This window comes from Orbicella franksi, chromosome 1 (genome assembly GCF_964199315.1).
Source record: "Orbicella franksi chromosome 1, jaOrbFran1.1, whole genome shotgun sequence".
In the NCBI taxonomy this organism is placed as follows: domain Eukaryota; kingdom Metazoa; phylum Cnidaria; class Anthozoa; order Scleractinia; family Merulinidae; genus Orbicella; species Orbicella franksi.
Window position 1 is genome coordinate 4,259,442 of NC_138145.1, and position 65,000 is coordinate 4,324,441.

Here is a 65,000-nt window from a genome sequence, read left to right on the forward strand (position 1 = left end):
TTTTACTTTACTTGACCATATAAGATTAAGAAAACAGGCAATATTTGGGAGCGTTGTGGAGGCAAACAACTTTAGTGGATAAATAAGTTCCCCAAGCAATTGACTACAAATACAACTGGGGATATCTAACTAATTTGTCGTAATTTGACTCGTCTGTGGAGGGTTCTGCAAAATATCAAAGATTACAGTTTGCCGTATGTTTTAAGGTTTATAAATGTAATTTCGTCTCTAATGCGCTTACAGCATTGCTGTATTGGACGGTAAATCACGTGGCACTTGCTTAATTCCTGTACACGTTACAATGATTCGGGTGTGGCCAAAAGACACGCAGGAACATTTCTCCGGATGAACATCTTTCAGACAGCACAAACCAAACGCCACAAACCAACCCACTAAAACGAACTTTGTCAGTTTACCCATCTGCTGAGAGAAAGCGTGAATGTATTGTCTGAATTATGTCCAAGTTCAAGCCATTCATTTAATGCACTTTGTTCTACTACAATAAAAAACTATTTTAGCTGAAAAGCAGAACACAAATGCGAAATTTCATTGAACAAGAAAGAACTGTGTAGTGGCGGAAGGGACAGAACCTTTCGAGCTAGCCGTTATATCACAGTGAATATAATTAACAATGAGTATAAACTGTACGAGATGTATAAGCGCAGTCATTAGATGATGTAGCCTTCACTGCCAGGCAGAATGGTTGAATCATTAAATTCCTTAAGCTATTGAAAACGTGATAGTCCAAGATTACGTCTTCCTTAGGTTCAGTGAGTGGTGAACAAGTATTGCACACTTCATAGTCTGCCAACGTGCTAATAGAAGACTGAGCTAACGAGAGTCTTGGGTTTCCAACGGCTTTCAATCTAATGGTGCTACTAACCTTAAGAAGATCTGCATAAAGTCTGCATGCGAGCCAAGTGGCCCATCAGGCCGGAGCTTATCCCGGTTTCTGTAGCATGAAGCGACTAGGAGTATTTCTACTCCCCCCTGGATGGGATGCTAGTCCATCGCAGGGTTACCCCTAGCATTAAGTTCGCGGTACCCATTTATACACCTGGGTGGAGAGAGGCGCTGTGAGAGTAAAGTGTCTTGCCCAAGAACACAACACAATGTCCCCGGCCAGGGCTCGAACCCGGACCGCTCGATCCGGAGACGAGCGCACTAACCATGTGGCCACCGCGCCTCCCTACCTTAAGAACATACAAGCTCGTTAAAAGCAGAGAAGACAGACAAAGCGAACAACGCAACTTAGTAAAAGGTGAGATATGTGAAGGTATATACGCAGGTACAGTGTCACGCATCTTTTGAGGTTTTTGCTCATTTCTATAGGCTTGATTAGCTTCCTTTGCCTTTTTATCCAGGCGCACTACTTTCACGTGGATTTTCTAAAGTTATTGCGATAATCAATTGAACTAATCAACTATGGATTTAGTTGTGAGTTACAAATAGGATAGAATCTCTTTCACGGGTTAGTTGTTTGTTATTCGTAGTCACAAAACAGAGTATTCCTAGGTGAGTATGCGAAGTCAACGTTTCTGCGATGGTTGCCACCATTTGTTTTGAAAATTCTCTATATTTCCTTTCTAAAATCTGCAAAAGTACTCGCTCGCGAAGTGCCGCTAGCTACGAAGGCTAGAAAGGCAAAAACACGATTACAATCTACAAATTGCAAATAAAGCCCAATGCGATAAAAGGAAGAGAACTTACCTTGTTTGACGGCAAAAGCGAAATGCTGCGTGTAAGTGTCAGTCAAGCAAAGGAAGCCTTTCTAAAGCGTTGCTTCTCAATATCTTGAAACCGACAGTATCAAGGCATGACGTCATACAAAGAGTGCAACATCTCACGTCCGACTGGAAACTCGCTGGTAAAAAGGGGTGATTCTTCTCTATATATATTAGTCGCTTTCTCGTGCTGTAGGAATTTTTGAATCGTATATGTTAGATATAAAAGGAAAGAATCAAACAAACTCATTAATTTTTGCCATGCTGCGAATTTGCTGATTTATTAACTTTAAATCCATCTTTAGTTTCGACCACACAAAATTACCCCGGCATTGTTTACGAAGCCTTGGCAGTGAGCCGCGACACAGAGTAGAAGTCTATGTTCTTGCTTTGGGCAAGTTTTCTTGCCCCACTACTGAGTTACAAAACTGTCGTTTTACCATTGACAACTTGATTATCTCAACAAAGAGTCGATAATACACGCCAAAAGGAGGAAAATGCTACTTCCTGTTCACGTCGGTCTTCCTCTGTGTTTCAGCTGCCCGAAAGAGCTCGTTGAAATGTGACAGGAAGGCCGAAACTTTGTAAACAGTTCCTGTTTCAAGTTCATTAAGTTATTTAAATTTATCACAATACCTCTTGACGTGTCTCTTTGCATGACGTCATGTCGTGTTACTTTCGATACTGCGAAGAAACGCTTTAGAAAGGATTCCAATGCTTGACTGACACATACAAGCTGCATTTTGCTTGCGCCGTCAAACAAGGTAAGTTCTCTTCCCTTTATCGTATTAGGTTTTGTTTGCGATTTGTAGATTGTAATCTTGTTTTGCCGTAATGGTGTTCGATGCAAATCATAGATCAAAGCCAAACTGTAGGCGAACAATTTTGGTGAAATAAAATAAGGACTTTCGTTGCAATGCAAATTCCTCTAAAATAAGTAATGCCTGGTTTAAACGTTTCGCTATCGTCGTCTCGAACACAATTAAATATATTCATTGAGGGGTGTTCCATCAAGTTATTGTGGAAGGTTGCTTGAATTTTAACTGCTCAATTTTCGCCTTTCTAGCCTCATTAGCATGCGTAGCTGGCGGGATTTCGCGCGCTGAAAATAGGGAAAGGAAATATAAAGAATCATCACAAATATAAAGAATCATCAAAACAAATGGTAACAACCATTGCAAAAACGTTGACTTCGGATACTCATCGAGGAATACTGTGTTTTGTGACTTCGGATAACATACAACTACCCCTTGATAGGGATTCCTACTTCTATTTGTATCTCACAACAAAATCCATAGTTGATTAGCACAATTGATTATCGCAAAAACGTTGGCACTGAAATTCACGTGCAAGTGCACCCGGATAAATGACAAAAGAAGAAAGCCTACCCCTGCATGTACGCCCAGCTCTTTAAGAGTGCGCAGGGAAATGACCCGTTCTTTTGAAAAGTCTCGCAAAATCGTAGAATGATTGACATTTTAACGAGTAATAGCTTAGTGTGTAGCGTAGTTAGTGGGAGTTACAGCAATGATTAGATTATGTAAAGGAGCTGTCGGTCGGGCGATCATCCAATAAACTTTTTGTTCTCCTAGCGGCTCTTTCAACTCCTAAAATATTCAACTTTTTCGGCTCACAGGCTTGACTTGACTTTATTAGAGATTTGAATATTTGGATTTCGTAGTTGGATTCTGCTTTCGCTGTAATTTTGTGTTCCACGACGAGCAACGCCGGACAGTGGGGTGATTTTCATGCATGAATTGATCAAAAATCTTTGCTACGCATAAAACCGATGAGTTTGCTTGGAGTTTTTCATTTACTCATAATAACTTTACTTGCATCAAATATATAAATATCTACATGCATGCAAATAGGATGCCAGTAGGAAGAACTTAATCCGTATAATCCTCATATAGTATGGCTTGATTAATCCTTTTATAGACAATAGATTACGTCAAATTGTGTGTTCGTGTTTGTCAAAGTAAGGAAAGGCCCCACGTTCGAGTAATGTTCCAAGATTTTGAAGTACATGTCCCTTTGTGCTGATCACGACTGTGTTTTGTTGTTAGGCATCCTGATCTTCCTTGAAGCATGGTAACAAACACTCAGCGCCTGATTTTCATTTACCTCTCAGTCTGTGTTCTGCTGTCCGTTGGATTTGAAGTCAAATATCTAAGATATTGCGGTAAGAGTAAGCTATATTCATGGTCAGTTATCATAATCTCTTGGAATCAGGCAAGCGCTGTCAAAATAAGCAAAAAAAAAAAAAAAAAAAATGTAATACTAAATTTGACACTTTCTGTGTAAATCCATTGACATCTCACGTAAAACTTGGGCATCAGTCATTCTTCTAGGTTTAGTGTAGCCATACTGCGACTCAATTAAAATGTACTTTATGTACGGATCGGAGTCGTAACATACAACAGGGCTCTGTTTGTGACTGACCTCAAAATCCACAAAGCCAAATTTCCACGCTGGTCATCTGTTTCATGAGTAATGAAGTTGTAGCTTGCACATGTGCTGAGCCGTGATAAACTCAATATCTTTTAGTAATTATTAGTAGTTGCTCAATGCCCGCTAACTCACTCCGTGTGTTGTTAATGGTTGTGTGGTTACAGGATGATCTTCTTATACTTTTACAGGACCGCCAGACAAAACCTTCAAGTACAAAATTACGCCATGGCCCGAGCTGAAGCCCGGTAAACCAGCAAATGTTACGGTCTCTTTCACTCCTGGTAAGTCTGATGACATGGTTCTTTAAAATGTCAAACAATGTAACTGCCTTATTCCGGAGAGAATCCATGCTTTATCACCCTAAATTTCAACTGATTTATCAATATGATCGATACTCTTTTTTTCCCAAAAGATATTTTATATACATCTAACGTCTCCAACGGGGACGTTAGATGACAATATATCTACGGTCCTGTAATCCTTCATCTTTTGCCAAAATTGTCCTCAATATAGAGGAGTTGAGAGGAGTTTGTGCGAGGAGTCTATCAGTGCGAGAAAAAAAGTTCTGTCTCGTTTAATTTTCTCCCCTGTTGCGTTCAAAGCACAAAGTGATCTCCAATCGCAAATTTTTGCCGCCTTTTTCATACAATCAGTCCGCTTACATCAGACTTACCATTTAAAAGTTCTGTGAAATGTAGCCGAACCTCTTCCTGAAGGCAGGGACTGGGCTTATCGAGGGTTTATCTTATGTTGATAGAGAATAGGATAACAGCACAATATATATTTGAATAGTAGCTAGGTTTGTGTCAGAACAAAGTCAACTCTAGGCAAGTCTCATCTTAGGTAGGGGACTGTAAAATACAGATGATAATGAACCTTTGAAGTTGTGAAGACTGCACAGAAACAACACTATATTTGCCAAGTTAGTAAGAATAAGCACGTCAAATAAAAGATTTATATCATTGCTAAACGTTTGGCATTTTTCTTGGGTAATAGTTGTAGACATCTTTTCATCAACTCTGCAGTTCGAACTGATCTCAGAAAACGACGGACACATCATATTCAGAGAAGCACCGAGCATGCAATGCAATAAATGGCCCCAAATTTGTAATTTAGCAAAAGGAGGTAAGTAGTGTCAACTGAAAATCTTTCGTGGGGAGTGGGAATGGGGCAAGACGAAGCGCTGTTTAACAAATTTACGTCAGTTTTTCGTGCCTTTGTCCTGTTATTGATCGTGAATTTATTCATAATATTGTCAAAGTAGCTGTAGATCCACAGACTACTTTGACAATGTTATGACGAAAGTTGTTGCCAATAACGGAACAGACGCATGAAAAACTGACGTCAATTTGCCTTTTACAGTAAAAAAGTTGTCAAATTGTCCGCTCTCTCTCCTTGTGTCAACATAAATTACAAATTGATATGTCCTGTCTGTCCGCCTATTTCCGCCTATTTCTGCAGTTATGGTAAAAATTAATATTGACAGGGATCTTCGCAGTACAATTCGACATTCTAACTATTTGGAGAAACTCGAATGTCAATAAAAACTGGTGGACAAAAAATATGTTGGTTAGCAACACAAGACGATGATCATGTTTTTCTTGGTAGCGTGGTAGCAAGTAAAGGTGCTCGATTGAAGAACTTGTTCCCTCTCAGGAGAAAAACTGAATCTGACCTACACCTGCAAAGATGATCCTATTCTCGTACTTTATAGCGCATTCTCTTCCCATTGATGGCCCTATACTCTTCATATGTACGCTCCCGCTACAGCCACTTGACAATGGCCCGGGCATTCTGCCAGTTTTAACAAATCATAGAGCGGGCGTTCCAGTCCACTCAGCGGTGATTGCGTTTACAAGTGTTCACTTTTAGGTATTTTAATTGTAGGATTTAACTCGATCATAGTTAATTATATAACAGAAGGAAAAGAATAAGAAACCTGGCAAAGATCTTTGTTGTATGTTTTGTTGACTACTTTGGGGGTTGACCTTGCACAAAAGCTGGGAAAATGCAAAAAGTTGTTATGTGCGGGGAGTGTCTAATCAGCGCGGGTCGCGGCCAAATTGGCGCGGCTTAACTAAGACAGTGTCTCATGCAGTAAGATGTCGTGAGTTAAGTACATTATCGTAGTAAAATTCGCTCTGTGTGTTTTAGTATTTCATGTCTGAGCAAATGGTAGTTAATCTTAACTTACGCACGGCGTTCAATTCCTTCGCTTTTATAATATTGAGAAACTAGAAATTAATGTTAAGCCGAGTAAGACACCGCTTTGCTGGTTCAACCCGTATTTGAAAATGTGAAAGCAAGCCGTATCCTTCTACCGGATTTTCTCGATATTTCCCGTGTACTGAAAACTATAACAAAATCTTCGTACTTGAATGGTTATCGGTAGCCCCGTTTGAGCACTTGTAACTCGCCCTCCGGTGTAAAAACGGTTAAAATTAAGCGCTCCCCCCAGCGTACTTAGACGTGTTTTCTTTCCAAAGCCCTTTACGCTCTCTCACAAACCAGAAACCACTGCTACAAAGGTTAAGAGTTCCCAGACTGTCCCATCGGTTGAATTATTCATCAGAATAAAGTGAGTGGCGATAAATCAAAGTCATTGAAGTATTTTTAAAATATTAAACTGACCAATGATGTAGTATTGTGGCTTAACTATTTCCTTCTATTAACTCGACAGAGCGAGTTTCCAAGAAATCATACGTTGCTTGTTTGTTTTGTTCTTTTTGTTTTGCATAGAAACCTATACCTTGAAATACAACTACGATGGTATTAGAGCTGTTCCTCCTGGCTTAAAGGTACAGTAATCAATGTCATATTTAAGGGATAAAATACCAGTCGCTACGTCTTTTATACTCTGATATGATAAATATCATATATAGACACGTTATGTGCTCACGAGATTATGCAGCGAAAGCTAGCTTTAGCCTATAGATCGTTTTCTCTGTCACGCAATAAAAAATAAGTCGAAAACCATCTAGCGGTTAAGGTCAAGAAATTGTGATCTTATAGAAAATAGATAGAGAAGACTCTTCTCCAGGTTTTAGGTTTGTGCGTTTTCCCAGACTGCAGATATTTGTCGAAATGTTTCGCAGAAATTTACAGAGCCTAGTGTGGAAACGCCATGTTCGTACATCTCCGCCGCCGCCGCCGCTGTTGTTGTTGTTTTTGTTGTTGTTGTTATTATTATAATTATTATTATTATTATTGTTATTATTATTATTTATTAATTTATTTTTAGATCGTTTTGCGTTTTTATCCACGTCATTTTGTTTTTTACGGTTTATGTTTTTAATGTATTATAATTTTAATGTAGTTTTTAAAGCGCGACTGAGAATTACATGCACGTCTGCCTGTGGTGCGGACTAAGTGTTTCCGTTTGATAAGGATCTGTCAATATTCGTCTTAAGGTATGACTATACCTCAAAATTGACCACTTTTCAATAAAAAGTTTCTCGCTCTTTCAGATAGATCTTATTGCGATCTTTCATTTAAAAGAAGTCTATGAAAAAAGATTGACACTGCAAAGTTACAAACGAAAAACGTTTCTTTGCATAATTATCTCTAATTGATAGCAGTTAACGGATTTTCACGAGAAGTAAACTTGCATTAAAAGTTGCGTGACAGATTGCCGCGTATGAAAGATTACCAAACGTTCATGTTTGGTATATTCGACGAGCTTGCCTCGGTGTTCTCCGTTTGTAGATCGTTGATTTAAGTTTAAATATGTCGTCGAAGAAACGCAAAAGTTCGTGTCCATTTGCAAGTACGAAGAAAGCGCCACAGAGGAAAACATCGGGGGAAAAGGTTTCAAAAACATTCGATCAGAATTGGGCTGGTGCGTTAGCTGCTAGCGGCAGAGGTTCCTGCTTGGAGCAGGAGAAGTTGCTTGCCCTGGACGAGGAAAACGCTTGATATAAACAGTATCAACCCAATCAGCATCTCGTGAGTTTCCTTCATGTCTACGAGCGGACTTTTTCGTTGTCTACGTCTAAGATAAGGCGTTATGAAAATCGAAAGAAAGAAACAGAAAATTTCAGTGAGCGAGGCACACATTTGGAGTTCGTTTCCGGCGAGTTTTCAACGTAATCGCTGAAATTTGGAGAGAATGGTGCCCAATAATCAGACAAAAAAAAACCTGTCGGGGAATTCTTAGTTTTGCTTCTTTCAAAAGTTACGACTATTTTCGTGAAGAGAATGCATGTTTTATCAAAACTCAAAGTTTAAGTGTCCGTCAAAAACAAACCAGACAAGTAATTAAAATTTCCCGTTTTTAAGAGAAAGGTGTCAAGAAGTTGATCGCGTTCTCCCGGTCAAATGCGACCGGAAACGAACTTGGTTGGTGAACCTCCATACTTTGGGAAATAGGGCGCTATTTTCTGAAAACCTTAATGTTTTTTTTTTTGTATTTGAGTAATTAAATATACTTTCGTAATCTACAATTCTTCAGCTTTTAGACAATGTAGTTTACTTGGGTTTGCATGAAACGTCCGACCGTAAAGCGGCACCAACGATGGTGGTCAATTGGGGTATCAGGATACCTTAAAAGAAAATTTTGGAACCAGATATTTTGCTGGCTTGGTACTGGTATACAAAACCAATTATTCTACTCTGAATGTATCCTCTTGGATGGATAATAATTGTTATTAAATTCTCATCCTCGGATAATGCAATTCTAGCTTTCTGATTGGTTCACTGGATCTCGGTTACCAGCCATTATACCTGCGTTTGACCTTATATGGAAATGAAAGCGGCAAATGTCGCTCGGCATGAGCTTTTTCGCGTGAAGCGAAGTTTTGTCGACAAAAAAAATGGATGAAAAAAAGCACATTCGGTGAGCTCTCTACACAGGAAATACAGGAAATTATGGACAATGTCGTCCCAGTAACAACAAAAAAGCCACAAAGTTCGAGATAAGATTATTTAACGGTACGTATACGTTAAGTTTCCCTTAAAGTTGCAAAATTTAATATGACCGGCGAGATTTTACGTATTCATGAGGATTATGTAACAAAAACAAATTTTACCGTAACAGAATGGCTTGCTAGTCCTGGTGGCACCAAATTTTCGAAACCGATATAAGAAATGTCAAAAGAAGAACTGAATGTTCAGTTGAAGTGTTTTTACTCGTCTGCGAGGAAGAAAGATGACACGTGTTGCAAAAGTTCATTGATTAAATCCATTAAAGCCGCCAGTTGATCATTTCCTTAGCACGCCGCCGCATAACAAACCGTTTTCCATTATCTCTGACCAGGCAAATAAATTATTAGAGCGTATGCATTTGTAAAAGGCAGCAGGAAAACAGGCATAATTGCCGGCGTAGTCCATAAGAAACCAGTTTCCAATGAGCAGACGAGGAAACTGTTCGACTAAGCAAGCTCGGATCGGCCGAGAGCAAGAATCCCGCACAGCTACAGAGGACGACCTAGTTTCATCTCAGTCTCTTTTTTGGCCGACGACGACGAGAGAATCAACGACAGCTAGCGCCAACAATTCTGTCCTTGCGAAAAACACCTCAAGGAGTTGAGTGTTTTGAGCTGAACCGAAGTAAGCCCGGTTCTTTACCAGCCACGAAAAACCACCAGTGTGGCCTCGGAGATTCTGAGGATGAATCTGACGCTAAGATAGTTTCTGTCCTTTACTCTAAAACTGACCAACAATGAGCTCCACACATACAGCTCGAAATGCCAAGGCTTTCAAAGCAAGGGAATCCTGAGAGAGATCTTGTCGAGAATAATTTTGGCACAACGTCTGTGTCACATGGCGATCAAAGTTTTCCGCAGCATTATTACAATGGCAATGTGCAAGTGCACAATTATTTGGCTCTTCTCCATGACTCGAACATGAACGCTTTTCAAACTTTCTGACCAAGGTTATATCTCCTTCATTTGATAGACGTTTCTTGAATTCTACTTGATTGCAATTTCATTCAGCAAATTCGCTTGCTTCGCTTTCAAATTTTTCATTCAACTAATTTTACAAACGGCGCGCATGTCATGTGATTTCCCACTTGTTGTTGTTTTTGTCACATCGACTTCCGGTCGTTTCACGGTAAAATTAAAATCCAATAAAATTAAGTTATATTTCCAAGAATACAAACGCACCGAATTTAATAAAACAATTATTCCATTCGCGCTTGTTGGATATGAGATTGGTTATAGCCAACTCGGCCCTACTGGCCTCGTTGGCTATTTACCATCTCATATCCAACGCGCGCTCAAGGAATAATTGTTAATTAAACATTTGAATAATCGCGATCTGATTTGGATGGAGGGCTGACGTAGTTGTGAGAGCGCTCGCCTCCCATAAATGTGGACCATGTTCGATTCCCGCCCGGTGCCATATGTTGGGTCAATTTTTTGTTGGTTCCGTCACGCCTTGCTCCGAGGGTTGAGGTTGCTTCCTCTCTAAATATAAATTTTATAATTTTAAACCACGCAGAGTTTTGCTAATGACGCACGGCGAGTACTATTAAGTGCCGTATCTCTCGGTTACTGATACAACTAGCTTCTAACCTGTTTTTGGTCTTTTTTTTTTACAAACCTATCAGGGAACCGTCTATGGCAAAGGTGAACTCTACAATCAAGATCAAGTTATGTGGACCTGTTTGGAGGGAGAAGCAGTTTTGTAAACAAACAACCTTATTTACAATTCATTGTAAATACAATGAATTAAAAAGTGTAGCACTATTCTTGTTTCAAAAACTCGTTAAGCATCTTTGTTTTAAGATTTTTCTTAAAGTTTACTGAACAATTAAGAAGCGTAGTAATGAGTTCTTTCAATTAAGAAGCGTAGTAATGTTTTGTTGCAGCATTTTCAAGTTTTCAAAATTACACGTTACCCGTAGTAGAGATCCACAGTTTTCTGAAGTTTTCGTCTCAGCTGCCTTAGAAAAAACGGTAGGACTGAAAAATCGCGAGGCGGAGGAGAGGGGGATCTGTTACTGTTGCAGTGGCGATGTAACACATGTTTTTGCTTATATGCTTGCCTATTCTATACGTAGAAGGCCCAGACTTTTAACAATTCAGAATAAAATGTGCTTAGATCTGTTACGTTACAGGCACTCATAAGCGCCTTGTTTCTGTTAATGAGCCGACTAGCTTTCCTACGTATATCACAAATAGATACCCACAAAGACTCAAAGAAAGTCCCAGCGGCCCCAGGTACCACCCGCTAGTTAGACGATTAGCTCGTCACGCATGACGTATTATGTGCTTCTCAAGCAAGGTCCCGTTGTCAACACAGAACCCTAAAGAATTCTTAAACAACTGATCAAAGTGCCCAGACACACAGTCAAAATCAACGTTATTTAACACTGGAAACTCAAGTTTAGCTAAGTGAAGGTGTCGGTAAAAGACATCCTACCCTTCCCGATGCTTTTGACAGCTGGTACCCAGCAAACCATCAGAGGTAGGCCAGTCCCTAGGCTGTGTCCCCAGCCCGACCCTCCACCCGCGTGGGTTCAACTTCGTCAGATGGAGCTACTTTGGCGGCTACAGCCCTGAACAGAACTATAGTTGAGAAACGTTTGAAAAATACTGATGCAAATTTTTTTAAAATGAATGATGGTTATCTCCCTCCCCTCTGGCAATGTAGCATTGGATATCACAACAATTGCATGCGTTATTTTCAGTTCAAAACAACGTCGAATGAGGGTAGTGGAGGGGCGACTTTGATGTGGTCTGAGTACAGACATTACAATGCAGAAGGATTATAGCTATTATGTATCCGAGAGGAATCTTCTGCGTTATGATAGTTGGGCTTTCGTTATAGCTAAGAACATTTACGTGAAAGATTCTTTAGCAAGCAGGCTTGAAGTATCCAAGTCTTTGTACCCGTTAGCTCAAGCCTTACCTTCATCTTTCCGTAATGGGCCAGGCTTACCAACGCATAAATACCTTATGGCTTTTGGGTGTCTTTCTATTGTTTAGTGAAGGCAAAATATCCCAAAATACACAAGTTTGAAGAAAATAGTAACCTCTAATTAACCGAGCGCGAGGGCCGGTCGTGACTGTACGGACTGTAAGATACTAAGAAAAAACCAATTAGGACGCTCGGATGTACCTCAAGACTACCTTGCCATAAATAATTTTCAATAATTTCAGATTTTATTTAAAGGATCCTCAGACAATGACTGGTTCAAAACAACGTTGTGAAGAAAAAATGATTCTCTTTCTATTAGTTACCTTTAAATGATAGTTCTCATCAGGTTTGTTGTGAACGGAGCCATAATATTAGTGGGCCATCTTCAACGTAAAAACACTACCTATAAATAATTCCACGAAAAAGCGCAGAAAAAAAAAATGCATTCGTTTCTGAAGTTCATACATAATCTTCATTTAAACACGGTAAAAAAAAAAAAAAAAAAAAAAATTCGTCAACTTAAAACTACCTAATACATCTATTGCCCAATGTCTAATGAATACTTTTTTAATAACTTCTTAATGCTGAAGTAAATTAAAGACTTAAATTAGAAGTAATTAAACATATTGGATAAATTTTGCTGTAAATTATCATTACTTATCATTATTTCTTTTCTTTCCTTCCTTCTCTTTTTTCTTTCCTAATATCAACTCTTGGCCCCGCCTCGATTAGTCCTTGAACCAGTTGCGGGGGCAAGCAATTCTTGTAACCATATAAAAAAAGAAAAGAAAGTAAAGGTCAAGTTCAAGTTCAAAAAACAAGCAATAACTAGTTTATAACTGGTTAAAAGCTGTTTAACGCTAAATACTGAATTAAGGACTATTGATTCTGATGTCGTGTTATTCCCATGAAAGCGGGAAGTGGGAGGCACCAGTTTACACGGAGTGTCCAGGGTTAATTTATTATGATTACATCCTAAATTAAGATTTTAACACAATTTAGTTTTGGTTCTATTCTAGTTGGGGATTAGAGGTCGAAAACCTTAAAAATGCGATAATCCACAGTTGCTATAAAACTATTTGTTTAGTTCGTATTGTGTGATCGTCCGGGTGAGAGTAGCTCTGAAAAGAACTGTTGTTGATAACTCATATGTTTCGTCAACCCAAACGGAAGTAATCTTCAGAGTAAAGTGAGTAGAGTTTGTCAGTCGATGGTAGTCCGTTGAAAGTGATTGGTCAGTTTAGCCATCATGGTATTGGCTGAACGACTCCTGTAGAAATTGCCAGCAGTCATTGGTCGGTTTTAGTAAGTTTTGATCCGTCCAGGGTTTGCCAAATTAAGTCGGTCTGTTTGAGGTCTGTTTGTAGGGTTTTGTTTATATTGTAAATAAGTCGTTTGTAACTTTCAAACTATTTTCAACCACTGACTCCGGAAAGCGGGTACACTAACTCAGAACAAACGCATCTTAACCGATGTCAACAGCTACCTGCACCTTACTTAGCAGATCTTAGCAAGGACTATTGGCATCCACAAAGAAAAAAACAGTAGTCATCCATTTTTCAAAGATAAGTAGCCTTGGATCTCGAACAAAAATGCTGACTTCAGCACTTTTACGAAAAAGAAAGAACTGTTTGTCGTTAAAGACTTCCGTAGAATTCCCCATTACATACAGAAGAGCAAGCATATATATATATATATATATATATATATATATATATATATAAAGATATTTAGGTTACATGGTAAATGGGAGCATGCAGTTAAAACCACTTTTTAGTATCGTTTAAAGTCCTTGACAGCTCTCCCCTGGCTTAGCTAAAATTCGATAAAGTGCAGTCTAAATAGCTTTCTTCACAACCAGGACCACAAAAGAGTTTTGAACTTTAAATCCCTTGAATTTGTCATGTTGGTTGCTGGATAAGTTCTTCGATAGAAACCTCTGAAGGAGACACTGATACCAAATCCTGCCTTTGGCGAATTGCTTTTCTCTTTAGATCCCTGCAGCTTTGACAAAGAACTTGGAAGCATCGTCCAAAGCAAGTAGAAACATTTCCGCAGAAGTGTCGCATGTGGAGAATACCCTTCCCTAGAAAAGCAAATAAGGATGTTTATATAAATAGGCTGATCTACAGTATGTCGCTATTCATTGCACGAGAAATACAACAGGTCAGAATCACACATTTGGACACGTATCACGGTTAAAGAAAGGTAGAAGATTGATGATTAGTAACGGGACTTAACATTTCCTTGCAACATAGACTTCCACCAATTTGTCGGAAGAGAAAAAAGCAATTTCAATAAGATTTGAAATAACATATACGTGGAATAAAAAGCATCAAAGAAAGTTATGATATGGCAATCTAAGTGACATTTCTGTTTTGACTTTTATATTGAATCAGTAGCACACCGGGATTAACGTCCTTAACAGAAGAGGAAAATAAACAACATGAAGCAAAACCTTTGGGCGACAGAATTTGTCTTAATTTCTTGCTTCTTCACCCGTCCTCAGTACCGTACAGTTGTGTAAATGTAGAAACTGAAGGGTGTTCATTTAACGTGAGCTTTGGACAATGGACCCTGAACCATTCTTGTTCATGTTCGCTACAGAGATATCTACGAAACGTTATAAGCTAATTGCTATCTGTCTAGACAGAAAGACTGAAACTTACCCAAGGTTACAAGCAGTACCGAGCTGTTGAGGAACACAAAGAGGATATTGACAAAGATGGATTCGTTTTCACTGCGAGCATCGTTGACTTCAGGCTGCGAATAAATTGCACCAAGGCAAACGTTAAAGAATACTATCCACAATGCGTACGTCTGGAGGCGATCTTCAAATTTCCCTTTTATTGGACGGAAGATGGTGTGGGCAATTCCAAAAGCACTGGCTGTGGCCACGGAAAATCCGATACGGGAGCGGCTTTCAGATTCAAAAAGAAGGATCAACGAGATCAGCATTAGCTTCCAATACATTTCAGCTATCTCCCAAAACCAGTATGTCTTTTTGTAGTTTTCAAAATACACTCTCAAAGCAAAGGCGATTTCTGCATGTACTTGAGAATCCCGGTACTTGTAAAGGAATAGCAGCACCAATAGCGGGAAGGCTATAGGGTACAGCAAAAACGTAGCAGCAATGCGCCAGAAGACATTGTGTCGAGCGGTAAAGCAATGGACTGAGTAATCGGCCCTCAGGAGGGAAATACAGTCGTTTCTGTCTTTGGTGAAGCACATGTTCAAACAAACCCCAGGCAGCGGTAGAATGTGAATTATCTTCTTACTTGTCATTGGATATGACAATAAAAGAAATAAGAATATATTTCGGTAGCACGACTTCTTCAGGCTTGATATTTTGTTCACTTTTTCGCTCATAACAATCTCCATTTTGTTGATGTAGCGTTGCTTTGCAAGTAGATAAAACAGGATCAAGGAAACAACCACGATGTTGACTGCTACTGCTAGGGCAAACTCTAGAAATGGATCCAAACGAAAACTAGGATAAATGCAACTCAAAGGGGCAAACTGCAAAATATTCCCTTCGACAAGTTTTAAATATTTTTCCATTGTGATCAGAGTTATCGGCCATCGAACACGTGCCAGTGCCGAGAAAATCCCTGCGATAACTTGATGAAAGCCCAACACAATCTTGAAGCACGACATGATGACATCTGCGACAGTTCTGTCATTATCAGTATGCTTTGAGTCGCCCCAAAGAACCATCATGAACACCGCGAGAAACAGTATCACCACTCCGGCAGATGAGAGGGCAGTGATTGTCATATTGGGGCATTTTATGCAGGTGTTAAATCGAAGATAGTGATCAGTAGTGCAGCTTGCACACAGGGTGCCAAAATATCCTTTCTGACATTCGGAGTCAATGCCACCTTTGCAGGATGCCAGATGGGGACATTTAAGAGGTGTAGGAAGCGATCCATTAAACTTGGAATAATTGTCGTTGTAATCTCGGTTGGGCGTGAGAATATTGTCAAGAAATCTTCCATATGATTCTTCTGCAGTTTCATTGGTCCACTTCCAGTAATAATTGGGCGCCAATATCGCCGTGTCATTCTTGCATACCACACCGGTTTCGGGGCATGGCAAGCACCCTCCAAAACGATCTAGACGATAAAAATTGTCAAGGCATCTACAGGCACGATAACCAGCGGTTACATTAGAAAGGGTACCTGTTTATAAAGTACAGAAACAAATGTTTTAAAAGCTTTAAAAACATAGTATTAGAAACATTCATCTCCACATCATTGTTTGTATAGCTATCACTTGCACAAAAGCGTTTGTGGCTTGAAATTGTCAATTTGCGATACAATAAATCTTCTATTAACCCTATTCAGACCCAGACAGAGCTTTTAAGGGCTTTTGAGAGCTGTTTTAGATTTTGACGTTTAACAAATTTTAGCATTTTATAGATTTTCTATATTTATATTAATATTTAGATGTTGTTATTTTCAATTTATCTCATAATGCCCGCATTACGTATTATTTTTTTACTGCTATTGTAGCAAAGACACTCAAGTAAAGTTTTTCATACATCATTTTTGTTTTTCAGTTACTTATTGTTTTTCAGATTTTTACAGCTTTCTTTATTCATTGTTTTAAAAGTTTTGTAAAAATCATTAAATGTGAGATGGCTGTCCAAAAGGGGACGGCTAGTCAGAAAAATATCGTCATTTCTAAGTCCCACGATAGTTTTAGATGAGCTACCTATCCTCCAAGTTCAAGTTCATAGCTTTATACTGCAAGAGTTACAGGGCGAGCGTTTATCCAATGGACGGATTATATTCTTGAAGCACTTTTATATACTTGAAGCATGTGTGATATGCTCCCGATGATTTAAGCCAACATCTAACCAAACGTTATTCATGATCTATCAATTTGGCATGGTTTTTTTGCTGATCAATTAAGTGTACGGATCGATTCCCGATATATATCTCCAAAGATAACAACTATTGAATGTGAATTTGCTCCCAGATTAATATTATAATGTTAAAAATACACCAGAAATTCAAACAAAAAAGCAAAAAATGGGATAGTGATTTTATATTTTAATTTCTTCATAAACGGGGGTTTATTTGAGATGAAGGAAGGCTTAATATGGTATTTACGGTGTTCACTCAACTTCTACAGGTAAGATATTTACTTTTGAAACTTGTTTTCCTGTGAGGAAACGGACGTCCGATCTATTATTATTTTGATTTTGCTGATGTTGCTCATCTGCCTTTTTGGATAACTTTCCAATTCATTTTATATTTTGCAGGGGAAACTTTCGCATATGTCTAAGTGAGATCTGTATCTCGATCATCTCCAGGGTAATCGTGACAAATTTATGCTCTTTCTTGATGTACTTTTTAAACATGCTACACAACATAGGTTTGAAACTTAATTTAGAATGATCCAAGGTTTAAATCGCACTTTTAACGAAAAAAGTACAATGACTGCCGTTTTATTTTTAACCAAGGCACAGTTCTCATACCGTATGGGCATGCGCGACAGTCAATTGCACGTCTTCCAGGAAAGCTTTCCTTCGGGACGTAAGTACCCACGCTGCATAATTTGCAGTCAGTTTGCCCAATCTCGTCTTGATAAAAGCCTCCTACAATACAATGGTAGCCATGCTTAGTTTCAAGTTATCCGAATAAGATGTTTACCAAAATCAACATAACTAAAAAAGGCCAATAAAGCTTATAACTCCGGAGTGCAATACACCAAAGTTAATGAGACTCATTTTTACTGCATTTGGATTTTGATTCAAGTTAATGTCACCTCACTTTCGATCCCAGCCAAGTGCCGTTTCTCCTATACCAATGGAAATAGATTTTCTATCCTTTTTTCGTAAAATTCGAGCTTATTGGGTCTAAACAAAATATTTTTGATTTCAATTACTCATGTTGTCTTTCAGATCACTGGAAGACTAAGGACACGTCATTATACGAGTTAGTTAAAACCCAGAATTTAATGTATCAACACAATAGTTCATGCTTTTGTTACTCGCTCGCCGATAGAGCTTCAAAGCAGGATCTCGACAGCGTCTCGAGTGGGAAACAGTGAACTAATCCACAAACACAGTCAACACTTTCGACCATGTGCTTTCTTGTTTATTACGCTTATACCGCAAGGGCTTATGGAAGTTACAACTCTAGGGGGATTATGGGTCACGACCCTCACACTCTCCTCCCCTCAAAAAAATGTCCTCCGTGACACTTTGAAAACTAAACTGCTCACAATATCTCTGAGTCGTAGAAATCCTATACGTAATACTGTTGGTAGACATAAATCGACTTCCTATCTGTGGGTTGCACAGGTCCACAGAGTGCACGATAAACAGCTAATCTTCAAGTTATCACACTTTGCAAAAGTGTGGACAGAAGTCCTTGTTCCTTCAATGATAGCACAAAGTACTTATAATGTCAATGCAAACATCATCACTTGGGTGGGCGCGGTCTCACTTCGCGTCTTCCTTGTCCTCTTCCGGTGCTCCATCTGTTTCCTCTTCCTTGTTCGGGCTGGGGGGTTGTAGCAGACCTAGCCTTAACCTCAGTCTTAAGTGCTTCAACTGCAGCCTTGAGTTCTTGAAGTTCTGATTTAGTACTGTCGGTTGACTTGGGGTCCTCTTTCAGGGTCGCTACTTTACCATGAGGTACTTTAGTTGGTTCTGGTGATTCCTGACTGATCTGGGACACTGTAGGTGATTTGCCTTTCGATTGGTTCTTCAGTTTCTTAATCCTTTCTTCCTCAGCTGAGACTGCGACGTTGAGCTGAGGAATCAATTCCTCATCCTCAACCAATAGATTGCTTAAGAATGGGCGGAGCTTAGTTCTAATGCTGTCATCCTGGAGGCCAGTCTCAACAGCTCTGCGAAAGAGCTGCTGGATGTGACCAGCATCATACTTCAATGGGTCTTCCCCTTCCTGGCTTGCAAAGAGTATCTTCTGTCTCAAGTCGAGGGCTCGCATTAAGAATGCTTGAGGCGTTTCTTTCCCATTTTGACAGATGGATGCTAAACTCTGGTAAGTTCTGCAGTATTCTTAACCCCATAATGACTACGAAGAATCTTCTTCAGGCGGTCAAGTGACAGATCCGTAAAGGATTCCAGATAACTTCTTAAAACTAACCCAGGACTGATGGCACGAATCACTCCATCCACAGTGTCACGCTCTTTGTACTTTTGTTCAACACCTGTTTCAATTTGTTTCCGTAATGAACTGTAATTCAATTTATCTTTTTGGTCTGGATCACCAATCTGGCCAGTAATCTTTAACTGACGTCGAAGTACACTCGTGGATTCAATAATTATAAGAGAATGCAATGGGAATGACATGCTATCACCTGACTGTGAATTTAACTCCTGCTTGACCTTAGCACTATCAACTTTACTCTCCGATTCCGTGGTTTTCTGTTTGTGCAAAAGCTTAAGTTCTTCGATTTCTTTCTTTAAAGAAATTAACTCACTGTTATCTCCTTTAACATCTTCGAGTGGTGGTGGAGTGTTGACCAATATCTCAACGATAGCTTGGAGAAAAGGCACTTTTTCCTCTTCCTCCACACCTGTAAACTCTTTCTCGATAACATTAGCGATTTTATTGATGATCGGAACCTTCGTTTTGTCCTTCAATTCCTCTTTAATTATCTTCAAATGCTTTGCAACCAGCTTGGTATTTTCTACGGTTGCTTTGCACAGTTCCGTGTGGATTGTTAATTCAAGCTCCTCCGCCATCTCTTACTTGAACTTTTATCGTGACACCCTACTCGACAATACAGGTTCTTAGTCTCTTACCTCGTCTATTTGGTTGCATCGGCTTTACCAGAACAGTTCACTGGGCGTGCGGCCATATTTGCATCACTCGATGACATCGGCTGGTATTTGGACGTGTAAATGATGGCGTTCTTTCCTTCTATCGGCTGAACAGCCCGGCCGGAAACACCAATTTTGTTACTCGCTCGCCGATAGAGCTTCAAAGCAGGATCTCGACAGCGTCTCGTCTGGGAAACAGCGAACTAATCCACAAACACAGTCAACGCTTTCGACCATGTGCTTTCTTGCTTATTACACTTATACCGCAAGGGCTTATGGGAATTACAACTCTAGGGGGATTATGGGTCACGACCCTCACACTTTGCTCAGTCTAAGTTAAGTTTGCTATTTTTTGATCATCTTTCTCCTTCACGAATTCAGTACAATCATCTATATTAACAATTTTAAGTTCTTTTCTAAATACCTGCTGGACAAGTACGACAGGCTCCTTTGCGGTCACTATGATGACCAGTCGTGCAGAAGCTGCAGTTATAGCAATCGACTTCGTTCAATGATGATTTATCTGAACAATCACCGCACGAAAAACCTGCCTTTTCAATACTTACAATGGTTTTGTGCTGAGCAACAATTTTCATATGAAAAGATACAGAGGGAGCACATTTTCTGAGGACATAAAAAAAAACAACACCAATCAATGAAAGCTAATGGACGTAAAAATGTATTGCATTGCTCCCGTTATGTGACTATAAAGCTCTCGTAGCGCCAGCCTTTGAACACAATTGAGATAAAATTTTAAAGGTTGGAGGGCACCTTTCTTTTAAATCATTTTTTCCCGGGAGAGTTCATGTTTATCGATCCAGGACTTCTTTTTTATTTTACTCACATCGAAACAGCATATCTCCCCGGTGGAAACTCCTGGAGGTTGCTACAAGTAATTGATCTGTGGGTGCAAAGTGAAAGTCAGTATCCAGATGGCTATTTCAAACTGTATATAGTGCGGATATGAATTTTTCAAGATCGTGGTCAATTCTTCCTATCGTAATTATTTGATAAGGTTATGAGCTGCCCATGGCTAAATTGTGAGTGAAAATGTATCGCGTGTCCATGTGTGCTACGTTATACGTTGTTATTTTAATTCTAGAAACTGCGCTATTACTTTCATACACCTCTTTTACTTTTTTTTGTCTAACTTGTAATGCATTCATCGCTAAAAAGAGATTTTGATTAATATATATATCATTCGAGGTTTACACTTCAACTTACATTTTTGTTTCACGATTGAGCTCATCAAAGATTCCAGATGGAAGTAAAGTTAACGGATTGTTAAACAGTGTCCTGAAAACAAAATAATATTTGAGTGAGCAGAATTTCTTTTAAAAAGTAAAGGAGGCGGAGATGGCTTGATGTTTCATTATCTGAAGTTCAACCTTTACTGACTGTAAGCCTATAACGTCAGACTTACAGGAAAACGCGTGTTCATATATGTATCGCACGATATGTGTTCTCTTTGATGTCCTTGATTATCTCTTTATCATTATACGACCTCGATTTAGATATTGTGTCAAGTAGCTTAAACTAGATCGAAATACTGTAAGCACTTTGTGCTTGTCAGTAGCTAGGGCCTACGGGCAATAGAGTCTTCGGTGTTGAATGCTTAATTAGTAATTGAGTTAAATGAAATTTTTCGAAAGGAAAACGTTTCACGGTCCATGTTGGGTCTTCTGGCAACCACATGAAGTCAGAAGTGTTAGTATGCTTCCACAGCGCTGCACGGGCTTTTTGCAATGTCTGAGTAATCATTGATGAAACAAACAAACAGACAACAACAACAAAAAAACTAAACTTTTTCTAAATCGGTCTTTTTCTGGGTCTATCTGAAAAGTTTTACATTTTTATAAGTGGTGATTTGTAAGCTCAGTAGCTGTCGAAAAAAGTACCAAATGGTAGGCGAAGATACACAGCAAAGACATAAAACCGAGGCAAATGGTTTGTTAATCGTGCGAATGTTAAACTTACAGTGAGTCGAGAACGTTGACGCCGCAAAATGCCTTTTGTTCGACGGACTTTATCTTGTTATTATGAAGAAATCTGAAACAGTAAACAATAATAAACGGTAAAGAAACCTGTCTAATTTCATTGCTAAGCACGAAAGAAGTGTAACAGTCGCACGAGGCGATCGCCTCGTGCGACTCTAGCTTCTTGAGTGCTTAGCAAAGCTTCCAAGTGCATCCATAACTCGATAGTTGCACGCTGCACATTTACCAATTCTTTTATAACATTGAGACTTTTGAGATATATTGAATCTATTCCGGCTTACATGAAGTCAAAAGCGCCCTAAACCGCGCGAAAATGTTCGTTAAAAAATGTGACAAAGCGACACATCAAAATTTTTCTTGGATCGCGGCGAGTTCATAATTTACATTTTCTCGATCTCGGGCAAACAAACAACTTCAAACTGTTCGGTTAACTTAAATATCAAGCTGACAACAAATGAAATTTGCAGTCGGTAAAAGCGTTTCTCAAAAGTTAGTTAAGCTTAAATTTGGATCAGTTTTTCGAAGAATTGAAAACAAACTGCACATGGTTGAAGCCTTTGGTGGCTGAGGTCTCTGTCCTTCGCGACGTTTTCGACAAAATAAAAGAACAATGTGGAACCAGACATTTCTTAAAAGCGGGAGAGGAGAAGAATGCGAACAAACATCCCTGGCTTTGAGCTGTTGGAGATGCTCTTATTTATCAGCAGGTTTGTGGGTTTCGTTTTCCTTTCCACTTCGTAAATTGAAGGGTCGCGCGTCTAAGGTTGAACTTGAACACACGAATGTAAAAAAGGATTTTTGTCACTTTTGTTATTTGGTAAAATAAGCTTAAATGAACGGAGGACTGAGGCTTTAAGTAAAATGTCAGAAACGTAAGCTTATATTTGTGCACGATGCAGTCGTTCCTTGGAACGGCTGTTTCTTCAATTTCAAGAGTTTAATTTACGCTCAGGCGAATCGAGTGATCGAGCAAAACTGAAACCCGGGAACTTAAGTTAAATAATTCATTAGAGGCTACCAATATTTGATAAAACTTCCTTTATTATAGCTCAGAAATACTATTATCTTTAAAGTTTTTGGAACAGAAGGATTTCGTATGCAAGACTTCACTTAAAAAAGAAATTTGTTAAAACTCTCATGTACCAAGTTTTGCTCTCCGAAAGCGTTTAAATGGCTTTCGACGCCAGAAATGTTTTACAATGAAAGCTTGTGCTGAATCATATTGTCCCCAAATCGACGAAAAATTCTCTCTAAAATTCCCGCTATGCATTACTAACCTTGAAAGATTGATATGGACCAGTTTGTTGTTTTTTTTTGGTCCGTCTCCGAGTGCCGAGTGCTTTTGTTCAACCAGCTGATTCAACTCCTGCTCTCATAAATCTCGAAATTTCTTAGCTCACAAGAATAATCTTCCTCATCGCCGGAAGAATTATTAAATTTTTCCATATTTTAGGAGAAGAAAAATAGGAATTATGTTTTAAAGTGTGTCAACATCGATGAAAACAATTGCCGAGAAAAAGTACAAATATACAAACTGACGTGAGCTTGCAACCCACGGGCAAATGGACCGAGCGTATTAGCCAATCAGAACGCGCGCCTCGCCAAAGCTATATTATAAAAGTTTTTAAACTGCTTTTAAAATGTGTGGATGGTGCTTTGAGGAAAACAGTCTGCCTTTTGAATAGAATCAGATGTAGTTACTTCATCGATGAATACTTACAATTTTTTGAGGGTTGTTTCACTAAAGGTGCCATTAGGTATTGTTGCTAAATTGTTGTTTGCGAGCATCCTAAGAAAAACAAGGATGATAATTTAAACATAATTGAACTTGCATTGCAATACAATTAGGGTTGATGTTCTAGACAAAAGAAGAAACATTTACTAGAATTATGAAATGACGAGAAAACATGCGGACCCAAACATCAGATCAAAAGGCGCTTTGTACTTAACAGAAAGCTCTTCAGTCGCTTTAACTATTTTTCAGCGAGTTAGCAGTGATGCACAGAGAGTAGAAATGCTCTTGCATGTAAAATATTTACAAAATATATTCCTGTGAGATAAAGGTTATTGTCGTACACACATTTGATTTTTAATGCTTATTAGTAAAAGTAAAAAGGATATGACCAAGTAAACAAGAAAGCAATCGTACCAATTTAACTTGTCAACGCAGTCAGTTTCAATTGCCTCAAACGTGTTTCTTTTGTGGCATTTTAATATCGTCAAAATGCTAAATTTAATGATTTCATTGTATAAATGTAAATGTACTTACAATGTCCTTAGCTTCCCCAGTCCGGAAAAAGTGTCTTTGGTAATATGTGAAATGTTGTTAAAGTTTAATAACCTGAGAATGAAATAAGAATACAAACACTATGTAATTAAAGACGTCCATTTTCCGGTGGAGGCGCCTCCTTTAGAGTACACGTAATTTGCTGCTAAGTAAATAAGTACAGCTAACAAATTTCGAATGCAAAAAAATAGACCTGGATGATCACAGTGTAAAACACAAAATAATCTACAGATACATGTCCAGTCACGTGTCCAGTCACAGATTAAGAGCAAATGCACAGAAATGTCGAGCAAAGCGTAGCCACGGTCAAAGTTTAACTTACCTTTGATTCGAGTTCATAGGAAGGTATTTACGAGTTTTCAAAGGTTTTGGTGTTCATTTTTCTAAAAAAGGTGTACTTTTAGGAATATTTGGCAAAATGATTTTGCGCTCTTTCTGGCCAAAAAATGGCCGAATAAATTGGCAAAAAATAGCATTGCGAAATCGTCCTCGCGTTAATAGTTAAAATTATATCTTGGGAAGTAAAATACTAATATTAAAAGAAGAAATTTTTAGCTTTCTACATTTGTCTGTTTTTCGGTTGCAGATGATAGCTGTCACTGCGAAAAACACATCCTTTGATAAAGAGATTTGACAATAGCCGTTGTGAAGCAAGGTTTAGTCTATGATTGCAAAAAGACTTTTAGTTATGTGGCCGAACTCGAATCGAGCACATTTTACGACTGTTAAGTGTCGAAATAATCTTCTTGCACGATCTATAAAAATTTGCTTGGGTTTTTCAGATCTACCTGAGTCGAATTGAAGATTTTTTGAAAAAGTGTAGCTGCTGTCCACCAAAAAAATACTTTCTCGCTTTGTGATGTGATAATCTTATCATGTGTAGAATTTTTTTGATTTATATATTAAAGCATAAAGATGGCGTGGTCACTCTGAGACTGCAAAATGCAAATAACATAGAAAGGGTACGGTAAACTGCGATTGATCATCCCTTAGAAAAGCTCCCGGGTAAAGGACCATTTTAATACGAACGAAATGATGTTCCGGTTATATTAAAACCCCTCTCTCCCAACTTAATGACATTAACCAAGTGATTATGAACCTGCCAAGAGATTATGATCCTGTAATATCTTACCACACATTGTAATAACCGCCATTGAAATAGCCGCCATGCATTGAATGAGTAGAGTACAAAAATGCCTCAAAATCCGATTGTTTTAATCCGAGTTTCCCGATTGGCCACAAATTGCAAGGATAGATGAAACAAATTTGTTGGTGTACTAGAATGCATTTCCTGATGTTGAAAAGTTCATTTCCATCGGTGTGCGTTACAGCCGTTTATCAAGGAGCTTCACGGACTGACGTTACCGTGACTTTATGTCGTGACCCATGACCGAATGAACTGAGTTAGCTTAACAAGAGCTGGCCCGCAGCATAAAATGGAGAAAAGCTGGACGGCATGTAAAAGTTAGTCATCCTTTTTAAGCCGTGAAGGAGAGTTTAGTGCAATAATTTCATTCAAAACAGGCGTGTTTGCGCTTGAGTGTTAAGAGCATGTCCACCAGAGGACCAGGCAGAGGTGATACATGCCATCTCACCGATTTCAGTGAAACTTTGCCAGTTTGAAGGGCATGCCCAATAACTCAAAAAGCCAAAACCGTTTCATAATTGCAATTTTCTGGGGAGAGTTACACCACCCCCCTTCGTTTTTTACATAAATTCCTATAAATACTACACTAAATAAGGGTAAAAGTAAGGGGCTCTTAAACCTTATCAATTCATTCAATTCAATTTTGGCTGCACATGAGTGTAGATACGTCCTTCGTGAGTTATAGACAGGAGTTTCACGTAATTTGAATGGTGACCTGTCAATCAATGTAAGTTAATAACCACCTATGTAAAATGGCATAGCAAACTATGGTGATTTTGAGGCCAAATATCTCTGGTGGCCAAGTCCCTCCCAAAGAGATAGCTATATCACGGTTCAGTTCCACCTTTGGCCTGTACGAATTATTGAAAAAATTTTTGGGACCTGCTATTTTTTGTTCGCAGATCGAGCTCAGACCTTGCATATCTCGCACAAGATTTTAATTTAATGACTAACATCGCAGAAGTTCCTGTCTAAACCGCACCCGTAAATAAGCCATAACTTCAAGATGGAAGCTCAAATATTGAAGAGCAACATAAAGACAATAAAGTTTGAAGTTCCAGTGAAGCTCTTATTGGTATAAAAACAAAGACAAACAAGTGCAGTTTTAGAACACTGATACAGCGGTTGTTGCGAGCCTTCATATGCAGTTAAAAGTCTTCAGATAACAAAATTTCACTTGTTATACCTTCTCGTCTTCCTAATTCACTCTTCTTAAACTTGAGATGCTCTCTTGATAACATTATCGCTTTGCCAGAACATTCCATGACATTGAAATTCGTACGCCATATTGAAACGATACAAATTAGTGCTTAGTAGCCAAGCTTTGAAAGGTGGAGAGGAGTCTGGGCATCACAACACACAAGAGACCACCTATTTACCTTAGAGGGATACTACGCACTATCAAGATCTTTGGAAAACTACAGCAGGAGAAAAACTTTACGCAGACGAGGATTTGGATAATTCAATGGATGAATACTGCCGTAAAAGTGATAGTAGTCGCAGCTAAAAGAAGAACTGATAATGATAATTATTTACAATGCTAATAATTTAATCACAAAGGATTAACAGTACACTATAATACTCAAATATTCAACATTTTCTAACGCTATTGCCAACGGTATTAATACCACTAAAATTACTTACAATACCGATAAAAATAATTAAATTGGCTCAACAATAATCACAATACTCTTTCGCTATTTACAATACTAACAAAGTTAGAGTTTTTACCTACATATTATTTCTGGTACTGACTTTAAGGTAGATGATTTGAAAATATATCACGCAAACTTCCCCCAAAGTCATTTACAAAGTGGTACTAGAAGCTAGCACGACAGGTGATTTGTCGCTCACATTGATTTTCTTGCGAAAAATCCTAAGGGATTCGTGTCAGGACCTGGCTGTTGTGCATATATTTCAATATGCCGTTGACAACCGCGAGGTAGACTAGTGTATTGATTTGTTGGTTTCCAGACGCCCGAGCCCACGTCTGTCTAAAACCTTAATAACCTCTATATAGCTGAATTGTAGCTTCCTCGCCTTGACCACTCAGAAATCCTTACACCGAAAACATTTTGAGCAAACTAATGCGAGTATTGATGGTTGGGTCCCTGGTGTATGGCGTGACCAACTTTTGAGCCTCCTTGTTGATCATTAAACAAACAGAGCTCCCGCTGCTTATTTACAACTTATGCATTTAAAAGTGAAATAGGAAAAAACATGATATGAAAAAAACTGGGAAACCGACTAATACGTAGAAAATGGAAGCGTTGATACTTGTAAAAAGTTATATTCATAAAAGTTCAGTGTCACTACAATTCCAACTCTCGCCGGATCTGTTGCCTTGTTCGGATGGCAGTGGCCAACGTTGTCAAAACACCGTCTTCATCTTCATCTTCATCGTCATCGTCATCTGCATCGAGAGATGCTGCAACTGTATCGCCAAGCAGTCTACCACTTTTATTGAGGGTTGATAGCCTGCTGAAATAGCGGAAAATCTGCATAGTGGTCAATCACTCTTTTTTCTGGAATCTCTTCTTCCCCCTACTGTCCCGCAAGCCCTTCATGCGCGTTGCTACATCTCCCGGGTTAGCCTTCTGGCCTGTCTCTTCTCCCAGCAGGAACACCTCCCGTTAATAGTATCTCACATTTTCGGAGATGTTTACGGCATTTCTGCCCTTTTTGAGGGGCCACCCTTCCTCTGCAGAAGGTACGCTTTGATTGTCAGGTTGGTCGGCAGCGCCTGCAGCCGAGGATGTAGGCACAGATTGAAAATATTCACCAGCCAAGGACTGGCAGGTTTCTGCCCATTTGCGTTTGAACTGGTCATATTGAGTCTCACGTTCAAGTCGTATAAGGTGCTTCCCCACATCGAGATGCCTCTGCAAAGTAGCAAATGACCGGTACACTTTGATGCATCCTTCCTCGGGGCAAGCGAATGGGACCCTGTCTTCATCTTCTTCCTCTTCAAACTGGGTGGCTGGATCTGGCCGAGAGGGGCTGGGTTCAACAGGAGATGGTGCTACAGGTCTCACCGCTGTCTCCCACTTCCTCGTTTGGTCTTCCAAATGGTAATACAATGGTAAGATATGTTGCTCCCTGTGAAGTACCAAACCGTACCAGCATAGCTGGGGTGAAGAATTTTCCAGGTCCAATGTTATGTGCCCGCCATGCCCTCAGTCCTCCTTCCTCGTAGGTAAGTTGTTCAGGGACTGTAAGCCTGTCATAGTGTGTTTTTGCATCGTCTACAAAGTAGTTTGTACCTTGCAGACCGACGCATAGCAACCCTTCACGCCGCCATGAGACTCGATCGCTGCCTTCATAGAAGCTGCGGTTACCACATCGTTTCCCTCGTTCACAAATCGCCTAATGTGACTCTTTATTGAGGCCATCCGACGGTCACATACATCTTTTCCCGGCTGTGGTTCACTAAAGTCATAGCGTGCAACTCTAACTCCGCTGCACTTCCTAATGCTTGGTAAGGAAAGCAACAGAAAAGCGGTGTGATAACACCCAACGTTATCCGACTTCAGAAAGGCTTCTGCAAGGTGGGGCTTTAGTCCCTTCTGAGTTGCTAATGTGTGCTCTAGGACAGATGCTACAGCAAACCAATTCTGGTTACAGTCATCAAAGAGGTGAATAAAAGTCCTTGTCTGCAAATAATTGCAAAAGAGTAACTCATCATCTCCACCAAACATGACTCGGTTGCACTGTCACGATCGTGTAGCTATTACCGGAGCGATTTTCAGGCTTGGGTATTTGATCCGATTAGCTTATCTCCCAAAGATTTTATTAGAAGCAAACAAGATAAAATGGAGCACCCTACCTCACCCGGCATTTATTCGAGTAAATAATGTGAGACAAGTACCTTAACTTCACTGCCAGTTTCATCTTTCGTGATTGCTACCGTCACATACCAGGATTTCCCTTTTTTCCCAAACCAGTCTCTTTGGGTCTCTCTGAAACTCATGGGAAGGAACTTCATTGCCCAGTCCATGATTAGGAGAGCTTGATTGGTTGATAGATGATTGATCACGAAGGATTTGGCTGCATCTTCGAGGACAGCTCGCACAATGTGCGCCTTCCACTGTTCCAGCTTAGGTAGAGCGCTCTCGACATCATAATTTAGCTCTTTTCGTCTGTCTGTATCACTGCGACATTGAAGTAAGAGAAGAAACCACGTTGCTATTTTTTTCTGAAACCGGAGCCACTAGAATTTGAACTGTTCATGCAAAAAATACGGAAATAGGCTCTTCACATTTTACTTGAAATGTACATCACAGGAGGAAAAGGCTAACTGGATATCGATGACTACATTCCTCAAGTCATCACAGCGATCACAGCAGATGTTGTGTTGGTGCTGGCATGTCCCGCGATGATCACTGTCTGTCCACTGCTGAGGGCATACACGCTACAGTGGTCGGCACAGGGCTCCTCTTGGGAATTATGGATCTTAAAAATCTGACTTAAGATATTGCTTTGCCGCTTTCAGCCGACGTTTGATGGAGCTTGATGTTTGAGGAAACCTGATCGAGGAAGTCACGGTCGCCTTCATCAAACAACCCCACGTGTGCAAGAATTAGTTCTTTCTCAGAAGACACTTGTTTGGGATACAGAGATTTGTCGAAGCTGAGCACTTATATCTCTAGACCAAGAGCTCAGAGGAAGAAGCTCGTTTCCTCGAGATGAAATATCGCAGTGAGAGTCACAGTGCGAGGCAAAAGAACAGAAAGATTAGACATTATTTTCACAACGTAAAGGTCACGAAGAAAAAGAATTTGTTGTGCTAAGGTCCCACTTACAAACCCCGACAAATTTGTTTACTTTTTAGTGTAGACATAATTATTTGGCGCACGAAACGTCACAGTTCATGTTTCGCAGAAGTTTTTACACAACAAATTCAAGAACAATTTCACGAAAATATATTTAATAATAGTTGTTAAGAAATGCTATTAAAAAGAAGGAAATGTATTTTGAAATAAACAAGGCCAGAAAATGTTTTATTTAGCTGAAAATGCACAGTAACTACAAATATAATGTCCGTAATTTTCTGTCTCGGCTTATTGCAGTAATAGTTTTCTGAATCTTTTTCAGGGAATGTAAGGTTAATTTCTTTGTTCCAAGTTCAAGATCATGAAATTGTACTTGAACTTATTATTCAAAAACCTCAGTGAAACATGAACTGTGATGTTTCGTGACGCCAAATAATTATCTTTGCGCCAGCAACTAAACAAAGCAAGAAACCTTGGCGCATCAGTGACAATGTTTACAGTAGGAATAGTAAACTATTTCTCCCTTTCAATCAATTTTTTTTGCCCGTCAGAACCGCAAATGTTTGGTAAAATGTTAACATTTTTGTGTGTGTGTGTTATGCTGGGATGTTCTCAAGTCGCAAAGTGAACGTGCAAACGATATAACGCAAGTGAAAATTTATTGCTCGGCCCATACGCATTATGTATCCGTAATAACACTCTGTGCGGTATTCCTTCGGTAAGTTGGCCTCCTTGTATATTTTTCTTTCATTATTATTTCCAGTGAATTTTAGAGGGGGTCGGTAAAGGGGGTAAGTAGAGAGTCAGTTGACCGGGGGTCAGTGTTTTGTTGTAACCCCTCTGATGTCACGTTTCACAAGTTCAGTTTTTATCCACATCGTTCGTCAACTGCTACTCATATAAGTTGAGCGAAAATTTACACAGTTACTATCAAGTTATCTTCATGAGAGTTCACAGAGTATCCAAGTATTGCAGCGACTCATCTAAACGTGTTGTGATGTCCAGACTCCTCTCCACATTTCAATAGCTTGGCTACTAAGCACTAATTCGTATCGTTTCAATATGGCGTACGAATTTGGAGTGTTTCAGCGAAGCGATGATGTTATCAAGAGAGCATCTCAAGTTTAAGAAGAGTGAATTAGGAAAACGAGAAGGTATAACAAGTGAAATTTTGTTATCTAAAGACTTTTAAATGCATATGAAATTAAGGCTCGCAACAACCGCTGTATCAGAGTTCTGAAACCGCACTTGTTTGTCTTTGTTTTTATACCAATTAGAACTTTAACTTAACTTCAAACTTTACTGTCTTTATGTTACTTTTTAATATTTGAGCGTCCATCTTGAAGTTATGGCTTATCTGCGGGTGCGGTTTATACAGGAACTTTTACGATGTTAGTCATTAAACTAAAATCTTGTGCAAGATGTGCAGGGTTTGAGCTCGATCTGCGAACAAAAAATAGCAGGTCCCAAAAATTTTTTTAATAATTCGTACAGGCCAAAGGTGGAACTGAACCGTGATATAGCTATCTCTTTGGGAGGGACTTGGCCACCAGAGATATTTGGCCTCAAAATCACCATAGTTTGCTATACCATTTTACATAGGTGGTTATTAACTTACATTGATTGACAGGTCACCATTCAAATTACGTGAAACTCCTGTCTATAACTCACGAAGGACGTATCTACACTCATGTGCAGCCAAAATTGAATTGAATGAATTGATAAGGTTTAAGAGCCCCTTACTTTTACCCTTATTTAGTGTAGTATTTATAGGAATTTATGTAAAAAACGAAGGGGGGTGGTGTAACTCTCCCCAGAAAATTGCAATTATGAAACGGTTTTGGCTTTTTGAGTTATTGGGCATGCCCTTCAAACTGGCAAAGTTTCACTGAAATCGGTGAGATGGCATGTATCACCTCTGCCTGGTCCTCTGGTGGACATGCTCTTAAGTGTGGGGAGTATGCTACTCAGTTCAAATTTTAGTGAAACTACTCAATTTTCGAAGGCGTTTTATAAAGCGCTCGCTTAAAACCCCAGACCAATTGTTATATGATGTGTAAGGAGAGCATTTAGACACTTTATAACCAAAACACGAGCCCGATTGAACAATGGCCACATATCGAATGGTCGGTTTGTAATTGTGAGATGAAACTCGATTTGCCGAGACTGTGGTGAAGCCTTATCAAAGTTTTTTTTTTCTCGTAGGAAGAAGCATAATCTAGAACCAAAAAGTAGGCATAAATGAAGTTTCAAATACTCTTCCTTTTAAATTAATGTCTTCCTTCCCGATGATATAAACTTCACTACTTACGTAAAGACATTTACGCGAATGCCAGTTTGTGCTAATTATTCTGCTATTTTTTGCCAGCGAGAGTGCAAAAATCGATTTTCTCAAATAATTCAAAACTTCGGCTGTATTTTGCGAAAGAAACCCCGAAACCTTTGAAAACTCGTTAATACCCCGTTGCAAACTGAAAATTAAGATTGGTTTCATTTCTGACTGCAGCCCCGATTTTTGCATTTTGCTCGATTTCTCTGTGCATTTACTCTTAAGAGTCCCTGTCCATAAAAATGGAAAATAACTCGGCAAGGGTCGAAAATTCGATTTCGCTCATATTTTTATGGTAGATAGGCTAGGGCATGACAAAAACTACTGGATAGTTTTTTTGGCAAAATATCCTTTTATTTCAAAGAAATATGCAAATTACCAAATTCCGTTAAAATCGTCATTTGACGCACCATTTTATTAAACAAGTTTGAGAGCCTCGCATGCAAAACCACATCATTCTTCCGTCTTTAAAACACTCAAATATTTTTGTGCAATGTTTAAATGTGTACTGGGTTGATTTTAGGGAATGTGGCGTTGTCTTTTTGGGTGTACAATAATTAAATTTCGAAGACATGTATTTCATTCACTTAAAAGTACTTCGTGAATATAGTTAATTTTCACCATGTGCGAAACCTTCAAATGGACCAAGCTTCTGGTGGTTGAATCGCAGAAGGATGGTCTACAGATTCCTGTAAAAATTTCTTTGGGCAAATGATTGTGAGCGACGCGAGAGCTTTTCAAAGTACGTCAAAAATGCAAATATTTGACCATCCGTCGTCAAATTTCAATTTACGAGTTAGACGTATATTTTAGCGTGCGCCACATGACTTGACCTATGTTAAGCTGAAATAGACACAGAGCTGATAATTTCGAAATGTTCTAACCTTATTTGATGTAAAAGGCAGGTCCAAAGCCGATTTGACGTGTTTCTAGTCGATCTCTCACCATTCGTCGCACGTAAAGCAGATGTTTGCTTTTGTTTACACAAGGTTAACGTCCGATGTACATCGCTTACTGTCGACCTATTATTGGTCGAATACTATGAATCTGTGACCATCTTTCTGCGCATATGAACACCACTGCATCTAGGTCTAAAACGGCCGAGTCATTTCTAGATAGTTGCTTGCTTTGCGCTGCGCCAAAATATTGCGCTTGATCGATTGCTGACCATTGCTGATAAGCGTGTCGGCGCAGCACAATCTTACAGCCGTTATTGTTCGTCACGCAATGCTGTCACGGCATATGCTGCACATTTTGATCTATTTTGAATAGAGTACTCTCAGGATAAGTGAAACAATTGAATCATTGTTCATCTGTTTTTTCATATATATAATAATATATGTGTATATTTAAATAATCATATTCTATAGTGTACGTGGCGCCGGTCCAAATCACGTTTGTTGTACGTTCTGATGTTTCAGACAACAGCTGATAAAGCTAGTACCTGTACTCACTAGAATTTTAAGAAAATCGCCATAAAAAAATTATAGGTTCATGAAGCAAGAACTAGCTGGAATAAAAATAGGAAATCACAACGTGTCTAATTCGGGAGAAAAACAGACTAAATTTAATTAGTAATTACGTGAGTAAATAGCCCTGGCCATGCCATTTTATTTGGCGTATTTTGTTTGCTTAGTGGCGAGGCATTGGTATGTAACAGAAAATAGAGGACTGTTTTCAATACAGTCCAAAATTATCGTCAGTGAAATATTGTAAATAAAACACCTATTGACCGGTTACCTCCGCGGCCATCATTTGGCCATTCCGACAAGGGTTTCATTATTGTCTTTACCCCTATTAAGCAGCCACCCAAAATTTAAGAACTTTGTTTTGGAAAGGGCGATGGCAGATATGAGTCTGAAATTGAAGGTGCATGACGAGTGATAATTCAAACACACGTCTATCATGATTGTATTGAATTGACTCCATGTTCATCAAGAAATTTATAGCCCGATAGTGCAAAATTAAATATTCAAGGTACACCAACCTCTATTTAAGCGGCTAGCCCCATTAAGCGGTCGCCACCCATTTCCCCGAGGGTAGCCCACTGTATTACATGTAAACCAAAAATAATTGCATAGCGCGAAAAGACCTAGGTATGAGTTTAACGTTACAGTATTACGCAGGGGCATGGTAGGTAGCGGTGGTCGAGTAAAAGATAACAACAGGGGCAATGGTAAACTATTCATTCTTTTCATTTCTTAATTCAATCTCTTCCTACTCAACACGATTGTATGCTCCCAGTGATTCCAAGCCTTACGGAGCCTTACGTATTAGGATAGAAATTGTCCCACCCCTACTCCCTAAAATGGGATGACAGAATTGCGTGACGAACAAGGAACCGCTGCAAGCAAGGATTCAAGCCATCAAACCATGATGATCAAACGTAATATTTCGGTGTAGTGCAAAGCAAGTAACTATCTACGAATGACTTAGCCGTTTTCGACTTAGATGCAGTGGTGATCATATGTGTCGAACGAGGGTCACAGATTCATCGTATTCGACCGTTAAATAAGTTGACAGTTGGCGATGTACATCGGACGTTATGTAAACAAAAGCAAACTTCTGCTTTTTGTGCGACGAATGGTGAGAAAAACACGTCAAATCGGGTTTGGACCTGCCTTTTACATCAAATAAGGTTAGAACATTTCGAAATTATCAGCTCTGTGTCTATTTCAGCTTAACATAGGTCAAGTCATGTGGCGCATGCTAAAATATACGTCTAACTCGTAAATTGAAATTTGACGACGGATGGTCAAATATTTGCATTTTTGACGTACTTTGAAAAGCTCTCGCGTCGCTCACAATCATTTGCCCAAAGAAATTTTTACAGGAATCTGTAGACCATCCTTCTGCGATTCAACCACCAGAAGCTTGGTCCATTTGAAGGTTTCGCACATCGTGAAAATTAATTATATTCACGAAGTACTTTTAAGTGAATGAAATACATGTCTTCGAAATTTAATTATTGTGCACCCAAAAAGACAACGCCACATTCCCTAAAATCAACCCAGTACACATTTAAACATTGCACAAAAATATTTGAGTGTTTTAAAGACGGAAGAATGATGTGGTTTTGCATGCGAGGCTCTCAAACTTGTTTAATAAAATGGTGCGTCAAATGACGATTTTAACGGAATTTGGTAATTTGCATATTTCTTTGAAATAAAAGGATATTTTGCCAAAAAAACTATCCAGTAGTTTTTGTCATGCCCTAGCCTATCTACCATAAGAATATGAGCGAAATCGAATTTTCGACCCTTGCCGCGAAATTAAGAATTTGTCTGATTTTTACAGGCAGGCACTCTTAAGGACGTTCGCGCGAAAATTTTCACTGCAGTGAGATAATGAGTTACGTGTGTCAGAAATGGCAAAAAAAAAAAAAAAAAAAAAGAAAAGAAAAGAAAATCGGGGGTCATCGACTTCGTTTCAGAGATAAAGCGTGTGGAAAAGTACCCTGATTTTGAAAAATTGGCGCACGTAATTCCCCATGGTCTACAGGGGTTTATGGTGAAAAATATCGAAGGTGAGTCAACGGAGGCAAACGATCTTAGTCATATTTTGTAGACGTGAGTCTATTGCGTAAATAACCCCAAATGTTACCAACGTTTTCACAAGGCTTAACTCTTCAAGAGACATTGAAATCGTCGCACAGATAAACGAAGAGCTAACAAGAATGGAATTCGATGGTGTATTTTGCAAAAATCAAACTTTTAGTCAATAGATTTTCTTCATTTTTTCGCTAAACGTAGAAGATCGGTAGAGAAAATGATCCATCAACAGAAAAATGGCGGTCACCTAACGTCCAAGAACGTTAAATCCAGGCAAAGCTATAGCAATGGCCAAATCCCCTACCATTGTTCATTTTATTAGTTAGCCCGCGCTCTCATGCATGACGTGGCGTGTGAATCTGCGTGCGCAGTAAAGATGCGCAGAAACAATTAGCGCGAACGTCCTTAAATCGTACTCATCGTGTTCAATCGTATTTGTAGTCATATTAATCATACTGACGTGTACACAAAGGTACTGGCACAAAAACGGTTTCTTAAATAAGCAGATAAAACTCGCTTTATCCAACCCTTTGAATACCAAACTGAAGCAAAAAAATACCGTTTTTAACCGTTTAGTCAGGTTTTTTTAGCTGCCATGACGCTAAATAAGCCTAAGTTTGGCTAAGAAAGCTTTTTTTATTAAAAGGAGAGATTTTTCGAGGATTAGGCACAAAATTGAGCAAAATTTCAATTCGGGGCATGTGCATAAGCCAAAATTTGGACTTCTTTCTTTTTTGCCATTAACCGTTCTCAATTTTGTCTGTTGCTCCCTTTCCTTTCTGTTTTTCTCTGCCCTTTTACACTGGCTACCTTTTGCGTTGTATGTTCTTTCTGGCTGCCGTGAAAAGTTGGATGTTAATTACGGGCGAAGCCTAGAAATGGACCTTGATCAATCATAGGCGTAGTGGACCATTTTACCACCGTTTTTGCACCAAAACTGATAACGTTGTTTTTCGATTTGCGACGTCGGAATGTCGTCGATATCTAAACCTGACCATTGTGCGGAAAGGCCTAGCCTAGTGCTACTATCTGCTTATCAAGAACATCTGATGACATTTAAATTGATGACGTCACAACTGGTACAAAGAGCACGACCATTAAGTGGCCGTATATGGCCACTTGGGCGTAAAAGGGTTAACGTTTAGTTGAGGTGGATTACTCGAGATAAGTACTTACAAATACCGGTGGCGTTCGATTCATCACTTTCAAAAAAGACCAGACCCAACAAAACTCTCAAGAAACCGACATACGGCATTGGACTCAGCATTAACAATAACAAAAATAACAACAACAGTCTTTTTTGTACCATTTAGATTTCATCGTCCTCATCCTTTTTTAAGCCATAACCATTTAGATTAACATACTCACGAATTACTCCTCGAGCAGCCTCCAGTCTCGATTTAATGTACAGATTTTCTCGAAGATGCTGCTTCTCATAAGAGTGATAAGAAGGAATTTATAGAGATAAATTTTGTTCTGCTGTTCCTGAATACAAACTTCAAATGGTTTACCTAAAGAAATAACCTTTTTCGAACTTTCCGCCATTGTCTGTGGTTTATAGCTAATCTTCGAGAAAACTAGTGTAAACCTGTGAAAACCCTACAAACTTCTGTAAATGAAGATTGAAGAGGCGCCAACAACAACGTGAACGCGTTGCGAACTGAATGATTTATTTTGACTGCTGATTTCTGATTGGATGAAACGTATTTCTCACCTGTGAGGAAGTCATTCCACGATCGTGATTGGACGAAGAAACCTCCGTATGGGTTTGCCATGTGATCGATTCTTTCCGAAAATCTCACTAAGTATGAAATACTGTCGAATTTTTCTTGACTGGTAGCTGAACACTAACCAAAACAAACTGTACATTATCTTACAGGCCCCATAACTTATAATTTCAGTTGTTACTTACAACGCCGATAAATTATGACAGCCAGAGAACGCTCCATCTGCTATAGACTGTATATTGTTGAATGACAAGTCACTAAAAAAAACATAGGACGCCTTTTAGTATCCAATATCCTTCCGTTCGTCTAACCACCCCCTCCCTCTTCCAAGTAACTTCAGAAATTTGAGCTATTAACATTTGTGATCTGTTTGGTGACCAATCCTCTGTAAAAATATTAGCCCGAGGAGAAACATTGGCCCTGTCCACGAAAGTTCTTTCGTAATTTTAAAAAGGAGCTTTACTTCGTAATTCTGAAACTTTTCGTAGGTTTCATTTATTCTTGCGGAAATTTGGAGATGTCAGCTGTCTCTCTATGTCATGTTACGTTGGCATAGCGACCACGTTTGGCATGCATGTCAAGCTAGACAGAATTCTTCGTTTTGCCACTTGTCTTGAGCAGCATTGTGTTATCATGAGTAACAAAAGATACCTCACTACTAAAACAGAGTTGCCGAAGCAGAATAAGTTCTTGCCGTTGAAACTTGTTCCAAATCTAACCATCTTTGAATAATTATAAAATATTTTTGGTTTACAGCCATCATCAACCATCTCTTCAACTTCAGTGATTGCATTAAAAGATACATACAAAACACATTCTGGTCTTATCTCTCTATGAGTGGATCAAAACTACTTTCTGGGAATTTTAATTCAATATATTTATTCCTCCCTTTAGAATGTAGCGCCCCTCCAAGTGCATTGATAAGGCAAGGTTGTTAAATCCATATCCTAACAGAATTCTTCGGTGAAACATTGTAAGAGCTGGTAGTTGTTGTACCCATCTCAAACGATCCCTAAATGAGCTACTTACATATAAACAATGGAAACATTTTGACAGAAGTCCAGCGGTACGTGGTTTATCTCATTGACATCCAGTTGTCTGTATGAAAGATAGACACTGAAATCTGTATTTGCTACAAATTAACATTGTTTCTTATTAGCCTTGAATGATATTATTATGTTACGTATAAACAAGAGGTAGAGGAAGAAGAAGACGAAGAAGACGAAGAAGAAGAAGGGATTAGCAACACCAAAATCGAGAAGCGTGCAAAACACCGAGGGCCGAGCTGCCGGAAGAACGAAAAGGACACAGAGATAACCAAGAGACTTCCTCTTTTAATTATTACAATATAACTGGGTAAAGTGCACTTCAAGTACTCACAGCTCAGACAAAAATTTGATTCCAGACTTTGAAAGCCAGGTTACATCCGTGATATTATTATTTGCCAAGTTTCTGAAAAATATTACACTAAAGTTAACAAACTCTCAGTTTCAAAACTCTGATGAAGAAATACTTTTGAAATAGTGCACTGGGTAAAGAAAAAGAATCATGTTACGTTGTCCTCGAAAGATACATCAAGCCACTCTATAGAGGAAAAAAAACCTGCTGCTTATTCCAGGAATTTCCAATGTAAACATACAGGCTTTAATTGTAAGAACATCACTTTCATTTACTCTAAATCTACCAATTCTAACAATTCTATTAATACTTTTAAAAATGAAGTTACTTCTGTGACTTGCTCAAAAGCAAGAAATGTAGCTCTGCTACTTCTGATGCTGCTCTTAGTTGAAGCGAAGGAAGCAGGCAACAATTTTCTACCTTTCCAGATATTTTTTTTAGTTTATTTACTGTTTATTTCGACCTTTTTTTCCAGTAAATAACCAGTTACACGATACATAATTAGTCACAAAATCAGTGTTCTTCCTTAAAATTGGAAAAGATAAACTTTGCATGATATCCTCCATAGCTGAAATATTTTAAATTACATACAGACAAGTGAAAACTAGCTACGTTTGCTCGCCATTGGTCTTTATCTCTATACTTGACCAAAGTATTGAGGATAATGCTAATATACTTACAGGCTTATGATGCTTGTAATACCTCTAAAATCTGGAAGCCTGGTCAACCGGTTTCCGTTGAGTTTCCTGCCGGGGATGGAAATAAAAAGATAAATCGGAGTCTAAATCAAGGTGCGTTCTCCTGGTAATTAATAGATAAAGGTTTAGAACGGAAATTTACAGTGTAATCGTATGAGTAGAAAACTATTTAAGGGCGTTCGCGCGAAAATTTTCCAACATTGATTTTTTTCTGAGACTTTTACCACTGTAAGATGAGGAGTTAGTTAAGTCAGAAATGTAAAACAAATGGGGGTCACTGACTTCGTTTTGGAGAGAACATGCCCAGAAGAACAACTTAAATCTGAAAAAATCGGGCTTCGTTAGCGAATAAGGCCAGTGTCTGTAAGCCCAAAATTATTGCAATTAGATCTTTGAAGTGAAATGTTCTCTGCCAAATATTGTTAAGTGGACCTGATAAGTGAATTTAGTCAACTGGTGAGGTTCGTTAAAGAACAAGTTCGCATTTAGCGACCATAGTTTCATGCACCTTGCGGCCACAAGATGCCAGAATTTGTTGTCCCGTGGAGAGAAATCTTGAATTTTTATAACTTCTCACGCTGGTTTTTTGTTCATTTTTGGACGGTGTGGAAATAATTGTAAACAAAACCTGTTTCTGGAAATAAAAGTAGGGGTCACCGAACGTCCAAGATCGTTAGATCCAGGCAAAGCTACAGCAATGGCCGTCTGCCCTATTATTGTTCATTTTATTACTTAGCGCGGGCGCATGCATGACGTGGCGAGTAGATCTGTGTGCGCAGTAAGGATGCGCAGAAACAATTAGGGCGAACGTCCTTAAATCAATGCAGAAAGAGTAAAAATGGATAGCTTAGGAAAAAAAGTTCAATTTTTGGGTCCTAAAAACTCAAGTTGAGACTTACAATGTAGTCAGTTGACTTGTGCTGCGAAATGTACCATCAGCTATTGATGAAATATTGTTCCATTTGAAGTCTCTGTGTAAATCATTATAAAAAGGAAAAAATATATATAAAATAATAAAATTGGTCGGCGTGCTTTTATACTTGCAAAGATTATTTTTAGCGTACCCAAATTGACCATCTACCAATCAGAGGCCGTTTCTACTGTCCTGATACTGTACGAGATCAGGTCATCTACGATATCATGGTAACTTACAAGTAAAGTATTTTATTCCATGAGGCAAATGAAAGGTTTTAAAAATAGAATATTCAGCTCGCAATTGAAAAATTGAGCGTCTTTTTCGAGGTTAAAAGGTATCAAACGTTTCTCGCTAAACCAACCTTGGGGGCGCCCATGAACTGTGCAATGTTTGCTGACAATCTTTGAATGTTTTAATTCTAAAATGTGGCCAGGGTTTCCAGGCTACATGTTTAATTTAGAAACAAAACAATGACTTGAGACCAGAATAAATACAAACGGGTCTACACAATTTGCCATATGTTCAGATTACCCGGCGTAACTAGAAAACTAATATATTGATAAAACTAAGCCTAATAGCGGAACTCCCATAAAATAGTAACCATTTACTCCACAAAATAACCTTCAAGGAATTTCACTTATAGGCATTTTTCCAAACCGACTGAATCGAACAAACAAAACAATGAAATCTCCATACATACAATTAATAAGGTGAAGGTGAATTAATCAACATGACACGAGCGTGGGACAAAGAAAACTTCTTAGTTCCCAACAGGAATCGAACCCATGACCTCCCGAACACCGGGCGGGCGCTCTATCCACTGAGCTGCGAGAATTCATGGAGAGCAAGGTCATTTAACTGAGTTCATATATGACAGGTGTCTTGCCTACTGCTAGGATCAACACTATCTAAGTCATCGTGAGTAGTAATAAACATGACACGAGCGTGGGACAAAGAAAAATTCTGAGCCGGGGACTCAGAATATTTCTCTGTCCCACGCTCGCGTCATGTTGATTAATTTACCTTCACATTTCATTACCGAGCTTAAAAATTCACCATCTTTATCAACTTATCATACAATTAATACATGTAAATTACTACTTGCGAAGGACTTTCTTCAATTCGGGTATTTTTCCTTGACGTTTGTAAAAGCAATTTTTTTATTCGTTAGCGCTTTTCTCTCAGGCCTAGACAAAATAGAAGACTATCGTTAAGGCATATTTTCGTCTAAGCTGTTCAATGCATAGAAATTCTTAAAATGTCAGCTCTCTTCTTCAACATATTCTCATTTGGATGTTAACAATACGTACATTTGTAAACGCTGACGTTCATACCTTTATTGTCTTTCGCTCAATCAAACTACAGGTAGCTCATGACTTGACCACAACAAACATCGTTTTTTGATTGAAAAGTAACAATTTCTTTCAAATCCAAAAAACTTTTCTGACTCTTCCTATCACTCACGGCTTAAAATTTCACACGAACGTTCGCTTTTCTTTTCACGAGGACGTTCTTTCAGGAGTTCTAAATTTCGTAGCGATGAAAACAGTGGCCTTTCAAATTTTCGGCTTGACAAGTGAAATGTCATTCATTTTTGCCGATAGCTCCTTATTTTGTCAAAATCTGTTTGCTTTATCTTCGAACAGTACTTTTTCCAAAAAGGCACAGTCGGTTCTCAAGCCAATAGAAAAAGTGAATGAATCTAGTGATTTGCGAGAAGTTGTCCAGAGTTTTCCGGACAAGGATGCGTTACCTGTGACAGTCGTTCAATGTAGCGCACAAAGAGCTGCATGTTAAGAGACCCCATCCACACATACATGCAACTGGACCGGTTTAAAAGTTTGAGATCATTGATTTGCAGGTTCTGCTCGTGTCACTTACAACACTGAGCCCCCTCATGGGACGGCCGATCAATAATGGCTGTGGTCCCATGTTCCAGCTTTTGTGCGTGTAAATCGGGATACCAATTAGTTTAATTAAAGGGATACGTTTATTAATTCATACATCTTACAGCGTTGTAAGTCTATGAGAGAGTCCGTCTAAGGTCCGTGGATTTAGAAATGACAAAAAATTGTATCGCATTATTCTGCAATAAAACGGAAAATAAAATCAATTCTTAGTGAGACATCAATTGACTGACATATAACACGGTATAGGTTCGTGGCTGCGTTCAGCGCCCCGTCGCCGTTCACGCACTTTTGGGCTTACTTATTGCCAGTATTACAGCTCAGACATTTGTACACTCACTGGCCGGGTAAAAAAAATAATGAAATCAATTCAAGGGACTGGCAACAGTTTCCAGCACTTTTCTAACACCTATACTTTGACTAATGAATGCCACTGCTGCTTATTAACAGATGTAAAATATTGGTTAATATTATTGGTATTGGTTAATTGGTATCACACTATTCTGTCTAGTGGATTCAGAGCTACCTTAAATTGTGATGGGTAACTGAACAAATTACATATCGTTTTTTAAATATATATTTACTTACAAGGTTTCCAAATCCTTCATTGCCAAGAAAGCTCCATCCTCGACATGTTTTAAGTCGCAGGCATCAAAATTTCTAGGTAAAGTCCATATATGTAATAATAGGTAAGCATTGGTTTATTAATCAAATTAAAGTTTCTGCGGTTTTTTTTAGCCACCACTAACATCCTAAAAACTTAATAATAATAATAATAATAATAATAATAGTAATAATAATAATTTTGAAATAAATAAAAGAAAACGTAGCGAAAGTATTTGCTGTTTGTGTCATCGATTGTACACGAGAAGTAATAAAAAAAACCAAAATAAAATTACTCTCAAACTCTATAATAATAATAATAATAATAATAATAATAATAATGATAATGATAATGGTGATGATTATAAATAATAAACGACTAAGTTAGTTCACAGTGCTGACAACTAATATCGACCCATCAGATTACTTGCTATTGTTAGGAATTGTAGACTGCAGATGTAAAACGGAGGAAATGGGGTTGGGGAGAGCGAGAGCGGGGACATAGGAAAGAGGCGTTATTTGCCTCCGTTTTACTTCCCCGTTTACGCCTGCAACGCAGGCTAAATAACTGTTCCAAATAATTTTGAAGACTTTTGTTAGTTTCATGTCTTACTTTTCTTCCGCGAGTAGACGTTCAATAAGGTCTTATCATTTGTCGGGCTTGAAGTTTACGATGTCTTTCCAGCTTGTGATAGTTATTTCATTCCTTTAATATCTCACTTATTAACTAAGCTCGGTCTTAACCGTCGGAATGTCGACCGTCATGGTCTTTTTTGTATGGCCCCTATTGCGTTCCTTCTGTACTATAAACCATTATCATTATTACCATCATCATAATAAGCCTTATCTTCTTGCACCATTGCAATTATTTCTGGCCTATATTCTCCCACTATGGCCTTCGCGCTTGATAAATAATGTATATTTATTTTCTTTCTATATTGTGGAAAAATAGAAAAACGATCTCTGGTTAAAAATTTGTTTAAAACGAGCTTTCGACTACCAATCTGTAGTCTTTAACGAGTAATAGATAGAAAACGCGAACGTTAAAATATATATGTGTTTGTGATAATTATTGACTGCTCTAGAGATTTAAACCGCAATTTAACCAGGTCTGAATTATTTCTATTTCGCTTTGGCCTTAAATATTAGGAAGGTAATCTGACAAAATACACCAATAGATAAACTTAAATAAGTCACACTTCAAATTTTCGAATGTGTGTAATTTTAAGATCAAACTTTTCAGGTAGCTAAGGCGAAATAACATTGAGGTGCATACAGAAAAATAGAAACGTTGACTTCCATTCAACAAGTACAATATCAACTTACAGTGTTCTCATGCTCTCTAAACCAGCCAAAGCTTTAACAGTAAGCGTCGGGCCGATAGGATTTTCACGAACCTCCCTGTGCATTATGTAAGCAAGCAACGAGTGTTAAGAAGAAAACGTGGTTTAAGAAGTACTTAGGTACTCCCACATACAGAGGACCAGGCTGCTCGTCGCACTTTTTAGGGGTTAAAAAGGGGTTTTGGTACCTCTTAAGAGTCAGTGTCAGTAAAAATCAGATAGGAACATGGAAATCGCGGAAACAGCCAAAAAAGATTCCGCTCACACTTTCTATATTGATAGACCCTTGTGCCAAAGTAAACCAAACAAGGTTAGTTTGTTCTAAAATTCACATTTTTGAGAGTAATTAAATAAAAACAGTTGAGTCCGGATCGAGCCAAATTTCGATATTCGAACTATCAAAATTCTGTCAAGTCCATGACTTGTCAGCGTAAGTCGAAAATTATCTATGAATTTTCCTTTGCAATAACATTATAGCTAGGGCCATGACTAATTCATTGACGACATGAAAAGCAGATATTCTCTAGTTATAGATATTTTATGATTTTTTTTTTTCTCGAAGACACCTTGCGGCTGTATTTTGATAGCTCTGTGGTACCCTAAAACAACTGCCGAAAACGCTTGTCGGTACGTAAAGAACAATCCAATAACTATATTGCAGATACAGTATAAGGATAGACGTTCACAGATATACTTGCAATTTTTGAGGATACCTTTTAGCTTTGCCATAACCCTTGTTTGAAGTTTGCTTATTTCGAGATTTGCTGCAGCCCGGCCATATAAAAGTTTCAACAAAGCTGACCATCAACAAACAATTGACCGCATGCCGAAATCAAAATATGACAAGCTCAGTTAAGATGAGACTTGGTTTCTGTCTTAATTTTTTTAAATTGGAGCTAGAGTCTGGCAGATTTTTGCTTGTTTACATGATAACTGTCAATTTGTTTACACAGTGACAACTGTAGCATTAGGTTGCGTTTTGTTGATATCTTCGGTTTCGGTCGCAAATCTCCTTTCTGAGCAGTTCAGTTATGTGGGTTTTACTTTTCAGAATATACAATTCACGAAAACTGTTTTCCGTGACAAATACTGATCAAACAATAACTAATTTTAGTACGTGAAACAACCTGTGTAAATACAATGTATCCGTCGGTAGACTGTCGGCATGCTTCTCCAAAGATCACTATCACTGGCATGTGGAATTTCCCTGATTTAACCCTTAATTGTTTACATTTTAAAAAGCAGGATATGTCCAAGTTTTCATAATCTAGTTATGTCTGCAATATTTATCTGAAAGTACTCGCATGTTAGATTATTACACCAGTTACAGTATTTTTGTCTGATCTGCTTGCGTGACACTGCGAAGTGTACTATCTGAGCCAGCTATCAATTTCCTTTGAGAACGTTTCTTAGAAAATTCTCTCATACAGTTGCGTAGTTAAAGCAATAAAACTTTGTCCAACATGCCTTGTACCTTCTCACGTTTGGTCGGAGGAGTATGTGGACCTCATCCACGATAAAAGATTCAATCTTGTGCAGCACTGCCACTTGTATCTTCCGGTATCTTGCAGGAAGAATGTGGAAGCCATAAAAATTGCTAAGTTTAGTAGATGTGGAACCAAAGTTGAGCTTATTTTATCGAGGCGTTCCTGCTTTCAAACAGCAACAAACATCCAGGATATGAGCTTATTTCCCCCTGCACCGGGAAGGCTTGGAAAATGGTAGCGAAGGTTGATAAGACTTTATAGTGTTCCTGAAGAACCCGGGGTAATGGGTATTCCTGTAAAAAATTGGGTAGGGGTGTGCGGCCCGCTTCCCAAAACCTTAACTAAACTCTGCGATTTTCCCTACCCTATTTATGACCTGACCAAAATATTGGATGCCCTATTTAAGAACAAACAGGTCAAGAGGTGATTCACAGCAGATTTTCGTTTCTCGACGCGTTTCTGTTTAGTGTAACTCTACATTTTGCTGTGATGCATACTCAACTTATTCCGTTGATTTTGCTTCGCTTAACAATACAGAGGAGTTTCACATTAGAAACATTTAACTACAAACATGTGTGCGAGGGCGGCAATCTCTGAAGCGTTGTACCTAATTTGCGTATTTCAAAATGGCGGATATTGAAAATTGGCTTATTTTAGGAATGTCTTGCTGTACAAATACAAAAGATCCCAAGGAAATTAAACGGCAGAAATTTGAAGCCACCTTTGAATATGTCTCAGGAGATTTTCTGGTCGGATTCATTGTGTACCGCGGTTTGAAGTACCAACGAATCCATTTCAGAGCAGCTGTGGGTGCACTTGGAAAAAAAAGTCATATTTTATTTGTAAGAAAAGGTTATGAGTTGGTTTTGCTACCATTCAATTGCAGAAGCATCAGACGAATAGGATTAGTGAGAAACTGATTGAAAACTGGCGATGAGCTTACTCGGAAACTTCACGAATTATGACAATTTTGAAGGGTTTGTTCCAAAAAATACCGTAAACCGTTTCAAGATGATTTCTCCCAAACAAGCGAGAAGTTTAACATACGAACATCCTGGTCATATGTATGGGACTAAGGCCTACCAAGGGACGTGCAAAATATGGGCGTCATTGAATTTTGAGCTGTGCCCGCGATTTCTTTGATCCTTACTGACATTTCCTCTTCAGGTGCTTAGCCTCATCACAGGCAGTTTCCAAGGCTAATCTTAAGACTTATCTTTTGAAGCGTGCATTTGCTTTGTAGTTTTTACTTTTTATTTGTAGCCTAGTTGTATTATATAGCGTATTTAATTCTTGGATTTTAACTTTTAGGATTTAGAATTTTAGGGTTTTAAAGGATTAGGATTTTAATTTTAGGATTTTAAACTTAGGATTTTAATTTTAAAATATTATAAAGCGACATGGACAAATGTTATTAAATGGCGCTACATAAATGTTAATAAAAAATAATTTAAAAAAAAGGTCACATGCGGAAGATTTCGCGGTAACTTTTAGGGTATTAAGTCGAAAAAACATGACAGGAGCTAATGTCTTGTAGAATTTGTACTTATTAGGACTGAAAAAAACTCCAAGCCACTGGTACCCTGGTACCTCTCAAAGAATCTTTTCAAGATTTCCGCTGAGCACCCTCGTCCTTTTTTTATGGGAGTTTTCCCGGTGATAAATGGCCAAAAACTACAGTCAAAATAAGCTATGAACATGACTAAAAGTATCCTTGTTTATTGCTGTTTATCCCTGTGATGATAGGCGAATTTTTCACGTCACGCTGCTTCATATTTATGACCACAACAAGTACGATTCGAACAGTCTAATTTAATAACTTACAAGTATGTACTTACAAGTTTATAAGTTTTCTTTTCCCTTCAACAATCAGCTCTAGGTCCTTCAGGGACAGCTTGTTGCGTGCCAGTGTGCTGGAAGTACAAAAAATAACAAATGGTACATAACAAACGAAATTCTTACGATCCCAAACGATATTTGGACATGAGGATGAAGAAGATTGAGTACAGTTAAGTTGAATATGAAAGATATGAAATAATATTTACACATGTAAATTGCGCAAAATAGCCTAGGCTATTACTACAAACTGATTCCCTGTGATCTAAATAACAGAACGGACGCCCTAGGAGATTCCATTTATTTTTACGTCAACCTGTATGTGGTCATACGGCCATTTCTTTTATGTAACATAACTTGCTCAGGTGTGCCTGTTGGCAGAAACAAATTTGAGCACCAACTGAATATGTTTATGTTTGTACGATCATTGAAGGACTTTGCTTGAATTTTTTGCTTTAGTTTTAGGGGATGGAATTTTCCTGTATACATTTATACCCTGCCCGATTTGACAGATTTGGTTTGATGGCAATCTGAAGCGTACAAGCTGGTGAAGCTTACATTTTTCTGGGGTAATTATTCTGGAAAGCTGTGATAGCCAATGAGGGTAATCCTTTTTAATTCTGGGTAAGGGACGGTCAATTTACCGGCTGGCTAGCTGTGTGGGCACAGTCGGTTATTTCGCCCTCAACACAAAAGGCTGGTTCTCGCAAGGCTTCGAGACCGATGATAGGTCGGTTACCTCCCATGAGAAATCTTCCAGCTATCCATCAACGTTTTTTTGGGATCCACTCTTAAATGATATGTACTGACTAAAAACGATATATACACGAGTCTCTTGGTGTCACAAAAATGCAGGAATGACTACGTTTTCTCTTTAATTTTTTCAAGTTGTCTATGCCCCTTTTGTAGTGGCTAATTTCATCATTATGTTTATGGAAAACATGTTGTCGTAGTATAATTTAACATCGGCTTTCCGTTATTAAAAACGATATAATAACACTCACATGATGGTTACATTCTCTGGAAGGAAAAATCCTCCTTTGATATTATTATCGTTCAGCTGGCTTCAAGAAGAAAAAAACATCAAATTATTTTATAATTTCATAAGTAAAAGGGGAGTAACTGTCAACAAAACGAGCACTTCTTATCCATTCTTCATCTGCACTGTCACGCAACAAAAAAATAATTCGAAAACCATTTAGTAGATAAAGTCAAGAAATTTTTCTGCAAAAGTTTTATCAAGTTTTAGGTCTGTGCGTTCTCCCAAACTTCAGATATTCATCAAAATATTTTGCACAAATTTATTGAGCATGAAGCCAGTATGGAGCCGTCATGTTGTAGTGCTGTGGTCGTGTAAACATCTGGAACTTACTTTGGCTTTCTAGGCGACTGATTATCTAAACTGAACAAGCAAACATTTAAATAAGCACTTTCCCTAATACTTTAAGTTCTAAAAAGGCTTAAAATATCATGCTTTAGGCGACACAGTCGCGTCCTGTGAACCTTAAATAACGATGGGCTGCGGTCAAGACAGGATAAAGGGCAAGACAGATAATCCCCAATACAAGTCTCACGCCCAAGGTTATCCCCCTCGAGTTATCTTTAGACGTGGTACCAAGTTCTTCAGCTGATAATTCAGCGAATAGATCGGCCGGTGGCTTTTTGAGAGACATTCATCCCCATCGAATAGTCGAAACGCTTTGCTCTTTCTTTATTTTATTTCTTAAACAATAACTTTTTCCTGCCTCGGTTTAACGACTTGAATTAAGGTTACTGTAGACCTTAAAGGGCCTATTTTGTCCAATTTTTTTTTTTTTTTACACCAGATTCTAAACTTTTACTTTATCTGAATTTTCAAAAAGAAAATTATTTTAAAAAATTAAAACGCGAACGAGTTATCCACAAAAACGTAAATTTTTAAAGCGAATCAATTAACCGCAAACTATGATAAGCCAATTAAAATGTGTCAACCTTGAGTTGAGCAGTAACAATAAATGAACTCATCCGCGGAGTCGTATATTGTTTCTTTTGTTTATCCCTTACGTCTTGCAATTTCTCGCACAGAAATCTTCGCTTTTGTTGATTGTTTTCTTCTCTTATTAAAGTGGTAGACCAGGCGCCTCGCGTTCCCACATTTGAACGCAAGCGCAAATCGCAAGCGAATGTTTCGTCGATGCCCTGCTCTAGCTTCTTTTGGCACTGAAGTTGATTACCGCGGAATTACCGACGAATTTAATCGCTGATATCTGACAAGGCAGCTTCTCGAAACGCTCCTTTCCACTGCTTCGAAGAGCGTTTTTTCATATTCTAGTAAAACAAACAGGCCGATGAACTACGCGTTTAGTTTTTTTTTTAAAATGTGTAAATATTCGCACTTGACTCGGCTTCCCGAGTAGGCCTGTTCAAGGCTATTCCGCCAGCATTCCTCTTTTCTCCCTTTTCCTTCTTTACCATTTATCTGCTGATATGCTGAATGTAACTGTTAGAGACAGTTTGCCTTACCGTGCCCTCTGTACCCGCCTTGGGCGGGTCACGTGATTTCTGCGGCCATGTGCTCTGAGCAGTTTGATGTGCGTTGTTTGTGTGTCGGCGGAAAGTTTGCTTTTATCTTCGCCTTTTACTTTCTCGATGTTGACATCTTGATTAGGCCTGAAGATGCCCAAAAATATGTAAGTGGTCGCTCATTTCTATGGTTTTTTTTTTTTTTGTAATTCAACATTTGTTCGAGTCGCGAGCTTTACATTTGTAACTTTCAGCTGTACCGAACCGACGGAAGGACGAGTAACAGAATAAACATCTTCAGTGTACAATTTGTTTGTGGATTTCTTCGACAGTAAACATTGCACATTTATTCCTGGGAAGCGTTCCTGTAGCCCGCTGGGGAGTTTAAAACTGGGTTTCATTGGTTGGTGGCATGGCCACGTTGACAACGGCTTCAATGAGGTGCGAAAACTGTGAATTTCTTTCGAGGCCGAAAACTCAAGGTTTATTTTTGTGTGAATTACCTCTATTTAAATGAATTAATAGGGTATGTAGATTTATCGGATTTTAACGAAACTTGGCTAAAATGTTCGTCAGATATTAGCGCACCAAAGCGTGTGAGGCTTTTGCGAAAATCGAAATATTTTTCCAGTGACGTCCCATTGAGTAACATCAAAGCTTTTCCAACTTTGAAAGGGATTTCCTAAGTAACCAAAAGAAATATCGAAAAAGCCTCGCACACTTTGCTAGCCCGTCATCTCCTGATTTATAATGTCCAGTCAGTTTTGATTTCCTCGGTAACACAAAGGCTGGTAATTTAGTCTAGCACTGAAGTACGGTCTTTTTGCGTTTTTAGGCTTGCGCGTGCCTCTCAAAACAAAAATAGCATTATATATTGACATTTCCGGATTCTACAGTTTATTAGCTTTACATTGATATATAGTTTTCCGCAGCGCGTAAAGAAAGCATTTTCCGGAGGCACCCCTGAAGGTCTACAGTAACCTTAAAGGTCGCCTGAAGCTATGTACACTACTGCTTTTAGATTTACACTAGTCCAAAATATGTACGCATTTCTACCTGTCATGATGGTGATGATTTGAATTTGCTCAAAATTACTTTAAAATTACAACTATAAGATAAAAGATTGTTTAAAATTGAATATAGTATACTTGTAAGTTGTTAAGACGCTGGAATGTTTACCACATGACGGTCGCTATATTAAACTTGGCTGTCTCCTTACTTACATTACTTTCAATGACGGTAAATTCCGGAAGAGATTTTGTGGAATCGCTGCCAGAGAATTCCTCTCTAAATTGCTAAGAAAGAGGACAAAATATATGTTCATAATTTAAGAATAGAAAATTTGGATTCATCTGAGATCATCGAATACATCTAAAATTATCTCCGATTGTCAGGAGAGGGTTTAGCGTGCTTTTTTCGATCCGCTTTTCCAGAAACAAGGTTGGTGTCTTCGCAATTTTAAGTTAGGTTGAAGATCAATTAGAGTGTCGCAAAAACCAAAACCAAAACCAAAACCAAAACCAAAGTAATCACCCTGGCAGACCACAAAGGATATAGGAAATCTGAAAAAGCCAAACAAAATTCAATTCTTGGTTTTCACCAGTCATGTGATCAAAACTAAAAATCGTAACCATTCAATAAATAAATTCAAGAATCTAGGATATGATAGATGATTGCTATATAAACAACCTCGCCAAGAATCAGGTTTCTGCTGTTGTTCATTCGCCCGTTATTCGCAGAAGCGTGTCATCCAAATTTATAGAGCTTTGTATGGAGACGCCATGTTTGTGCCCTTCGGAGGGGCACAAACATGGCGACCGTAAAATAACAAAAACATCCGTCCTTGAGTTTTGCTATTGAAACGAACATTTTTACTCTAGTGCTCCGACACATTGAAATAAATGCTTCTTCTAGTGCAAGCACCGTTTATTTAACAAAAACTAAAGCGATAACTCGTCTTTTGACCTACGCGACAGTCTTTTCTGGCCGCCATTTTCATGTCACGCAACGCAAAAGCTTGGAGTGCTCTGTTACAAAAAGAACTCTGTCGAGCTAAAACATTGCCAAACGTCACGTTCCTACAGAGCCTTTTATCTGATAAAACTAAAACCTCAGAAGGAAGGATAATTTCTAATTTTGGAATATGACTACGTCACATGAAAACCAAGAATACATGTGGCCAAAGGAAAACGTGTGTGAGTTGCGATTGGTTTTGGTTTTACATCTGATTGGATGATTGACACTAATTTAAAGTTTCGGAATTAGATCCCTTTTAAGTTTTAGGGTTTCTCTTTTATTGTGGTCGCGTGACTGGTCAGATATGGTCATCATTTGAAACTTTTGTAGGACATCTTCAATGGAACAAACCTGTGCACAAAGTTTATTCTTAGGAGATCTGGTTTTCAAAATATGACGGTTAGAAACCTTCCTTAGCAACAAATTCATGACCAATTGGTAGTTAAGAAGGAGCCCCCCTTAAATTAAGATGTAACCTGAATGCTTTGACTTTTACGCCTATGCTAATACACTGGGAAATAGCTTTGTTTTCTAAATAATGGCAAAACCCCATTGCGTATCAAAAAAAAAAAAAAAAAAAAAAAAAAAAATGTTATATTTCTTTCTCAAACTCATTAATAATTCATCAAGGTAAAACCGGGTTTGGATACCCGGTCTTAATTAACAATGATTTTGACGATTTTACTTCTCCGTTTACTCTTTAGTTTTTGTTTCGATTGAGAATATATATCAAACGCTCTAGACAGTGTTTGATTGCCTATCCAAACACCTCGAACTTCGCCAAAAATACATTGCTGCGCGTCGTGTTTTCAACTCTCTTCTTGGTGTTTGGATATCCCGATGAAACACTGTCTCTCGTGTTTGATATATTACATGAATTCTGTGATTCTGCGTTTTCATATATCTGTGTTAGTTTAGGAAATTTTGAATTTTGAAAAAAAGTAAAAAAAACTCAAATTAGGGGACTGATGGTGTCATCAGGAACTTAACCTACTTCAAAAAAGGCTGGTTTTCACTAGCAACGGAGTCGTAGTCGGAGTCGTAATCAGAAGCGCGGAGTGATACGATTTAGTGAAAATCAAACTGACGGAGTCGGAAGCAGAACACCGCATCCGCTAATGACTCCTTCGCTTACGATCCAGTAAAAACTAAATTGTCGGAGTCGGAAACAGAAGCAGAAGAATAAACCAATCACAATGTTCGTTTCTCGGCCTTGTGATTGGTTAATTCTTCCGCGTCTGCTTTGGACTTCGACAATCTAGTTCTCACTGGATCATAAGCGACGGAGTCGTAAACGGAATCAGAAGAAATGGAGACGTTCTGATTCTTCTGACTCAGATTCGGTCGAGCTTATGACTCCATTTTACAACTCTAATTTTCGATTTTCACTAGGTCATAAGCGCTCTTATTATATGGCGGTGTCTCACAAGGACTTGGAACCACCGAATTTACGAATTTGATTGGCTGAAATCGATATTGAATTCGAAAGCGGTCTACATTTTCTTATCTAGACCGACATCTAGACCAGTTACATTTGCAGTGAAAAAGTTGCAAACTAAAATGCAAAAATATTGACTATTTTCTTCTAAGAATATTTATAATAAAGTGTATTATCGTTTGTCTCACGATGTAGTCACTTGAGATGTGGATCGCGACGTTTCGACTGCTTACTACTAGTTTTCTTCAGGCGATAAGGTCGACTGATTGCACGGTATCATTTATATCACAAAGGTCGGCTGTGATTGGTGCATTTCGATCCTCCTATTGTTCCATTGTTCCGGCGAGTAGCTGTTCCCTCAGTGGTCCGCTGTTGTACCGTTCTCCTGTTGTTGTGTTTCTTGATCGTGGGCATCCATGCTTCAGGAATTTCAATTTCACTATCCCTGTTGATGTTATTAGGGTGAAGTCTTATGTGAATAGCTTCCTTGACCCTACGTGTGTACCAGTGAGGATATAAATGATACCGTGCAATCAGTCGACCTTATCACCTGAAGAAGACTAGCAGTAAGCAGTCGAAACGTCGCGATCCACATCTCAAGTAACCACATCGTGAGACAAACGATAATACACTTTATTATTGCATCTACCACGATGAATAACGACAACCTTTTCCTCGGCAACAATATTCATTTATGGAATTGCCAAAAAGCTTGATGAGAAAAACGTAAAGAGGACGAGCAAACTTTGGCAGAATTAAGTTCGGTTCATCGCTTTTTGCAAGCAAAATGTCAGCAAGTACAAACCAGTTACATTAAAGGAAATAAATCGACCGAGCTTTGTCTTTCTGTATGGGAGAATCTTGACCTCGGTTATTTGTACACACCTCACTGCGTTCGGTCTGTACTCACGATCTCGGTCAAGATTTAAAAACAAGTTTGAGAGCTTCGCATGCAAAACCACATCATTCTTCCGTCTTTAAAACACTCAAATATTTTTGTGCAATGTTTAAATGTGTACTGGGTTGATTTTAGGGAATGTTGCGTTGTCTTTTTCGGTGCAAAATAATTAAATTTCGAAGACATGTATTTCATTCATTTAAAAGTACTTCGTGAATATAGTTAATTTTCACCATGTGCGAAACCTTCAAATGGAATAAGCTTCTGGTGGTTGAGTCGCAGAAGGATGGTCTACAGATTCCTGTAAAAATTTCTTTGGGCAAATGATTGTGAGCGACGCGAGAACTTTTCAAAGTACGTTAAAAATGCAAAAATTTGACCATCCGTCGTCAAATTTCAATTTACGGGTTAGACGTATCTTTTAGCGTGAACCACATGACTTGACCTATGTTAAGTTGAAATAGACACAGAGCTGATAATTTCGAAATGTTCTAACCTCATTTGCTGTAAAAGGCAGGTCCAAAGCCGATTTGACGTGTTTCTCTCACCATTCGTCGCAAATAAAGCAGAAGTTTGCTTTTGTTTACATGACGTCCGATGTACATCGTCAACTGTCAACTTATTTAATGGTCGAATACCATGAATCTGTGTCCCTCTTTCGACACATACGATCACCACTGACTGCATCTAAGTCAAAAACGGCTAAGTCATTTGTAGATAGTTGCTTGCTTTGCACTACACCAAAGTATTACGTTTGATCATTATGGTTTGATGGCTTGAATCCTTGCTTGCAGCGGTTCCTTGTTCGTCACGCAATGCTGTCATCTCATTTTAGGGGGTAGGGGTAGGACAATTTCTATCCTAATACGTAAGGCTCCGTAAGGCTTGGAACCACTGGGAACCCACAGTCGTGTTGAGAAGGAAGAGATTAAATTAAGAAATGAAAAGAATGAATAGTTTACCATTGCCCCTGTTGTTATCTTTTACTCGACCACCGCTACCTACATGCCCTGCGTAATTAATGCTGTAACGCTAAACTCATACTTAGGTCTTTTCGCGCTGTGCAATTGTTTTTGGTTTACATGTAATACGGTGGGCTACCCTCGGGGAATGGGCAGTGACCGCTTAATGGGGCTAGCCGCTTAAATAGAGGTTGGTGTACCTTGAATATTTAATTTTTCATTATCGGGTTATAAATTTCCTGGTGAACATGGAGCCAATTCAAGACAATCATGATAGACGTGTGTTTGAATTATCACTCGTCATGCACCTTCAATTTCAGACTCTTATCTGCCATCGCCCTTTCTAAAACAAAGTTTTTAAATTTTGGGTGGCCGCTTAATAGGGGTAAAGACAATAATGAAACCCTTATCGGAACGACCAAATGGTGGCCGCGGAGGTAACCGGTCAATAGGTGTTTTATTTACAATATTTCACTGACAATAATTTTGGACTGTATTGACAACAGTCCTCTGTTCTCTGTTACAAACATACCAATGCCTCGCCACCAAGGAAACAAAATACGCCAAATAAAATGGCATGGCTAGGGCTATTTACTCACATAATTACTAATTACATTTAGTCTGTTTTTCTCACGAATTAGACACGTGATTTCCTATTTTTATTTCAGCTAGTTCTTGCTTCATTGATCTACAGTTTGTTTATGGCGATTTTTTTTAAAATTCTAGTGAGTACAGGCACTAGCTTCATCAGCTGTTGTCTGAAACATCAGAACGTACAAAAAACGTGATTTGGACCGAGGCCACGTACACTATAGAATACGAATATATTAATATACACATATTATTATATATATGAACAAACAGATGAACAATGATTAAATAGGCCCTTTCCAGTATCCGGTTACATGGTACGGAATAAATTATGCTGGGACGAAAGTTACACAGTGGGGCTTCTAAAACAAAGGAAAGTCGGGCCGGACTAGTACGAGTTCCTTTGTTTTGGAAGTCCCACTGTGTAACTTGCGTCCCAGCATAATTTATTCCGTACCATGTGACCAGATCCTGCAAAAGGCCTATTGTTTCACCTATCCTGAGAGTGCTCTATACAAAATAGATCAAAATGCGCAGCATAAACGGTGACAGCATTGCGTGAAGAACAAATAACGGCTGTAAGATTGTGCTGCGCCGACACGATTATCACCAATGGTCAGCAGTCGATCAAACTTAATATTTAGCGCAATGCAAAGCAAGCAACTATCTACAAATGACTCAGCCGTTTTTGACTTAGATGCAGAGATGTTGATATGCGCAGAAAGATGGTCATAGATTCATGGTATTCGACCAATGATAGGTTGACAATAGGCGATGTACATCGGACGTTAACCTTGTGTAAACAAAAGCAAACTTCTGCTTTATGTGCGACGAGTGGTGAGAGATCGACTAGAAACACGTCAAATTGGCTTTGGACCTGCCTTTTGCAACAAATAAGGTTAGAACATTTCGAAATTATCAGCTCTGTGTCTATTTCAACTTATTATAGGTCAAGTCATGTGGCGCATGCTAAAATATACGTCTAACCCGTAAATTGAAATTTGACGACGGATTGTCAAATATTTGCATTTTTAACGTACTTTGAAAAGTTCTCGCGTCGCTCACAATCATTTGCCCAAAGAAATTTTTACAGGAATCTGTAGACCATCCTTCTGCGACTCAACCACCAGAAGCTTATTCCATTTGAAGGTTTCGCACATGGTGAAAATTAACTATATTCAAGAAGTACTTTTAAGTGAATGAAATACATGTCTTCGAAATTTAATTATTTTGCACCCAAAAAGACAGCGCAACATTCCCTAAAATCAACCCAGTACACATTTAAACATTGCACAAAAATATTTGAGTGTTTTAAAGACGGAAGAATGATGTGGTTTTGCATGCGAGGCTCACAAACTTGCTTAATAAAATGGTGCGTCAAATGACGAATTTAACGGAATTTGGTAATTTGCATATTTCTTTGAAATAAAAGGATATTTTGCCAAAAAAACTATCCAGTAGTTTTTTTCATGCCCTAGCCAATCTACCATAAGAATATGAGCGAAATCGAATTTTTGACCCTTGCCGCGAAATTAAGAATTTGTCTGATTTTTAGAGGCAGGCACTCTTAAGTTGTTTATTATATGGTTTATGAATTAAAGAAACGAAAAAAAAGTCGTCAGTTTACAGCCGGCGATGCGCGCGTTTACCTAGGGCAAAAGTACACAGTCTGCAGTGACCTCCACCACTGTATACGTATTCCTTCGAAAACACACATTTCTTTACGGGAAAAATGATTGTCACAGCCTCAAACAGGTATTTTTGTATTGTGGTGCAACAACTTGATGAAGGAGTTTTTCCGACTTTTGTGGCGAAACGTCAACGCATATAGAAAATACATAAAGTGCTTCAAAATACAGTGGAACTGCAGCCAGTTTATTATTCTTTTGTTTACATGGTAATTAGCCCTCTTTGCCTCGTCAACATGTACAAAATACAAAAGAATTTTGAAGTGAAAATGAGGCAATAAGGGTAATTAACATGCAAACAAAAAAATAATAAATTGGCCGCCATTTTGGAATAAGGTGTATACAGACCTCCTGCTCGGTTAATAAGAGCTAATTATGACTCTGACTACGACTCCGACTCCGACTCCGTCGCCAGTGAAAATCAGCCTTAAGCTCTCATAGAAAATAAATTTAGCAAAGGAATGTCGATTCTACTCAAAATTAACAAAGGACGGGCACAAGCGCCTGATAAGCGAGATCGAAAGGCTCTCACCAGCTTTCATACAAAAATTGAAGGTCTTTGAAAGCGTACTCATTAGAGCTTGTTAGAGCCAAGCTTTGAAAGTCAAAGTTTTCCTATCTTGGCTAATAGAGAAATGTCGAGTACGACGGAACAGGACCATCGGATTTATTCTAAAAACACCTCAATAGTCCTACGAGGTTTTGTCAAAAAAAAAAAAACACACAAAAAAAAAAATCATTTCCGTCCTCTATTACAAAGAACTGCTCTAAGCTAACAGTTTCGACCACAACAGAATTATATACTGTACAAAAAATATATACGTTCAGCGACTAAATGGTACCCAATAACAAGTGGAGGATCTAATGATGAGAAACCAATGAGAAGTGTAAATAAAGTAATTAATCTGATAAATGTAAGTACCCAATAGTTTATTTCATTATTGAGCCAGTGAACTTTAGAGTCAGGTATGGACATTTAACTTAACATTTTTGTCATCTACTTACATTTTCTGAAGTGATGTTAGATTTTGGAAACAGCGTTCATCGATGGATGTTACCAGAGGACTATCTGAAATATAGCTAAGGACAGATATGGAGGTAAATGTTTCTTTTTGCTTTGGAGAATTTTGAATTAAGTTGTTGATTTTGTGCTTGGAAATAACAAAAGTGCTCAAACATGTCACGTAAGAGAATTTGGAGTAATGGATTTGATCTTTCAATTTTTTTTTCCAGAAGGCTCCAGTTTTTATTCCATGGCACAACGGGTATCTTTTTTTTTTCGCGATGTACATTTCTAATGCTAAGTTTGAAGACCACCGCTCCAATATTGCTAGATATATTCGTGATTCAGTATTTTACTGTTTTAGTAGGCACTTTAAATGAAAAGAAAACAATATTTTGCCGGAACGACTTAATCTTCGTAAAGGTAGGTCTGTGAGCCGATCAGTGTTAACATGATAATGTTTTAACTAATAAACTATGTTACTCACAGCTGTGCTGTATTGGAGGGGATCTTACTGCAAGGCACTTGCTGAATGCCGACACATTTGAAAATTGTCCGCGTTCCAAATGGAGCACACGTACAATTCTTTGGTGGACAAACACTTTCGTAAGACACTGTGAACCACAGGGTAAAAAGCAACGACGTCAGGATGACGTTCATTCCTGAAGATCTCGATACTTCTGTTGATGTTTAAAATATCAAATTCAGAAAGCTTTACTATGCACAGTGGTGAATTTAATTTGTAATTAGTTGTAATATATCACTCGATCAAGTATTAAAACTATGAAATTATTTATCTGCTTCATTAAAACGGCATGGTGATTTCCAGATAAGTTTGAAACACCGGGCTTACAAGCTATTATAAACTATCGGTCAATGGGGACGATCTAAAGGCGTGGTACGTAATGAAAACGAGGACCCTTCTCTACAACTCGATTTCTCATTCGCTCGACCGCTGTTTTCATGATCGTTTCTATTGACCAAGAGTTTCTGTCAGGTTACATATGTGACGGGACAGAATCAGGAAGGGACATAACAAAGTGAGCTGAAACGTAAACTATCACATATACGCGAACAAAGACAATGAGAGCAATCATTATTCTTTGTGATGAGAAATATTACAAATAATTAACCAAAGTGGATGGAAAGGTCAAGACTTTACGGGGCACAAGCATTATTTATTAAATTTATGCATTTTCTTGGAATAGATCAAGGAGGTTGTGTGTCCTGCTACTGACTTTCCGTTATAAAAGTATCGATTGTAAATTAATCTCGACATAAGAGATACAAATAAATGGTATTCTTGTTCTCTGGAAAAAAAAAAATACACAAAGCCAAGCAAATATAAGCTGAAAAACTCAAATGGAAAAGTTAGTTTCCCTGTAAATTGCACAGAGAGGGAAAAATCGTATACTTAATCGAGTCTCCGGAACTGTGATTTCCCAGTAGTAAAAATTAATAAATACTTATACCTTTTCTATTTATAATAAGTCACAATTTCTTAGTATAATGATATTATATTTTGCAACGCTATCGAGCTAATAGAGTTATACCTTATCCTGCCTTTAAGGAGTATAAAATTAAATACGTCAGTCTTGAAATAACATGGTCAGCCAGTAAAACACTCTTGTAGATCCACCTCGCGTTAGCGCTGCGAACCACTGAACAAAAATAAATGATCAAGTTTGAAGCCAAAGATTATGTTTAAATCAGATGCGATAAATGTAAAGCGTCCTTTCCAGAGGGAGGCGAAACTAACAACGTGAAATGTGAAGCCGGAAAACGTTTCTGTGGAAAGTTTCTATGAGGTGAATGGTTTCATTTCGTTCTTTCAGCAGACATCATTAAACAATGCATGTTTTCACTGAGACAGTATTTATAAAATGACAAGCCACTCTTACAAGTTTTTTGTAAAATAATTTTTTCCACCGGTTTACCAAAATGGGAAAGCAATTCATATATAGATTGACTTGCACACTATCCAAACTGAATAACTACTTTAACTTCAGGTTAATGAATCGAAATTTAAGTTCTATTTACGATTTGATATTACCTGAGCTTGGACGGAATCACATTACCTCAGTTTTGGACAAAATTGAATGTTCCTTACAGAACACTGAAAGCACTTACGTGAAACACTGAACCAGTAGCTAGCCAGAGAGTCCGAGGTCTTGAATGTCTTTGTCCTTATGGAACTAAAGAAGCAACTATTGTGATGTCTTTATAGGTCAGAAAACGCGACATCCGGCAAAGAAACCAGCGATACATATCTTAACTCGAAAGGGATTCGCCAAAAAAGGTATCAAACACCTAAATTGTCAGGGAAAGAAAGACAGGTCGATACTGTTCAGATTACATTTCATTTAATTGATCACCTTTTATATCTTACTCTGATAATCCTACTCTCGAAACTGTCACTGGACTTGATACACTCACGCAGGAAGAACTACACACAGCAAAATACATTATATCAATAAAGTTTCCTCAAAAGACTTGCAGTGTTTTATTATGCTTTATCGTTTTAATAATGGCTCGTCTTTCGCGGCCGTCGATAAAACTTTATAGGAGCATGGAATATACCGGAACCTCTAGGAACATCCCAGGAAATTTCAGAACACAGTAAGACAAACAACAGACGCACAACTGCATTTAGCTCTGCCTTTTCGAAAAAAATATTAAGCTAAATATTAAGTAAAACGAATGAGGTGGAACCAACCGTAAGCCACTAGATTGAATTAATTATCGGCGAGCAAACAGGAGTGTTTCTTTACTTAATTGTAAACAGGTAAATGCGGTTCAATATATATTCAAAAAAACAAACAAACAAACAAACAAACAAAAACCGGACCATTGGATAATGCAATTCGAGAGTTTTCATTGGCTGAGCCGTCATGGGCTATGAGCCATTAGACCGTGCCCTACAAATATGGTAAGCGTAAGCCGACTTTTTAGGGGCGGTTTTTTTTTAATTTAGTTTATTTTTCTATATTTTGGGGGGCGTTTTTAATCAAACAATTATTCTCCTCGCGCTTGTTGAATATGAGATGATTATAGCCAACTCGGTGCTATATAGCTTACATTGAGTAAAGGTTGCTGATGAACTTAATTTTTTTGCGCACTTTTTCAGTGATTAGACGTGTCTCGGGTCATGGCTCTCGACGCCTGACTTTCGCATCCTTCCTTAAGCTGAACGTTTCGCATTTATCAAATATATCAGTCTCGAGTCGTGCCTTAATCAGGCAGGTCATGCAGGTCGTCAGGGAAGATTTCTTTTAAGCTTCGAAACATTGTCAATGTGTCAATAATGCGACACGTATTGTGATTTAAGATAAAAAGATCTTTCTAGTCAGTTCGCTAAACTTCAATTTAATCCGGTAAACCAAGCGAAGCTCCTTCCGTTCAAAATAATATATAAATAATATACAGTTGTTAACAAACAGTTCTATCAAAAGTCGTCAAAAGCCAAAAACAGAACTTACAAGATAGAGAGTCTCTGGAAGTTTGCAGCAGCAATTTGTTATATATCATATTAGTTATTTCATTGTTTTCTAACTGAATACTAGTGAACAAGGAGTTTAAAATACGTTACGTTCGTAAAAGCCTCGTCACAGCGCACCAAATAGTATGAAAATCTCGTAAGAAGAATAACAAAATAAAAGGTAGGTGTTAGGTCAGTTCTCGGTGTTTGTAAGACATAATCGTGGAGTACTTCAGAGCAGTATCCTTCCAAGGTGGAAAAACTTTAAAACGGCAGAAATTTAACGAAAACGAGTATGAATATAGGAAAAACAGGAACGACAAAAATTGGAGGCGTTTCTTTCCATATTTAAAATTTGAAATGTACCCCCTTATATTAATGTCAATGTAAACAACGAGATTTCAAAAGATGAGCCTCTAAGAAATACTGTACATGTACCGATTTTTAACGAATTTTTGTTAAAATCTGTGACGTCTGTGAACCACTTTAGATCACCTTGGATTAGGCAAAGATTCCGCGTAAAGCAGGTGCGATACTATCAGCATTGCAAGCATGTTCCAAGATACTGTCAGCACTGCCAGCATGATCCATGATGTTATCAGCTTTACCAGCATGATCCAAGTTGTTACGTATAGATCTCACTTCTGATCATCTGTCAGCAAGAAAAAAGGTCTGCAGCAGTTTTTCTCACATCAAACAATTCTCTTTCAAGAATATTAACCATCATGTTGTTATTCAGGAGACATCATTCGACAAATATTTTATGATAAATAGTAGCCATAGAACGCTTTCTGTTGTTCAACAAGAAGAAAAACCACAATACACGAGCAATATCCGTAACGTTAACGTTGGTACAAAGTAACCGGAAAATGTCGAAATTTACGAGAGCTATTATGCCCGACATGTCTGCCTCAAAATCTGGAGATGAATTTTGCTCCTCGTCCTCCATGCTCTTGCGTCATATAATTCTACTTGCACTGCAGTTATGTTTCGCCTCCTTTGAGATGATTTAATGTTTTTAAGCATATTTTGGATTCGTTTCACATGCATAGCAACTGAAATTCGTTTGTGAAAACCGCTTCCTTAGAGTTCATCGTTGCCATAGTAACAACGTTTTCAAGCAGATCCACCTGAATTCAGAATTTTCCAAAAAATCTTCTCTCAAATATATAGCATTTGTGCCAAATGGCTTATTAATAGTAATATTTCCTGGAATGTTAATTGAAATCTGTGTTGAGTTTATATAGCATTGGTTAATTTAAAAAATCGTCTTCGTGTTTCTTTTATTATTACTATTATTTGTCATTCTGCGGTTTTCTAGACAATTTAAAGCTATTAATCTGATGACTCTATGTCATTTCATGCCCAGCAGGTAGCCATTAGACTTCAATGTCTTATACTAAGGTGATTTCATCAAAAGAGGAGTAAACTTGGCCCACCAATTTACTATGTTAAGATAATCACAAAACTACAGATAAGAACGGAGTTCACTGTGCTCCTGTTTGCTCAATGGGGATGACCGCTTTAGTAACGTTTGAAGTGGGAAATTTGTCTCAGAAATCCTAGTAATCGAAAATTGGAAATGTGATATCCATTAAAATATTGGTGTAGTTCAAAATAAATATTTTGATCTCACATTGTAAGCTGTGAACAGTTCTTGAGTACCGATGCACGAAGACACACTCCATTTCAAGGCGAAGGAGCATGGTAAGTTGAAGTCCCGATTTTATCGAGCAGCAAACCACCCACTTGTCCTGATCAGGTTTGCTTCTTTTTCTCCACACGACTACTGTTCACAGCTGTGTTAACGCTTCTTTTGGCCATTAGCTGCCGCATCGTCTCATGGGATAGCCACAAAAACGAAGTCTGTATCGGAACGGGTAAGAATCTCGTTTTGGTGCCCAACAGGGAGAGATCGGGCAGCGAGAGTGTGGTGAACATTGTCGGCGCGACAAACAAACCCAAACCCGTGAGTAATGAGTGGGCGGGGCGGAGAGATGTGTCATTAGCTTGATTAAGGAGCTTTAACTCAAAGGGCATTTGTTTGTCTCTTTTGGACTTAAGTTGAGAGTCGGTAGACAGGAGCCCATGCAGATTAACATTAATACCAAGGACAGACGCAGATAAAAGATAAACGTTTTCGGTACATCCCCAAATTCCCCCAAAATTCCCTATTGTGACGATTTGCGTTCAATCGCGTCTCTGATTATCGCGAAACATCAAATGGCTGAAAACCGGCCATTTCAAAAGCAGGCAAATTGCAAGCGAAGACAGTAAAGATTCCCTCCGCCATTGGCTTTTAATTTGGTTAAATTATAATACCTCTCCCCCAGGAAATTTAAAGTGTTTGAAAAGTGCCCCGACATTTTTGAGTGACACTGAGAGGTGATGGCCATGACGATACGGATATCCCACGTCCAAATAGAATGCCGCAGCCCCTGAAGAAATCCCTCGGCTACAACGGATCTCTGCCCCCTTACACTGTAGAAAAAACTAACGGATCAAGCATCATTAGCTTGGATGTTAAGGCAAGAAGAGCTATGCAGAACTAATAAAACGAGAACTTATTAAAGAACGATGTCCA

General features: G+C 38.5%; 5 protein-coding genes across 6 annotated transcripts in view; 1 reads left to right on the forward strand and 4 right to left on the reverse strand.

Annotated features, from left to right (window-relative positions):
- LOC145486359 (leucine-rich repeat-containing protein 3-like) overlaps positions 1-1,727 on the reverse strand; it is a 4,256-nt gene extending 2,529 nt beyond the window's left edge. Inside the window, exons 1-2 of the mRNA XM_081464999.1 lie at positions 1,711-1,727; positions 242-420 (exon numbers count right to left, since the gene is read on the reverse strand). Coding sequence (XP_081321125.1) covers positions 242-420 — 179 coding nt within the window. The 5' untranslated portion in view covers positions 1,711-1,727. The remainder of the gene's footprint in view (positions 1-241; positions 421-1,710) is intronic.
- Positions 1,728-2,629: 902 nt separating this feature from the next.
- LOC145486349 (uncharacterized) lies at positions 2,630-12,511 on the forward strand. The gene is made up of 5 exons (XM_081464993.1): positions 2,630-3,906; positions 4,364-4,456; positions 5,172-5,300; positions 6,915-6,973; positions 10,726-12,511. Exons 1-5 carry the CDS (start codon positions 3,813-3,815, stop codon positions 10,804-10,806), a joined length of 456 nt encoding a protein of 151 aa, XP_081321119.1. The 5' UTR covers positions 2,630-3,812; the 3' UTR covers positions 10,807-12,511.
- Positions 12,512-13,746: 1,235 nt separating this feature from the next.
- LOC145486314 (uncharacterized) lies at positions 13,747-15,896 on the reverse strand. Its single transcript, XM_081464956.1, has 2 exons — positions 14,708-15,896; positions 13,747-14,124 (listed from the first exon to the last, which is right to left on the reverse strand). The coding sequence occupies exons 1-2, from the start codon at positions 15,813-15,815 to the stop codon at positions 13,940-13,942; spliced, it is 1,293 nt and encodes a 430-aa protein (XP_081321082.1). The 5' UTR covers positions 15,816-15,896; the 3' UTR covers positions 13,747-13,939.
- Positions 15,897-20,243: 4,347 nt separating this feature from the next.
- LOC145486334 (uncharacterized) lies at positions 20,244-39,323 on the reverse strand. 2 transcript variants are annotated; one of them, XM_081464982.1, is made up of 9 exons: positions 39,033-39,323; positions 38,682-38,750; positions 37,838-37,909; positions 24,109-24,180; positions 23,560-23,628; positions 21,820-21,891; positions 21,067-21,138; positions 20,687-20,743; positions 20,244-20,466 (listed from the first exon to the last, which is right to left on the reverse strand). In XM_081464982.1, the coding sequence occupies exons 5-9, from the start codon at positions 23,625-23,627 to the stop codon at positions 20,259-20,261; spliced, it is 477 nt and encodes a 158-aa protein (XP_081321108.1). In that variant the 5' UTR covers position 23,628; positions 24,109-24,180; positions 37,838-37,909; positions 38,682-38,750; positions 39,033-39,323; the 3' UTR covers positions 20,244-20,258. The 2 variants fall into 2 exon arrangements, with proteins under 2 accessions (XP_081321108.1, XP_081321101.1); XM_081464975.1 differs by having other exon boundaries at positions 23,560-24,180; positions 38,682-39,323.
- Positions 39,324-39,636: 313 nt separating this feature from the next.
- Positions 39,637-57,976, reverse strand: LOC145486324 (toll-like receptor 8). The gene is made up of 8 exons (XM_081464967.1): positions 55,191-57,976; positions 51,566-51,637; positions 48,845-48,904; positions 47,843-47,917; positions 43,160-43,231; positions 42,676-42,750; positions 40,648-40,719; positions 39,637-39,796 (listed from the first exon to the last, which is right to left on the reverse strand). Exons 1-8 carry the CDS (start codon positions 55,379-55,381, stop codon positions 39,727-39,729), a joined length of 687 nt encoding a protein of 228 aa, XP_081321093.1. The 5' UTR covers positions 55,382-57,976; the 3' UTR covers positions 39,637-39,726.
- Between the last annotated feature and the right edge of the window lie 7,024 nt (positions 57,977-65,000).

Bases quoted from the DNA above. Each gene is read 5' to 3' on its own strand.
- LOC145486349 (XM_081464993.1), top strand. From the start codon at position 3,813: ATGGTAACAAACACTCAGCGCCTGATTTTCATTTACCTCTCAGTCTGT. The intron at 4,457-5,171 runs GTAAGTCTGATG...CTTGGGTAATAG, and splicing joins TACGGTCTCTTTCACTCCTG to TTGTAGACATCTTTTCATCA. The intron at 5,301-6,914 runs GTAAGTAGTGTC...TGTTTTGCATAG, and splicing joins TTGTAATTTAGCAAAAGGAG to AAACCTATACCTTGAAATAC.
- LOC145486314 (XM_081464956.1), bottom strand. From the start codon at position 15,815: ATGACAATCACTGCCCTCTCATCTGCCGGAGTGGTGATACTGTTTCTC. The intron at 14,125-14,707 runs GTAAGTTTCAGT...TTGCTTTTCTAG, and splicing joins GGTACTGCTTGTAACCTTGG to GGAAGGGTATTCTCCACATG.
- LOC145486324 (XM_081464967.1), bottom strand. From the start codon at position 55,381: ATGCAGTCAGTGGTGATCGTATGTGTCGAAAGAGGGACACAGATTCAT. The intron at 43,232-47,842 runs GTAAGTACATAC...GACTTTACCTAG, and splicing joins AAAAGAAAACTTATAAACTT to AAATTTTGATGCCTGCGACT. The intron at 40,720-42,675 runs GTAAGATGTATG...TGATTTACACAG, and splicing joins TCTCATAGACTTACAACGCT to AGACTTCAAATGGAACAATA.
- LOC145486334 (XM_081464982.1), bottom strand. From the start codon at position 23,627: ATGCTCGCAAACAACAATTTAGCAACAATACCTAATGGCACCTTTAGT. The intron at 21,139-21,819 runs GTAAGTTTAACA...TTTTGTTTTCAG, and splicing joins GTCAACGTTCTCGACTCACT to GACACTGTTTAACAATCCGT. The intron at 20,744-21,066 runs GTAAGTTGAAGT...TTGCACCCACAG, and splicing joins CTCAATCGTGAAACAAAAAT to ATCAATTACTTGTAGCAACC.